Raw genomic sequence first — 72,089 nt, 5'->3', positions numbered from 1 at the left:
ATGAGTTGTACAATTTGAAGATGGTGGGTTCAGAAATCGAAGCTTACACCAAGAGGTCGAATGAGTTGGCTGTGCTGTGTCCAACCATGGTAGACCCACCATACAAGCGCATTGAGTTGTATCTCAAGGGTTTGGCGCCAGAAATCCAGAGCCACGTGACCTCGGCTAACCTCAACAACATCCAGGAAATCCAGCGTCTCGCACACCGCATCACAGATCAGGCAGTAGACCAGGGCAAACTGCCAAAGCGTATCAGTGCTACCGATACCGCTACTGCTACTACTACACTTGCCACTCCCAGCGAAAGTAAGAGAAAATGGGAGGGGGATTCTAGCAAGGGATCAGCATCGGTACAATCACAGTCTCAGCAGCGAAAGACGGATAGTTACCAAAGTCCCAGTCAGCACTCATCGAGCAGCCACAGACAGGGAGGGTATCGAGGAAACCTTCCAAAGTGTAACAACTGCAACAGGCATCACAGCGGCCAGTGCAATAAGGGCCGTTGTCAAAGGTGTTTAAAGATGGGTCACGAGGCCAAAGATTGTAGAAGCGCTCGCCCTGCAAATCAGAATCAGCAGCCTCAGCAACCAGCTCCACAGAATCAGCAGAATCAGCAACAGGGCAACAGGGGGTGTTATAAGTGTGGGGCTGAAGGTCACCTCAAACGCGATTGCCCACAGTTGAACCAGAACCGCAACAACAACCATCAGGGCAACGGGAACCATAACAACAATAATGGGGGCAACAACAACAACAACAACAACAACAACGGCAATGAAGCTCGTGGTCGAGCATTTGTGTTGGGTCGAGGAGATGCAGTGAATGATCCTAACGTAGTTATGGGTAAGTTCCTTCTCGACGATATTTACGTTACTGTCTTATTTGATTCGGGTGCTGATACAAGTTATATGTCCATGAAAATGAGTAACTTATTAAAACGTACACCAACACCTCTAGACACTAAACACGTCGTAGAACTAGCAAATGGTAAAAGTGTAGAAGCCGCTCATGTAGTCAAGGGTTGTAGCATTGTTCTAGCGGGTCAGACTTTCACGATTGATCTTATACCCATAGTCTTGGGTAGCTTCGACGTCGTCATCGGCATGGATTGGTTATCTCAACATCACGCAGAGATCTTATGCAAGGAAAAGGTTATTCGTATTCCTCGCTCCAGTCAAGAACCTCTCGAAGTTCAGGGCGACAAAAGTGGTGCTGTGGTTGGCATCATCTCTTACTTGAAGGCGCAGAAATGTTTACGAAAGGGGCATACTGCCATTCTGGCTCTCGTTACTGATGCATCAGCAAAGGAAAAGAAGCTGGAGGATATCCCAGTTGTACGTGACTTCCCTCAGGTGTTTCCTGAAGATTTACCAGGCTTACCGCCTCATCGCCAAGTCGAGTTTCAGATCGAATTGGCACCTGGAGCAGCGCCAATAGCCCGCGCACCATATCGTTTAGCTCCAACCGAACTGGAAGAACTGTCGAAACAGCTGCAAGAGCTCTTGGAAAAGGGCTTTATTCGTCCAAGCTCTTCGCCTTGGGGAGCTCCAGTGTTATTTGTGAAGAAGAAAGACGGTACGTTCAGGATGTGCATCGACTACCGCGAACTTAACAAGGTCACAGTGAAGAACCGTTATCCTCTTCCGCGCATAGATGACCTATTCGACCAGTTGCAAGGGTCGTGTTACTATTCCAAGATCGATTTGAGGTCAGGGTATCATCAGCTGAGAGTCCGGGATGAGGACGTCTCCAAAACTGCTTTCAGAACTCGTTATGGTCACTACGAGTTTCTGGTCATGCCATTCGGGCTTACAAACGCACCTGCAGTCTTCATGGATCTCATGAACAGGGTGTGCAAACCGTACCTCGACAAGTTCGTCATCGTTTTCATCGACGACATTTTGATTTACTCCAAGAGTCAGGAGGAGCATGAGCAGCATCTACGTATTATCTTGGAACTTCTTCGAAAAGAACAACTGTACGCAAAGTTTTCAAAATGCGACTTCTGGCTTCGTGAAGTCCACTTCTTAGGTCATGTGGTAAACAAGGATGGGATTCATGTCGATCCATCCAAGGTTGATTCGATCAGAAACTGGCCAGCACCGCGTACACCGACAGAAATACGCCAATTCTTGGGTTTGGCGGGTTACTACAGGCGATTTATTAAAGACTTCTCCAAGATCGCGCAACCACTTACTATGCTTACACAGAAGGGTGTCGTTTACAGATGGGGTAATACACAGGAGACCGCTTTTCAGTACTTAAAGGATAGGCTTTGCAGCGCGCCTATTCTCTCACTGCCCGAGGGCACGGATGACTTCGTGGTTTATTGTGACGCATCGATACAAGGGCTTGGTTGTGTATTGATGCAACGGGATAAAGTTATCGCATACGCCTCTCGGCAACTCAAGGTTCATGAACGGAACTACACGACGCACGATTTAGAGCTGGGAGCTGTTGTTTTCGCGCTTAAGATATGGCGACACTACCTGTACGGTACCCGGTGCACGATTTACACCGATCACAGGAGTCTCGAGCATATTCTTAAGCAAAAGGATTTGAATATGCGTCAACGAAGATGGGTTGAACTTCTGAACGACTACGAATGCGCCATCAAGTATCATCCAGGCAAGGCCAATGTTGTGGCTGATGCCCTCAGTCGGAAAGACACTCTACCTAAGCGCGTGCGAGCGCTACAGCTTACCATTCAGTCCAGTCTTCCTGCACAGATACGAGCTGCTCAGATAGAAGCACTAAAACCCGAAAACGTCAAAGCTGAAGCCTTACGCGGCTCAAGGCAACGCATGGAACAAAAGGAAGACGGTGCTTACTATGTAACGGGGCGTATTTGGGTCCCACTTTATGGCGGTTTACGCGAACTTGTAATGGATGAAGCTCACAAGTCTCGCTATTCGGTACATCCAGGGTCGGATAAAATGTACCACGACATCAGCACTACTTATTGGTGGCCTAGTATGAAGGCTCACATCGCTACGTACGTTGGAAAATGCTTAACCTGTGCGAGAGTTAAGGTTGAATATCAGAAACCAGCTGGTCTACTTCAGCAGCCCAAGATACCGCAGTGGAAATGGGAAGAAATTTCCATGGATTTCGTTACGGGTTTACCTAGATCCCAGCGTGGGAATGACACTATTTGGGTGATCGTTGATGTCACACCCCCAAAATCCACCTGCGGAGTATCACCGCTTGGGAGCGTGACTGACCAGGATCAAGCCACCAATCATATTGAACATGCATATAGTATTAAGTAAGATAAAAGAAAACCATCCGTTCAATACAAAAGGTGTTCAAAACATGTTATTGTTTTAAAGTGTAGCGGAAGCATAGTAATAATCCAACAATAGTAAATAGTTCAAATGTTATAATAGTTCAGCATAGAAACCACGAATCCTTGTCCACAACGACCCGCTTCTCCAGTGCAAGCTCCAAGTACCTAACGATCTGCAAGGCATGTAACAGAATGGTCAACAAACTAGTTGAGCGAGTTCACAGTAAGTAAATGTGTAACAGTAAGTAACAGGTGGCTCTACAGGGCCGATAGTAAGTTATGCTGGTGGGGGCTTCCCATGTTAAGTTACCACTAGACTATTCGTATTATTATCCCTGTTCTTCGTCCGAGAACAGAAGTGTGTATAAAGTGTGCGTAGGTTTTACGCACGTATCCTTCGTAACCTGAGGATAGGAGTAAGTAATGCGTACACGTAGGTTTTACGTGCGTATCCTTCGTAACCGAGGATAGAATGGCATGTGAACCCGTAGGTGTTATCCCAACCTACGTAACCGTCCTGACATCCGAGGACATGATAGGTGATAGTCTAGTAAAGCATTAGTACGTTCCTTTCAATAATAACCTTTAACCCATTCCCACGACCCGGGAATCCCATGCCTTAGTAGGAGTGTGAACTCACCTCGGTTTGCTCGGTATGCTAAGTTATGCACTCACAAGTAATTAATCACGTCCTAGTGTATGCACGTATAACAAATCAGTTCATGTTCACAATTGTACGCATGCAGTTAATGTTCACATAACAGTCAGTTGCATAACAACACACACGTATTATTTCACCTTGCACGAATACAGATGCTAACATTCATCTCTAGCATGGCATGTCAAATAATCCAGCATATAATCAATCAGTCAAAGTATGTTCATAATCCCTAACATCCTTCGAATCCAGTCACTATCTTTCGACAACAGTAATCACAATTATCCTTCGGACCAATGTTATGTTCCGAATCCTATGTCATCTTTCGGCCAACCTATCTTTCGGTCCAACTATCTTTCGGTCCAATAATGGTTCGGTCAAACTAGTATCTTTCGGTCAAATTTATGGTTCGACTAACAAGCATCCTTCGACAACAACTATGTTTCGGGTAGCAACATCTTTCGACAATTAACAGTTACGTTTGATCACCATCAGTTACGGATATCATGCAGCCAAATACAGAAACAGAAACCCTAATCATCTACAGCCGTCATCATCATAACAATCATCATCTATCATGCATGTCCAAACAAATCACAACAAGTACCAATTCTTAACAGTACATCTACATAACGAGTATCATACAAGCACGATTCCTCACTACAATCGATCTGTAATATTGATTAATAATCCGAACAGAATACCAAAGATCCTAATTGATAGCAGGTTTAGATCTTTGCGTTTAAACTAACCAAACCGTGTTCACTTGTTTCGTTTTCGTTTACCATAATCAATATCATCACAATATATCCGATTAGCATCTATATCCGATTAACATTCATATTCGATTAACATACGTGTCTGTTTAACATACAAACATATTGCAAGACAACTGGAAAAATCACGAGATCATATACACATAAAGCATCACATACTAACCGGAAATCTGGATTACGTAATGAAATCCTTTGAACAGAGTGTAGGTCTGCTATATGCCGTCACACACACAAGGGAACCGAAAGCTCTAGGGTTTTGCCGATCAAAAATGTTATTACGTAAAGTTTCTAATCCAACTTATATTAAATCGGCAGTGGGCCAAGGCCCAAATTGAAAGACTGGGCCGAAACATATCGAAGGATATGTTTCGAGTGCGAAGGATATGTTTCGAGCGCGAAGGATATGTTTCGAGTCCTTCATATGTTTCGACATCCTTCGATTCATGCATCATGTTTCGTGGAACATCCTTCGTAGGTTGGGCCATGATTCACACTAACTAGCTAACATACAGTACAAGTTTCACAATATGGAACCCATTATACACGATCAAACAATTATGCACAATCAAGCAATCAACATATATATATACTTTCATATCAATCCAATGTGCAATTAAGTAATTAGTCAAACACATGCTCGTGTAATACGTATGAAATCAATCTTAGAAATTCGAGTTGTCACATTATCCCCAACTTGAAAGAAATTTCGTCCCGAAATTTGGTACGCACTTACTGAGGTAGCTAGGCAAGTTACATAGTTCACCGGTTTTCCTGGGGTGTCACATCATCCCCCCGTTGATTTGGAATTTCGTCCCGAAATTCAGTAGTAGTAGCTTCAGCCTCAGAAGTGGATGCATTGGGTTCGAATAGCTGGGGGTACTTTTCTTTCATCTGGTCTTCGCGTTCCCATGTATACTCCGGGCCACGCTGGGAGTTCCAACGAACTCGAACAAGAGGGATTCTCTTGTGTTTGAGGACCTTAACATCCCGGTCCGTGATTTCAACTGGTTCCTCGACGAACTGCAACCGCTCGTCGATAGTGAGTTCCTTAAAAGGAACTATAAGGGTCTCATCTGATAGGCATTTCTTCAGATTCGACACGTGAAATACATTGTGAACTGCACCGAGTTCAGGAGGTAGGTTTAATCTGTAGGCTACTTTGCCAATCTTTTCTAAGATTTCGAATGGTCCGACGTACCGCGGATTCAATTTGCCTCTTTTACCAAAACGAACCACACCCTTCCAGGGTGAAACTTTCAATAAAACCCGGTCCCCGACCTCAAATTCCAATGGCTTTCTACGCTTGTCCGCGTAGGCTTTCTGACGGTCGCGTGCTGCCGCCATGCGTTGTCGTATCTGTGCTATCTTTTCTGTGGCGTCCACAACAATATCTGGACCCGTAATTTGACTATCCCCCACCTCTGCCCAACAGAGAGGTGACCGGCATTTACGTCCGTACAATGCCTCAAATGGAGCGGCTTGAATGCTGGTATGGTAACTGTTATTGTACGAGAACTCCACCAAAGGGAGGTGCTTTTCCCAGCCGTTGCCGAAATCGATAACACACGCTCGAAGCATGTCTTCTAGAGTTTGAATAGTTCGCTCAGACTGTCCATCCGTCTGAGGATGATATGCTGTGCTCATGTCTAATCGTGAGCCGAAGGATTTGTGCATTGCTTGCCAAAGCTCTGACGTGAATCGTGCATCGCGATCCGAAATAATAGAGGTGGGCACTCCGTGCCTCGAAACAACTTCCTTCAAGTAAATGTCTGCTAAAGTAGAAAACTTATCCGTTTCTTTGATAGCCAAAAAGTGAGCAGACTTTGTGAGTCGATCAACGATTACCCAAATAGTGTCATTCCCACGCTGGGATCTAGGTAAGCCCGTAACGAAATCCATGGAAATTTCTTCCCATTTCCACTGCGGTATCTTGGGCTGCTGAAGTAGACCGGCTGGTTTCTGGTATTCAACCTTGACTCTCGCACAGGTTAAGCATTTTCCAACGTACGTAGCGATGTGAGCCTTCATACTAGGCCACCAATAAGTAGTGCTGATGTCGTGGTACATTTTATCCGACCCTGGATGTACCGAATAGCGAGACTTGTGAGCTTCATCCATTACCAGTTGACGTAATCCGCCATAGAGTGGGACCCAAATACGCCCCGTTACATAGTAAGCACCGTCTTCCTTTTGTTCCATGCGTTGCCTTGAACCGCGTAAGGCTTCAGCTTTGACGTTTTCGGGTTTCAGTGCTTCTAACTGAGCAGCTCGTATCTGTGCAGGAAGACTGGACTGAATGGTAAGCTGTAGCGCTCGCACGCGCTTAGGTAGAGAGTCTTTCCGACTGAGGGCATCAGCCACAACATTGGCCTTGCCTGGATGATACTTGATGGCGCATTCGTAGTCGTTCAGTAGTTCAACCCATCTTCGTTGACGCATATTCAAATCCTTTTGCTTAAGGATATGCTCGAGACTCCTGTGATCGGTGTAAATCGTGCACCTGGTACCGTACAGGTAGTGTCGCCATATCTTAAGCGCGAAAACAACAGCTCCCAGCTCTAAATCGTGCGTCGTATAATTCCGTTCATGAACCTTGAGTTGCCGAGAGGCGTATGCGATAACTTTATCCCGTTGCATCAATACACAACCAAGCCCTTGTATTGATGCGTCACAATAAACCACGAAGTCATCCGTGCCCTCGGGCAGTGAGAGAATAGGCGCGCTGCAAAGCCTATCCTTTAAGTACTGGAAAGCGGTCTCCTGTGTATTACCCCATCTGTAAACGACACCTTTCTGTGTAAGCATAGTGAGTGGTTGCGCGATCTTGGAGAAGTCTTTAATAAATCGCCTGTAGTAACCTGCCAAACCCAAGAATTGGCGTATTTCTGTCGGTGTACGTGGTGCTGGCCAGTTTCTGATCGAATCAACCTTGGATGGATCGACATGAATCCCATCCTTGTTTACCACATGGCCTAAGAAGTGGACTTCACGAAGCCAGAAGTCGCATTTTGAAAACTTTGCGTACAGTTGCTCTTTTCGAAGAAGTTCCAAGATAATACGTAGATGCTGCTCATGCTCCTCCTGACTCTTGGAGTAAATCAAAATGTCGTCGATGAAAACGATGACGAACTTGTCGAGATACGGTTTGCACACCCTGTTCATGAGATCCATGAAGACTGCAGGTGCGTTTGTAAGCCCGAATGGCATGACCAGAAACTCGTAGTGACCATAACGAGTTCTGAAAGCAGTTTTGGAGACGTCCTCATCCCGGACTCTCAGCTGATGATACCCTGACCTCAAATCGATCTTGGAATAGTAACACGACCCTTGCAACTGGTCGAATAAGTCATCTATGCGTGGAAGAGGATAACGGTTCTTCACCGTCACCTTGTTGAGTTCACGGTAGTCGATACACATCCTGAACGTACCGTCTTTCTTCTTCACAAATAACACTGGAGCTCCCCAAGGCGAAGAGCTTGGACGAATAAAGCCCTTTTCCAAGAGCTCTTGCAGCTGTTTCGACAGTTCTTCCAGTTCGGTTGGAGCTAAACGATATGGTGCGCGGGCTATTGGTGCTGCTCCAGGTGCCAATTCGATCTGAAACTCGACTTGGCGATGAGGCGGTAAGCCTGGTAAACCTTCAGGAAACACCTGAGGGAAGTCACGTACAACTGGGATATCCTCCAGCTTCTTTTCCTTTGCTGATGCATCAGTAACGAGAGCCAGAATGGCAGTATGCCCCTTTCGTAAACATTTCTGCGCCTTCAAGTAAGAGATGATGCCAACCACAGCACCACTTTTGTCACCTTGTACTTCGAGAGGTTCTTGACTGGAGCGAGGAATACGAATAACTTTTTCCTTGCATAAGATCTCTGCGTGATGTTGAGATAACCAATCCATGCCGATGACGACGTCGAAGCTACCCAAGACTATGGGTATAAGATCTATCGTGAAAGTCTGACCCGCCAGAACAATGCTACAACCCTTGACTACATGAGCGGCTTCTACACTTTTGCCATTTGCTAGTTCTACGACGTGTTTAGTGTCTAGGGGTGTTGGTGTACGTTTTAATAAGTTACTCATTTTCATGGACATATAACTTGTATCAGCACCTGAATCAAATAAGACAGTAACGTAAATATCGTCGAGAAGGAACTTACCCATAACTACGTTAGGATCATTCACTGCATCTCCTCGACCCAACACAAAAGCACGACCTCGAGCTTCATTGCCGTTGTTGTTGTTACCATTACCCTGATTGTTGTTATTCCCGTTGCCCTGGTTGTTGTTGTTACGGTTCTGGTTCAACTGTGGGCAATCGCGTTTGAAGTGACCTTCAGCCCCACACTTATAACACCCCCTGTTGCCCTGTTGCTGATTCTGCTGATTCTGTGGAGCTGGTTGCTGAGACTGCTGATTCTGATTTGCAGGACGAGCGCTTCTACAATCTTTGGCCTCGTGACCCATCTTTAAACACCTTTGACAACGGCCCTTATTGCACTGGCCGCTGTGATGCCTGTTGCAGTTGTTACACTTTGGAAGGTTTCCTCGATACCCTCCCTGTCTGTGGCTGCTCGATGAGTGCTGACTGGGACTTTGGTAACTATCCGTCTTTCGCTGCTGAGACTGTGATTGTACCGATGCTGATCCCTTGCTAGAATCCCCCTCCCATTTTCTCTTACTTTCGCTGGGAGTAGCAAGTGTAGTAGTAGCAGTAGCGGTAGCGGTAGCACTGATACGCTTTGGCAGTTTGCCCTGGTCTACTGCCTGATCTGTGATGCGATGAGCGAGACGCTGGATTTCCTGGATGTTGTTGAGGTTAGCCGACGTTACGTGGCTCTGAATCTCTGACGCGAGCCCCTTGAGATACAACTCAATTCGCTTGTATGGAGGATCTACCATAGTTGGGCACAGCACAGCCAACTCATTCGATCTCTTGGTGTAAGCTTCAATTTCCGAACCAACCATTTTCAAGTTATACAACTCGTCCTCCAACTTGTGAATGTCTTCTCTAGTGCCGTATTCCCTCTTGATCAGTTCTTTGAATTCATTCCAGGGTGTGGCGTTAGCAGCTGCCAACCCTAAGATCTGCACTTGTGCGTTCCACCAAGTGAGCGCAATCCCTTCAAGTGTGCCAGTGGCGAACTTCACCCTGCGAGCCTCAGGGCATTCACACATTTCGAAAACCGACTCGAGTTTTTCAAACCAGTGGAGGAGTCCGACTGCCCCCTCCGTGCCACTGAACGAGCTAGGACGACAGTCCATGAAAGTCTTGAAGGTACACGCAGGTTGTTGCTGAGCGGGTTGACCTATTGTGTACGAATAGGACAAGGTTAAATACGAGAATTATTGTAGGATCTAAAGATCCTTGTATGAATCTATACCGCAGGATATACTACCTGCTTGGGCGGCTGCAACTGCCGCAGCAACGAGAGCCTCTAGCTGGGCTTGAGTCATGGTAATTCGTGCGGCCATTGATCTTCACATCAAAGGCAACATAAGTGAGAAAGGTTCGCGAATAGTGCGATGACAGAAGAGTGTAAGCACATAAGTATTCTCATGCAATGACAAGTTGTGAGCAAGTAATGTAAGCATACTATGAGCAAAGTTCTATGCAAATTCTAGCATGTAGGCAATAAACATAAACCTTATTACCTAGGAAGTTGAGTCTTGCACGTGGAGCGAAGCGTCGTTGTGGATCGTTGAGAGCACTGTTCGGGTTATAGTCTGGTTTTAATAAAAACGTTTTCCCATATTAAAACCAAGTTCTCTATAACCAATGGCTCTGATACCAATCTGTCACACCCCCAAAATCCACCTGCGGAGTATCACCGCTTGGGAGCGTGACTGACCAGGATCAAGCCACCAATCATATTGAACATGCATATAGTATTAAGTAAGATAAAAGAAAACCATCCGTTCAATACAAAAGGTGTTCAAAACATGTTATTGTTTTAAAGTGTAGCGGAAGCATAGTAATAATCCAACAATAGTAAATAGTTCAAATGTTATAATAGTTCAGCATAGAAACCACGAATCCTTGTCCACAACGACCCGCTTCTCCAGTGCAAGCTCCAAGTACCTAACGATCTGCAAGGCATGTAACAGAATGGTCAACAAACTAGTTGAGCGAGTTCACAGTAAGTAAATGTGTAACAGTAAGTAACAGGTGGCTCTACAGGGCCGATAGTAAGTTATGCTGGTGGGGGCTTCCCATGTTAAGTTACCACTAGACTATTCGTATTATTATCCCTGTTCTTCGTCCGAGAACAGAAGTGTGTATAAAGTGTGCGTAGGTTTTACGCACGTATCCTTCGTAACCTGAGGATAGGAGTAAGTAATGCGTACACGTAGGTTTTACGTGCGTATCCTTCGTAACCGAGGATAGAATGGCATGTGAACCCGTAGGTGTTATCCCAACCTACGTAACCGTCCTGACATCCGAGGACATGATAGGTGATAGTCTAGTAAAGCATTAGTACGTTCCTTTCAATAATAACCTTTAACCCATTCCCACGACCCGGGAATCCCATGCCTTAGTAGGAGTGTGAACTCACCTCGGTTTGCTCGGTATGCTAAGTTATGCACTCACAAGTAATTAATCACGTCCTAGTGTATGCACGTATAACAAATCAGTTCATGTTCACAATTGTACGCATGCAGTTAATGTTCACATAACAGTCAGTTGCATAACAACACACACGTATTATTTCACCTTGCACGAATACAGATGCTAACATTCATCTCTAGCATGGCATGTCAAATAATCCAGCATATAATCAATCAGTCAAAGTATGTTCATAATCCCTAACATCCTTCGGATCCAGTCACTATCTTTCGACAACAGTAATCACAATTATCCTTCGGACCAATGTTATGTTCCGAATCCTATGTCATCTTTCGGCCAACCTATCTTTCGGTCCAACTATCTTTCGGTCCAATAATGGTTCGGTCAAACTAGTATCTTTCGGTCAAATTTATGGTTCGACTAACAAGCATCCTTCGACAACAACTATGTTTCGGGTAGCAACATCTTTCGACAATTAACAGTTACGTTTGATCACCATCAGTTACGGATATCATGCAGCCAAATACAGAAACAGAAACCCTAATCATCTACAGCCGTCATCATCATAACAATCATCATCTATCATGCATGTCCAAACAAATCACAACAAGTACCAATTCTTAACAGTACATCTACATAACGAGTATCATACAAGCACGATTCCTCACTACAATCGATCTGTAATATTGATTAATAATCCGAACAGAATACCAAAGATCCTAATTGATAGCAGGTTTAGATCTTTGCGTTTAAACTAACCAAACCGTGTTCACTTGTTTCGTTTTCGTTTACCATAATCAATATCATCACAATATATCCGATTAGCATCTATATCCGATTAACATTCATATTCGATTAACATACGTGTCTGTTTAACATACAAACATATTGCAAGACAACTGGAAAAATCACGAGATCATATACACATAAAGCATCACATACTAACCGGAAATCTGGATTACGTAATGAAATCCTTTGAACAGAGTGTAGGTCTGCTATATGCCGTCACACACACAAGGGAACCGAAAGCTCTAGGGTTTTGCCGATCAAAAATGTTATTACGTAAAGTTTCTAATCCAACTTATATTAAATCGGCAGTGGGCCAAGGCCCAAATTGAAAGACTGGGCCGAAACATATCGAAGGATATGTTTCGAGTGCGAAGGATATGTTTCGAGCGCGAAGGATATGTTTCGAGTCCTTCATATGTTTCGACATCCTTCGATTCATGCATCATGTTTCGTGGAACATCCTTCGTAGGTTGGGCCATGATTCACACTAACTAGCTAACATACAGTACAAGTTTCACAATATGGAACCCATTATACACGATCAAACAATTATGCACAATCAAGCAATCAACATATATATATACTTTCATATCAATCCAATGTGCAATTAAGTAATTAGTCAAACACATGCTCGTGTAATACGTATGAAATCAATCTTAGAAATTCGAGTTGTCACAGTTGATCGACTCACAAAGTCTGCTCACTTCTTGGCTATCAAAGAAACGGATAAGTTTTCTACACTAGCAGACATCTACTTGAAAGAAGTTGTTTCGAGGCACGGAGTGCCCACTTCTATTATTTCAGATCGCGATGCACGATTCACGTCAGAGCTTTGGCAAGCGATGCACAAATCTTTCGGCTCACGATTAGACATGAGCACAGCATATCATCCTCAGACGGATGGGCAGTCTGAGCGAACTATTCAAACTCTAGAAGACATGCTTCGAGCGTGTGTTATCGATTTCGGCAACGGCTGGGAAAAGCACCTCCCTTTGGTGGAGTTCTCGTACAATAACAGTTACCATACCAGCATTCAAGCCGCTCCATTCGAGGCATTGTACGGACGTAAATGCCGGTCACCTCTCTGTTGGGCAGAGGTGGGGGATAGTCAGATTACGGGTCCAGATATTGTTGTGGACGCCACGGAAAAGATAGCACAGATACGACAACGCATGGCGGCAGCGCGCGACCGTCAGAAAGCCTACGCGGACAAGCGTAGAAAGCCATTGGAATTTGAGGTCGGGGACCGGGTTTTATTGAAAGTTTCACCCTGGAAGGGTGTGGTTCGTTTTGGTAAAAGAGGCAAACTCAATCCGCGGTACGTCGGACCGTTCGAGATCATTGAGAAGATTGGCAAGGTAGCCTACAGATTGAATCTACCAGCTGAACTCGGTGCAGTTCACAATGTATTTCACGTGTCCAATCTGAAGAAATGCCTATCAGATGAGACCCTTATAATTCCTTTTAAGGAACTCACTATCGACGAGCGGTTGCAGTTCGTCGAGGAACCAGTTGAAATCACGGACCGGGATGTTAAGGTCCTCAAACACAAGAGAATCCCTCTTGTTCGAGTTCGTTGGAACTCCCAGCGTGGTCCAGAGTATACCTGGGAACGCGAAGATCAGATGCAAGAAAAGTATCCCCAGTTATTCGAAACCAATGCATCCACTTCTGAGGCTGAAGCTACTACTACTGAATTTCGGGACGAAATTCCAAATCAACGGGGGGATGATGTGACACCCCAGGAAAACCAGTGAACGATACCTAGCTTCCTCAGTGAGTGCGTACCAAATTTCGGGACGAAATTTCTTTTAAGTTGGGGATAATGTGACAACTCGAGTGTTTGACTTTCACTTTCGCATTTATTGCGCGTTGACTTTGACTTTGACTGTTTAGTTGTTGGATTGTGGACTTGAATTATACGAGTTGTGTGTTAATAGAATATATTGTCATTTTGCCTATATGTTACTATTTGTGGTGATAGAAAATAATATTAGAATTGTTATTATTATAATATTAACTTTAACCTAGCCCTCGAAGAATGACATGTAGTTCGAAGGATTCGAAGGACCACGAAGGATAACCTTCGAGCACGAAACATATCCTTCGAGCACGAAACATATCCTTCGAGCACGAAACATATCCTTCGATATGTTTCGGCCCAGTCTTTCCAATGGGCTTGGCCCATTACTGTGATACGTATATATGGGAATGCATGAAATCAGTAGTTATTTTTCTAAAAACCCTAGAGCATCTTTACTTGTGACGGCAACCACAAACTTACGGAGACTTCTTGCTGATCAATTCCCTGTTTTCAATATCGGTTAGTGTTTAATGTATATGCTTTCATGATTTATCGATCGCCTTACAATATGTTGTTGATCGGACTTGTATGCTAATCGATTATGTATGTTAATGGGATATGAATGTTATAATTGCCTAATCGTTTTGCAATATGTGTTTTTTATGATCGGTTAGTATGGATGTTTTGAAAGATACTAGGGTTGTATGTTAATCGGTTGTGCATGATTGGTAGGATTTGGATGTTCATCGGATTTGTATGCAAATTGGATCTGTTGTGATTAGGGTTAATGATAAGGCTTGTGGATTGGTTGTGATGTATACACTACGGATTGTTATTGTTCACTGTTCTTGAAAACGGAATCGTACAGGATAAAGTGTTATGCTTGTTAATCAAATTAGGGTTCTTGAGTGAAACCTTGTGATTATGCTTGTTTGATCCTGTTGACAATAACTGATTAGTGAAAATTGTGTTAATGGATAAAACGTAACTGCCATGACCGAAAGATATCAATGGCTCGAACCATGGTAGTTTGACCGAACCATAATCTGATCGAACCATAGTTGACCGAAGGATACTGGTTGACCGACAGATAGTTGGACCGAAGGATAGTTTGGACCGAAAGATGTCATGGTCCGAAACATGACATTCGGTCCGAAGGATCATTGTGACACTTGTTTTCGAAAGATGATAGTATGAGTCGAAGGATACTAGGGTTTTGAATAATGTTTGAACAGTGGAACATATGTTGATTTAATTGACATGCCATGCTTAGTGATGAACGTGCAATACTACGTGCCGTGCTGATATGCAAACTGACTGCTATGTGAACAATTAACTGCATGCGTACAATTGCGAACATGAACTGATTTGTTATACGTGCATACACTAGGACGTGATTAATTACTTGTGAGTGCATAACTTAGCATACCGAGCAAACCAAGGTGAGTTCACACTCCTACTAAGGCATGGGATTCCCGGGTTGTGGGAATGGGTTAAAGGTTATTATTGAAAGGAACGTACATATGCTTTACTAGACTATCACCTATCATGTCCTCGGATGTCAGGACGGTTACGTAGGTTGGGATAACACCTACGGGTTCACATGCCATTCTATCCTCGGTTACGAAGGATACGCACGTAAAACCTACGTGTACGCATTACTCACTTCTATCCTCAGGTTACGAAGGATACGTGCGTAAAACCTACGCACACTTTATACACACATCTGTTCTCGGACGAAGAACAGGGATAATAATACGAATAGTCTAGTGGTAACTTAACATGGGAAGCCCCCACCAGCATAACTTACTATCGGCCCTGTAGAGCCACCTGTTACTTACTGTTACACATTTACTTACTGTGAACTCGCTCAACTAGTTTGTTGATCATTCTGTTACATGCCTTGCAGATCGTTAGGTACTGGGAGCTTGCATTGGAGAAGCGGGTCGTTGTGGACAAGGATTCGTGGTTTCTATGCTGAACTATTATAACATTTGAACTATTTACTATTGTTGGATTATTACTATGCTTCCGCTACACTTTAAAACAATAACATGTTTTGAACACCTTTTGTATTGAACGGATGGTTTTCTTTTATCTTACTTAATACTAAATGCATGTTCAATATGATTGGTGGCTTGATCCTGGTCAGTCACGCTCCCAAGCGGTGACACTCCGCAGGTGGATTTTGGGGGTGTGACAACTTAAGGGTCATAATCCGCATACGGACAGTCGTGATAACCTCCTGAGCAACCATCAAAGCCGTACGCTGGCTCCGAGTAAACAATCTGTTGTTACGTTCTTGCCATACAAAGTAAGTTGCAGCCGCAACCACCAATCGACTAATGACATTGTCGGGCTTCTTCAGACTCACATTTTGCTCCATCCAAGACATTATACCGGACCAATCACCATTCACATGCTCCATATTAGTCATCGTCCTTATATTGTTCCATACCTGAGCCGCAAAAGCAGCTTGGGGTGCTCCCGTTCTTTCCTAGCTTTTCACCTTGGGGTGCTCCCGTTCTTTTTGTCAAGAAGAAGGATGGATCTTTTAGGATGTGTATCGATTATCGTGAGCTTAACAAGCTTACCATCAAGAATCGATATCCCCTACCTCGCATTGATGATCTCTTTGATCAATTGCAAGGCGCTTCTTATTTTTCAAAGATTGATCTACGATCTGGATATCATCAGCTTCGTGTGCATGAAGAAGACATTCCCAAGACAGCGTTCCGCACTCGTTATGGACATTATGAGTTCACAGTCATGCCATTCGGTTTGACTAATGCTCCTGCTGTTTTCATGGACTTGATGAATAGGGTATGCAAACCTTATTTGGATAAGTTCATCATCATTTTCATCGATGACATTTTAATATATTCTAAGACGCGAGCTGATCATGAGCAACACCTTCATCTTACGTTGGAACTCCTAAAGAAAGAGCAGCTTTTCGCCAAATTCTCCAAGTGTGAATTCTGGCTTAAAGAGGTTCAATTCTTAGGACACATTGTCAACAAACAAGGTATTCATGTGGATCCCTCCAAGATCAGTGCGATCAAGGATTGCGATACGCCTACTACTCCTACTGAAGTTCGTTCTTTTCTTGGTCTGGCGGGTTATTACCGCCGCTTCATTGAAAATTTCTCGAAAATTGCAGTTCCTCTAACTGCTCTAACTCAGAAGAACAAGCCATTCGATTGGGGATTCAAACAAGAGGAAGCGTTTCTGACTTTGAAACAAAAGCTTTGTGACGCGCCTGTCCTAACATTGCCTGAGGGCAATGATGATTTCGTCGTTTATTGCGACGCATCTAAATTAGGTCTTGGTTGCGTCCTGATGCAAAGAAACAAAGTCATAGCATACGCATCAAGGCAGTTGAAGATACATGAGAAAAACTACACCACTCATGATCTTGAGTTGGGTGCAGTTGTCTTCGCTCTCAAAATCTGGAGACACTATTTGTACGGTACAAAATGTGTGGTTTTCACTGACCACAAAAGTCTTCAACACATCTTCAATCAGAAAGAACTCAACATGAGACAGTGACGCTGGGTAGAGCTTCTAAACGACTATGACTGCGAAATTCGCTACCATCCTGGTAAGGCGAATGTCGTAGCTGATGCTTTGAGTCGCAAGGAACGCACTAAGCTTCATTGTGTTCTTGTCCAATCAGTTATTCAAACCGATATCCAAGCACGTATTTCTCAGGCTCAACAATCTTGTGTTTCACAAGGCTTGATGGATAAGGAATTTCCTTATCACATAACTCCTGCTCTTGAACTGAAAGACAATGGATCGTATTACTTCATGGACCGTTTGTGGGTCCCAAGCCAAAATAATCTTCGTACCTTGCTTATGGATGAAGCCCATAAGTCTCGTTATTCTATTCATCCTGGCTCAGATAAGATGTACAAGGATCTTCGTATTCAGTATTTTTTTTTTGGGTAAAGGGTTACCCCGGTTAATTTTATAAATCACCAAACCAAATAAAAACAGGGTGTGCCAAGACATTGACACACACTACTAGTCAAGACAAACCAAGACTAAAACATCCAAGAAATAACAACCATCAACAAAAACATACAACCAGGAAAAATAAAAACAAAGCCCGACAACAAAGCCTCTAGCAACAGGAGACCCGAACCAAACAAACTCTAGCCCGGATCACAATCCAAATTCTTCATCGAGATCTGCCAAGTATCCAATACATTACGGTGCTTCCGGTCACTCCCAAGCTTGAACCCCATAATCTTCAATCGAACCGTAGAGATGATGACATGGGAAAGCATATCAGGTGTTCGTCGGACACTAGAAAACAAGCGGTTATTCCTCTCCTGCCATACGTAGTACGTAGTAGCCACAATAAGGATCTTACCAACAATCCGGTCAAGCGTTCGCGCGCTTGCATTTTGAACCATCCACTGCATAACCGAGGACCATGTGTTACTGACACTCTCCATGTTGACCATTTTCCTCACCGAAACCCAAACTTTCGTGGCAAAGGGGCATTGAAAGAAAAGGTGGTCTCTAGAATCTCGATCATGGTAACAAAAAGGACAACACATAAGAATCAGATTTGTAGCACTACCCGCTTCCCAAGTAGCCATCCTGTCTTGCGTCTTTAACTTATTATTCATCACTAACCACAAATGGAAAGAGTGCCTAGGAATGCATTGGCTGAACCAAATTGAGTCAACCCAATCAACCCTATCACCCCTATGACGCAACGTATTCCAAACATCCCAAGACCGAAAATGACAAAGGTTCCCTTCCAAATCTTTCCAACTACATCGATCAGCCATATCAACTAAAGGGTGCAGAGAAGGAATATTTATAAGAACCGGAAAGATATCAAACCAAGCTTGAGGCCATTTCCATTGGCCGATATCATCAATAATATCCGCAACCGTAGACCGAAGGTTTAAACCCGCATTGGCTATTGCCCGAGGAGAGATGAAGGATCTGAGAGGACTACAAGAACACCAGTTATCACTCCAAGCATTCGTTTGCTGACCGCTTAAGATAGACATCCAAATATAAGGCCTTATGCGATCACGAATAGCAAGAATATGCCTCCATCCCCAACTTACACTACCCCGTTTCGTTACCTCCCAGAAGTTCGTACCTTTCAATTTGTAGGAATGGATCCATTGTACCCAAAGAGAAGGACGATTAGTAATAATACTCCATACATGGCCAGCAAGTAATGCAATATTCACATCCTTAATGCTGCGAACACCCAGACCCCCTTCGTCTTTCGGCAAGCAAACATTAGACCAAACAACTTTAGAACGAACGTTTCCCTGAGAGCCACCATTCCAAAGAAAACGACGCATAGACTTTTCAAGCTCTTTAACAATACGAACCGGAAGCATAAAGACAGAAGCCCAATATGTGTACATAGAAGCCAGAACTGAATTGATCAATTGAAGCCTACCTGCAAATGATAAAGATCTTGACATCCAATTATCCATTCGACGTTTAACTCTCTCAATCAGGATTTTACAATCCCTATAAGCAAGACGGGTAGAAATCAGCGGGACTCCAAGGTAACGAACCGGAAGGGAACCCTCCTGAAAAGGCATCAACCCTAGAATTTGCGTTTTCACCTGGTTAGGAACATTACAAAAGAAAATCGTACTCTTAGGCGCACTAGGAACCAAACCCGAAATCTTTGTAAAGCAACCCAAAGCATCCCTTAAAACTTTAACCGATGGCCGATCCCCATGAGCAAAAATGAATAAATCATCCGCAAACGACACATTTATAATTCTTTGCTTAGCACATAGAGAATGGAATTTGAACGACGCATGAGTTCTCGCTGCATGCTGAAGGAGAAGAGACAAGACTTCCATCACAAGCGTAAACAGATACGGAGACAAGGGGTCCCCTTGTCTAAGGCCCCGCTTCCCATAAAAGAAGCCATGAATGTTACCATTGATGCAAAGGGAATACGAAACCGTAGAAACGCATGTCATAATCCACTTTACCATTTTCCGATGAAAGCCAAACCTCATTAAAACAGTTTCCAGAAAAGACCAGTTAACTGTATCATATGCCTTCTGAATATCAATTTTCAAAGCGCATCTAGAAGGGCCTCTATTGATATGATAATTGTGCATAAGTTCTTGCGTGAGGAGAATATTATCGGATATCTTACGACCAGGAACAAAAGCCGATTGGTTTATGCTTACCAAGCTATCCAAATTGCCTTTGAGTCTATCCGTGATGATTTTGCTGATGCATTTGAATAGCACATTACAACAAGAAATCGGCCTATAATCAAGAACCGAATTGGGGGCCTCCTTTTTAGGAACCAATGCAATGATCGTGTGATTAATCTGTTTAAGCAACTGGCCATTATCAAAGAAGGTAAGAACTGCGTCTGTAACCTCCTCACCCACAGTATCCCAAGCATGTTTAAAGAAAGCTGACGTGAAACCATTAGGCCCCGGAGCTTTGTTTTCCCCAATGCTAAACATGGCCTTTTTAACTTCCTCTCTGGTCACCGGTCGAACCATATGATTAGCAGCATCACTAGAGAGAGTATTAATAAACAGATTATCAATATCAAGCTGGTCAACCTGGTCCGGATTACCCAAAAAATCCGTGTAATGATTAACAAAAACAGCAGGGACATCATCACCCTCAAACTGGTTACCATGAGCATCTTTGATACACGAAATTTTACTTCTCGCATTTCTACTTTTCACACACTTATGGAAATATGAAGTATTAGCATCACCCGCACTAAGCCAATCAACCTTAGCTTTCTGCTTAAGAAAGCATTCCTCATCATAAGCCGCGACTTGAAAATCACGAAGACACGTAGATTGCAGCTCACGGAGGCAAGAATCCGACGGGTTAGCATCAATTTGCTGCTGAATATGATCAAGTTGCTTCCGAAGAGAAGACACTTGTTCATGAAGGTTACCCTGTTTAAAAAGAATCTTGCGAAAAACTGGCTTGAGATTTTTCATTTTCTTGACCACCGAAAACATGGTATGACCCGTCACACTATTAGACCACTCCTTAACAACAGCTTGCATAAACTCCGGTTTAGACGTTATAAAGTTCGGGAATTTAAAAGGTCTCGGCTTAGGACGGAGGGCCGAAGACGATTTAAACACACAAGGAGTATGATCCGAGATGCGAGGAGGATGAAAGAAAGCAAAACCGTCCGGAAATAAAGAGAGGAGATGAATATTACCCATAATCCGATCTAGCTTTTTCAAGACACCAATACCCTCTCTCGGCTTTTGGTTCCAGGTGAAATGCATACCATGACAAGGAATATCTAGAACCTCCAATTGCTTGACACATTCATAGAAATCCCTCATGCCAATAGATAGACTCGAAGAACCCGAAGAACAATCATCTAGGCTAAGAGCCACATTAAAATCGCCAAGAATTAACTACGGCTTATCTCGAGCCAAACTATTATGCTTGGACAGATCCTCCCATAACACACGCCTAGCTTGGTAAGAATTTTCAGCATAAACAAAAGAACAAAGAACCCCTTTCCTGTCAGCCTTAAAATGGATCTGAGTGTGGATAACTTGGTCCGATTGGGAAAGAACCATTAAATCCACGTCATCCGCATTCAACCCAAGAATTATACGGGTACCTCTAGAACACAAACCCCCATTAGATGTCCAACTCCAAGAACGAAAAACTTTGTTACAAATTCTGTCCAAGTTATTCACTTGAACATGAGATTCCAAAACCGCACAAACACTAAGCTGATTTTCAGTAATAAGAACCCGAACCTCGTTTTGTTTCAGGGGACGATTCAAACCCCTAATGTTCCATGCAGCTATACTACCCATTTAAACCCGTTAAACCGGGAGTGCTTGCCCCCTCAGCGTTTTTTTCCCACAGATTTACTCGACATAAAGCTAGCCATTTCCGTTTGAACTCTGTCAACAAGTTCCTCTTCCTGAAAAGATCCATTTTTATTACCAACATTTGCCTGCGAACCCGAATCATTTTGTTTCTCAATGTCAACCACACGAGCATCCCCTTCTGTACTATTAAGAGCTTCAAACGAGTTCCTGATCTCCACACTACTTCGGTTAGCATTGTTAGGTTTATCGTGTTTTGTACCCGAAGAACTGGCACCCACATTAGCTACTTTTGGTTTATAAATGAACTTTTGTTTCTGCTTCTTCGGCATCACTCCTAGTCTAGCCGTTTTCCTTTTGTCAGTAACAAAGCCATCCTCATCCACCACAACTTGCTTAACTTTCTTATTGTTCACATTTTTAGGACATGACTGATCATTATGACCAAAAACACAACAACCCGAGCACCGTTGAGGCTTCCATTCATATTCTACTTTGATTCTTTCAGTAACATACCCCTCCTCATCAAGCTTGGGAATAGCAACAGTGACATACTCTTTAATATCAGAATCCGCGTGGATTTTAATTAATGCCCTGGCAAAACTACTCCGACCCCAGTGATCTGAACACATATCAGCAGTATAACCATCAAGCCGCTTGGTGGACCCTAATTTAGACGCTAACAAGCTCAACCCGTCATCCGTATACACCGCTAGGGGAACATTATGCAACTTAATCCAAACTGGAACTGTCTTAATACCCTCTTTTCTAAGGCTGACCGAAGGAGTCCAAACATTCAAGAACAAAGGCATTTTCCTAATCAACCACGGACCATTTTCTAACACTTTAGACATACCCTCCTTAGTGTCAAATTTAAAGAAAAAGAATCCTTCCGAATTCATCATAAGTTTAGAAAACCCATGCCTAGCCCAAACGTTCTTAGCATAGTATTCCACTACCGGAAAAGGAAGGCGATTACCCAAAAAATAACCATACAAAACATTTTCAAACTTATCCTGAACTTTCCGAATTACCTCACGGGGAATGACTACATCAGCATCTTGACATGTTTCAGTCGCTTCCATCCACCTGAAGTTAACTTCCCTCTTCGTGTGAACATTATTCTTGACCTTGTCCGCATACGAGTTAAGACTTGACCTAAAGATATTCGTATCCTCCCTACGGTCCATGTTACTCCCCTCAGTATGAACAGGAACAGTAATCTTTTCTAACTCATCAATGACATTGATCACATTCGTATTACCACGACGAGGCAATATAGGGTTGCCGTCAATATTGATAGGCTTACCAAACAAAGACGACTTCCCTATAGGATCCGGAATACCCACCACCTTCGGATCATTAGTACGAATGAAAACATCCCCATGCAAACGTTCAGAGAAGGATTGAAACCCTAGATCCTCTAACCCCGGGTCACGATTTCTTTCCATGAATGCAGCCGCCAAAAGTCTTTCACATGCACACGTAAACCCTAATCAGCCGTTGAAGAAACAAGAACCTTAACAGCCGACTAGATCGAAAAAAACGCCAAACCCTAATCGGCCGATCACAACAAATCTCCAAGAAAACAACGCCGATAAAACCAAATACAAAGCAAACCCGTAATCCTTTAAACCCTAGAACAAAACCTCAACCCTTGGTCGATTAATCTAGTGTCATCAATCTAGCTAAATTAATCTCAGTTAACCGCAATCACTGGCAACCAGATTAATAGATTAGGGTTTTAGAATATATTACTAGGGCGGCGATTTGTGAAAGAACAAAAGAAAAAACCCTAGTTCTTAATTGATCCCTAATGCTAACGAGTTCGTTATAGATTCTTGCAAAAACAAGATCCAATCACAGACTGTTATGCATAAGATCACAAGAAAAAACAAGGGAAAATCGTGAACAAGAAGAAGCTGAAAATCGCCAAAATCGCCAAAGGAAAGAGAGAACAGAAAGACATTGCCTTATACGTATCCAAATGCCTTACTTGTCTTATGGTTAAGGCTGAACATCAGCGTCCTTCTGGTTTATTGGAACAACTAGAGATCCCAGTTTGGAAATGGGAAAACATTACTATGGATCTCATTACTAAACTCCCCCGCACAAAGAGAGGTCACAATGCCATCTGGGTAGTCGTTGATCGTCTTACCAAGTCAGCGCATTTCTTGCCAATCCGTGAGGATTTTTCGGCCTGACAAACTCGCTCAAATCTACATGGATGAAATTGTAGCTCGACATGGTGTTCCTTTGAACATCATTTCTGACAGAGATGCTCGTTTCACTTCTCATTTTTGGAGAACCATGCAATCTGCTATGGGGTCCCAACTTAATCTGAGCACAGCTTATCATCCGCAAACGGATGGTCAATCTGAAAGAACAATCCAGACACTGGAGGATATGCTTAGAGCTTGTGTGATCGATTTTGGTGGTAGTTGGGATTCACATCTTCCGTTGATTGAATTCTCCTACAACAACAGTTATCACTCCAGCATCAACATGGCTCCTTCCGAGGCTCTCTATGGTCGAAAATGTCGTTCACCAGTCTGCTGGAATGAGATCGGCGAGGCTCAGCTTACTAGACCTGCCCTCATTCTAGAGACAATAGATAAGGTAAAGAAAGTTCGTGATAACCTTCAGACAGCTAGAAGCCGTCAAAAGAGTTACGCGGACCTAAAACGCAAGCCCTTGGATTTTCAAGTCAGTGATCGTGTATTACTTAAGGTCTCACCTTGGAAAGGTGTGATCAGATTTGGAAAGAAAGGAAAATTTGCACCTAGATACGTTGGACCATTCAAGATCGTCGAAAGAATCGGTAAGGTAGCCTACAGACTTGAATTACCTCCTGAACTTGGAAATGTTCATCCAACCTTTCACGTGTCCAATCTCAAGAGGTGTTTAGCTGATGAGAACCTCCACATACCGCTTGACGAAATTCGTGTTGATAAAACACTGAAATTTGTTGAGAAACCGGTGGAAATCATGGAACGTGAAGTCAAGTGGCTTAAACGCAAGCGCATTCCTTTGGTCAAGGTTCGTTGGGAATCTAAACGTGGACCCGAGTTTACTTGGGAACGCGAAGATCAAATGAAGGCAAAGTATCCGCATCTTTTTCCACGAGTTTCCTCTAAATAAATTTCGGGACGAAATTTCCACAAGTAGGGGAGACTGTAACATTTGTGCTTGTAATCATTATGAACAGTTCAGTTATCAATAAAACAATGTTATTTTATCCGAATGTTTGTTTGGTTGTGTTTTACATTTTTCATGTTTTGACTTTTGTTCAATTTTAAACTCTACATCACTTTCTGTAGAATTATACGCAAACTAGTGCGTAAACGTACTCAGTTTAATGCGACAAATACTCCGGAACATCAACATATACTCAACATACCCTAAATAACCTTTACATAACTTAGAAATAAGTTTTGAAGGCTTTGGTATAGCAAAAACAAGTTAATTCGCTTAAAGGGACTAAACTTGACAAACTGCGAAAGTATGCCAATTGAACTATAACAAACATTCCGGAACATGTCCATAAGTTAAACATACCATAAATATCTTTTACATAGCTTAGAAATAGGCTTTGAGGGGTTTGGTACGCTAAAATAAACTTTTGGATCATTCAGGGGCTAAAAGTGTCAAAAAGTGCACAAGTTTGCACTTTCGCGCATAACTTACGTTCTGAATACATCCGGACATCCAAAAATTTATGTAAGCATCCTTATATTATGCCTTAGTGTTTGGCATGAGAAAAATCCATTCTTCGCGTCATTTGGATCATTTTTCGCGCTTATGCGCATTCCGTCGTAATTAACCGAACATCGCGATCGTACGGCCAAACGAACCAACATCCGGCATATTTTTGAGCATGTTTCATGTCCACAATGTTTAGGCATCATTTTAGGGCCTTAAAGTTGGCTTTACGGGCCTTAGAAGTGTCGGAAATGGCTTAAATACGCAACAGGGACTAAAACTGTAATTGCTGAAAGTTTGTGCAGATCAGACAAGGCCAGGCGGCCCGCCTGAGCCTTGTGAGAATCCTGACGCGGGCCGCATCAGACAAACAGACCAGATTTAATGTTTTGATCCACTTGCATTGGCCTTTCAATCACCCAAAGGGCAACGACACGTGTCGAATTCCTATGGTGGGGGCAAAATAAGGCACCACAACTTTGCGACAAGTGTACGGCTTGGATCGTGGCACGATATTCAAGAAACGATCCTAACGGCTTTACTTTTCCTATAAATACCCCCCCCCCCATTTTGGTTAAAACCCACAAAATCCTGATCTAAAGCTCTAAGTTGAGGCCTTTGCTTCATACCTGAGCTCCTGGATCGAGATTAGCTTTCGGGGACCCTTCGTAAGTGTTCTTTCGTTCTTTTATTCGCTTTTCGAGTCCGAAAGTCAATGTTTTGTTTGACTTTCTGTGTGACCAGCCTATGGTCAACACGAAGTTCATTGGAACTTCATAACGTGAGCGTGATCACGATGGTTATCGTCCGTAGTGACTATACCTACTGATTACCACGTTATCTAGGCTCAGTGATGAGTCGTAGTTTCGGCCAAAATGCGCATTCTTGCGTATTTTGTAACCAAACTACTCGTGAGCATCAAAACCGTTTGTTTTGATGCCAAACCTGTTTTCTAAACTTAGTTAAGCATGTGTTAACATGCTTAGCTCGTCACTTTTAGTTTAGTGCTTATATAGGGTCGTAAGATAAGCGATATAAACCATCGCTTATACTTTCGAACCCGACCCATTTGGTCGATCATTAGGATCCGACCAAACACATTAGGTGACCATAGCTGTAACCTTCCGAGGTTATACCTTATGGCCACGATGTTAGGCGTTCCAAACGCGTTCTACGCGAACGACGCGTTAAGGTAGCATAAGCTACCTAAACGGGTCGTAATGGGCCGTAAGCACTTAGGTTAGGTTTCATTTTAGTATGTAGGCTTTCTTAAACCATATTTCACGAGTCTCCATACTCGTTTGGTTTACGAACCCGCATACTATCCGATCCTTCCGATTTTGGTCCGGTATATTAACATAGCTACCTATTAGGTGCCGTTTGATATTCCGTGATCACTAGCATTGTGTGATTATTACACAAGAACTTCAAAGCAATCTTAGGTGAGTACATTGAACCCCTCTTTTACTGTTTTCCAAACTGTTTTGGGGTGAAACACATGTGCCTACTTGTTACTTTCATGCTTTCCATGTTTTCACATCATATACCTGCTATGTTCGTTAGTACATTATAGTACATGATTTCATTACATTTCATGCTATGTATGCCCATTGTGTGCGTACTTAGTACATTGTTTTACAATACATTTCATGCTATGTATGCCCATTGTGTGCGTACTTAGTACATTGTTTTACATTACATTTCATGCTATGTATGCCCATTGTGTGCGTACTTAGTACATTGCTTTACATTACATTTCATGTTATGTATGCCCATTGTGTGCGTACTTAGTACATTGCTTACATTACATTTCATACTATTTATGCCCATTGTGTGCATACTTAGTACATTGTTTCACATCACATGCCTACATTTTGGTATGACATTTGGTTTGTTTAACATGGAACAATACATTCATTAACATTAGCTACGCCATTCGTTAGTAGGTAGTGGTACCATAGGAATTGACAACTCCCGTTCCTGAAATCCTGGGTTTGTTTGGATTGGAAGGAATGACCGAATTCGATATACATAACTTAGATAAACCTTTAATTTGTTTAAGGGTTTTAGCGCCACAATCTCAAGGCTTGAATGTATGCATTTTCACAATACCGCATAAATGTTTGTATCAGTATAGCATGCATTGTTCTACAAAACATAACGTTGATTTAAACCATGTTTTACTTCAATTCCTTGTTTTTTGCGTTTTACATATGGTTTAGTTGATACATCTCACTTACCATACAAGATATATTTTGGGTACACATTAAATGATCTACATTAAACATAAACATTTTGACATTGATATACATACTTGGTGGTTTACATTGAACATAGACATTTTGATATGGTTTACACAATAACACTTGACAATTGGTTTATACATGAACAATTTACATGGTGGTTGGTTTGGGTAAATGGTTTGAGTAACGTGGCGTATGTAATATGGTGCAAACATGGTGGATACGCCGCTGGTACTTTCTATATATAAATGCTTGTATAATATTACATATCTTAGCGTTATCTAAATCATTTCAGTTTAGACATATTACGTTTTACACAAATAACATATTCTTCACAAGACATTATTTTTACAAACAACTTATCTTATACAAACTCATTTTACTAGGTTATTCATTTAACCTTACACTGAATTTATATTAATATCATCTGATCTTATCGTTTGTCATACGATTTACAAAACAAAACATATTACAAGGTTCATGACTGACTGTTATTTTTAAACTCAAGTCATGAATCCCATTTTCACAAAACCTATGTATCTCACAGGCATTTTTATGCTGACGTACCTACTTTCACATGTGTTTTCAGGAGCTATCGTGTAGGATGACAATGGTGACACTAGGGCGGACCGTGCCTTAGAGACTAAAAATGAAGATAGAATAGTTTAATTATGTTATGAACTCCTTGTTTCCTGTTTAAGACAATATCACACTCTTGGTTGATAAATAAAAATGTAACTTTAATTTCCATGGTTATGAAACAATTAATTCTGTCCCAACACTCCCCGGCGTTTCCGCCGTGGTTGCATGTTATACGCGGCCGGGGTGTGACACATACCCATTACATTTTGGTTTTCATTACAACATGCATAGTATAAGTTTTCAAAACAACCTTCATGATTTCAAAATATTCCATATAGTTTGAAAACATTTTTAACATAGTATATTTACTTAACATATCAAGTGCATGATTTCAAAAGCATTATTCATGTTTTCAAAAACCTTATACCTAATTTCAAAATTTATCTCGCATGATATTAAAGCATTTTATAAATATACTTATACACCTATTTTTTATGGGTAAAGGGTTACCCCGGTGAATTTTATTAAAAAAGAATAAAGAATCGCGCAAGTGTACCAAAAGTAGCACACAAGAGCTAGACTTGGCATACCAAGACTAGCACAACCAAACAACCACAAACAAAACAACCAACCTACAAAAACCAAAACAAACACACCAACTAAACACAAAACAGCCCGAAGCCAAACATTGGCAACTAACAAAAAAAAAACGCTAGCTCAAAAAACTCTAGCCCGGATCAATACTTAGCGCCTTCACTTGGAACTTCCATCTCTCTAGCATCAGCGGGTGTTTCATACCTTTCCCAGCCTTGAAAGTCATCAGCTTGAGGCGAACTGTATGAAGAACAATGTTTGCGATCAATGTTGCATTTCGCTGAGTTCTAGAAAACAGCCTGTTGTTTCTTTCTTGCCATATGAAATAAGACGAAGCCGCAACCACCAACTTACTGACAATGCTTTTCGCTGAATTATTAATGGCATGTTGAGAAAGCCAAGCAATAATGGAATCCCAATTTTCATCAATCGAATCCATATAAGCCATATCCTTCACCCGATTCCACACTTGCAAAGCATAAGAGCATCGAAAAAATAAATGGTCCCGAGAATCCTTACCCTGATTGCACAGAGGGCAGCACATAAGATTTAAATTAGTTGCACTTCCAGCATCCCAAACTCCCATTCGATCCTGGGTTTTTAGCTTATTCTTAATAACAAGCCACAAGTGGAAAGAATGTATCGGAATACTCTGACCGTACCAAACCAAGTTAACCCAATCCACCTCCTCACCACGCACCCGAATATTCTCCCAAGCCTCACTAGCACTGAATTCTGAGACGTTGCCCTGCCTATTCTTCCAAACGAGTTTATCAGGAACATTATGAACAATATTCGGAGGCATTAAATTAATCAACACTGGATAAAGGTCAAACCAAGCAATCGGCCACTTCCACCCATTATGAGTATCAATGAGATCTGACACTGAAGATCGCATGCTAAACCCCGCCCCATGAATTCGTCTAGGGGTAATGAAATCCCGCAAAGGGCTATAAGCACACCAGTTGTCATTCCAAGCATTAGCCTCCGTACCGTCACGAATCAAGAACCAAATGAACGGACGAATAGAGGACCGGATAGACAAGATTTTTCTCCACCCCCATGTCATACTACCACGAAAAGGAAGCTCCCAAAAGTTTCTCCCTTTGATCCTGTACGAATGAACCCATTTTACCCAGAGAGAATCCCGCTTAGTGAGAATACTCCACACATGGTTAGTAAGAAGCGCTTTATTCGAGTCATGAATTCTTCTAATACCCAGACCGCCTTCGGATTTTGGAAGGCAAACATTCTTCCAAGCAACTTTCGGAGTAGAACCCTTAGCCACCCCACCACTCCAAAGAAAATTACGCATACGCTTTTCAATATCTGTAACTATACGGACCGGAAGCATAAAAACAGATGCCCAGTATACATGCATAGCCGAAATAACCGAATTAATAAGCTGGATCCTTCCTGCAAAAGAAAGAGACTTATTTAACCAATGATCAATTTTCTTGTCAACCCGATCCACTAGAATTTTGCAATCCTTCGAGGAAAGCTTGGTTGAAATCAGCGGAACTCCCAAGTACTTAACAGGGAGCTCTCCCTCTTGAAACGGAAGAAAGGAGCAAATCGCTTGCTTCATCTGAGCCGAAACATTGCTGAAAAAAACCGTGCTTTTCGCTAAATTCGGGTTAAGACCCGAAGTTCTCGTGAACAACTCCAACGCATCCCTCATAATACGAATGGACACCAAATCCGGATTAGCAAAAATGAACAAGTCATCAGCGAAGGACACATTAATAATCTTCTGAAGCTTACACTTATCATGGTACCGAAAAGCAGGATGATCATCGGCTGCCTTATGTAATAATAAAGAAAGAACCTCCATGACTAAAGTAAACAGATAGGGGGATATAGGATCACCCTGTCTAAGCCCCCTCCTCCCTTTGAAGTAACCACACAGATTCCCATTAATGCAAAGAGAAAACGACACAGTAGAGACACACGTCATAATCCATCCCACCATTTTAGGAGGGAATCCAAACCTGGTTAGGATAGATTTGAGAAACTTCCAGCTGACAGTGTCGTATGCTTTCTGGATATCAATTTTGAAGGCACACCTCGGCTTCCCCTTATGTAAATGATAGTTGTGCATAAGCTCCTGCGTAAGAAGGATATTGTCCGAGATTTTCCTACCCGGAATAAAAGCCGATTGGCTGATGTCAACCAAGCTACCCAAACTACCTTTAATTCTCTCCGACAAGATCTTACTTATGCATTTAAGAATGAAATTGCAACAAGATATCGGTCTATACTCCAAAACCGAAGCGGGAGTAGAAACTTTGGGAATCAAGGCAATTATTGTATGGTTTACCTGCTGAAGCAGTTTACCATTCTCAAAAAATTGAAGAATTGCAGTCGAAACTTCATCACCAACTACATCCCAAGCTTTCTTAAAAAACACCGATGTATATCCATCAGGACCCGGGGCCTTGTTATCAGCAATACTAAACATAGCCGCCTTGACTTCCTCACGAGTCACTGGCCGAATCATGTGATCAGCAAGTTCCGGATTAACGGTGTTCACAAAGAAGCCGTTCATGTTTAACTCTTCCACTTCAGCTTCAATACCCAAAAAATTAGCATAGTGGTCAACTAATGCTTTCTCAACATCCACTCCTTCATGCTGAATACCATTAGCATCTCGAATCAAGTGGATTTTATTCCTGGCATTCCTACTTTTAACAAAATTGTGAAAGAAAGATGTATTGCCATCTCCCGCACTTAGCCATTCCAGCTTAGCGTTTTGTTTTAAAAAAGATTCCTCATCATAAGAAGTAATATGGAACTTTTTTATAAGTTCAGTTTCATTTTCCCGAAGCGTAGCATCAAACGGCTTAAGATCAATTTGACGGTGGATATCATCCAGCTGCAATCTCAACTCTTTGACTTTAGCATGTAAATTACCTTGATCATGAAGCAGTTTCCTTAACGGGGATTTAAGATTCCGAAGCTTTTTTACCACAGAAAGCATCGGAATGCCCTCTATACTTCTACTCCATTCGGAAACAACACAGGCTTTGAACTCCTCTTTGTTGGCTATAAAATTAGCGAATTTAAACGGCTTGGGTTTAGGACGGCAGACTTGATCCAGCTTAAGAATACACGGCGTATGGTCCGACACCCTATAAGGTTGATAGAGCACATGAGCATTAGGAAACACATCCAATAAACTAACATTCCCCATAACCCGATCTATCTTCTTAAGGATACCAATCCCTTCCCTTGGCTTTTGGTTCCATGTAAAGTGAAGCCCATGCCCAGGGATATCAAGAAGCTCCGTCTGTTGAACACACTCGAAGAAATCCCTCATCCCTATAGTCGGATTAGACGAGCCATGTAAAACATCATCCAAGTAGAGAGCCGAATTAAAATCCCCTAGGACAATCCACGGCTGGTTATTAACAACCAACTTATGCATCATCAAATCACGCCATAATTCCCTACGCTCCCGATAAGTATTCTTCGCATAAACAAAAGACACAAACACACGAGTGTCCAGAGCTATTGACTTGAGTTTGACATGCACGACCTGATCCGTTTGGGCCAGAACCATAAGATCCACCAAATCACTGTTCCAACCTATTATGATTCTAGTACCTCTATTACAAACACCACCATTTGAAGTCCACTCCCATTGTCTGAAAACTCTATTGCAAACCTTAGAAAGCTTTGACACCTCCACATGAGATTCCAGAATGGCACAAACACTCAACCGATTATCTTTCACTACTTGCTGAACCTCTCTTTGTTTCAGGGGCCGGTTCAAGCCCCTTATATTCCATGCTGCAATACTATCCATAAAAACCCGTATCACCGGGAGTGCTTGCCCCCTCAGAATTGCCCTTCTTCTTGTTCGCTGACATGAAGGATGAAATTTCCGGCTGACATGGGTCTATTAATTCTTCATCCCCCTCCAAGTTCGACTTCTGATTATTTGAATTCTTATCTTCTTTACTTCTTCCATCCACTGCATTGTTTTTCAGCTCTGAAGAGCTCTGTCCATTTAGATTACCTGAATTGGACTCACCCTCTCCTAGCATATCGTATTTGTTATGTAAACTCACTACCGGTTCAGCTTCTTTTACGTCTCCTTGGTTTTTTGTTCCCGAAGTACTAGCACCAGCCGTGCTTTGCTTAGGTTTGTAAACAAACTTCGGCTTTGGTTTCTTTTGTGGAAAGCCATGTTTGGCAGTCTTTCTTTTATCCATTATGAAACCCTCATCATCAATTATAACCTGCTTAGCTTTTTTCCTTAGAAGCCCTTGGGCATGAGGACATAGTATGGCCAAACAAACAACACGTTTCACAACGGTGAGGTTTCCATTCATATTCAACTCTAACTCTTTCCATCACGAATCCTTCTTCATCCATTTTAGGGATAGCAACCACTACATGAGATTTAAGCTCCTTATCAGCATTTATCTCAACCATTGCACGTGCATAACTAGTTCTACCCCAATTCTCGATGCACATATCCGCCGTATAACTATCCAACCTTTTCGGGATCCCCACCTTAGAGGCTAACAAACTCAAATCATCATCTGTGTACACGACCAAAGGAACATTGTGTAACCTGATCCATACTGGAACCGACTTAATACCTTCCTTCTTTAAACTTACAGTCGGACTCCATACGTTCAGAAATAATGGCACTTTTCTAATCAGCCATGGGCCATTTTCAAGAACCTTAAGCATCCCCTCCTTGGAATCAAATTTGAAAAAGAAAAACCCGTCTGAATTCATCATAAGCTTAACGAACCCATACTTTGCCCATACATTCTTGACATAGTAATCAACAACGGGAAAAGGCAATCTATCACCTAAAAAGTAACCGTAAAGAACATTTTCAAACTTCTTTTGTACCTGACGTACTGCTTCCTTAGGTATAACAACGTCTGCCTCCTCCACACTCTCTACCGATTCCAGCAGCCTGAAGTTTACCTCACGCTTAACTGACTTATTGATCTTCACTCTATCCGCATATGAGCCTCGGAAACCCTCGACATTCTCTCCCTCCTTAGGGTTTTGATCAGGTTGAGAACACTCCTGATTCTGCCCATCGTTACTACCATTAGTAGATATCACTAGAGGAACCTGAACTGTCACTTTCTCCAATTCATCAATAACATTAATGACTTTCTGTTCTTGCTGAGTAACTCCACGCCGAGCCAACAATGGGTAACCATCAATATTCAGTGGTTTGCTGAATAATGAAGGTTTTTCACATAAATCCTGCATATTCAACGGCTTTGATCCCTTCGAAGTAATAAAAACATCACCATGCATCTTTTCAGAAAACGATTGGAACCCTAGGTCGTCCAACCCCTTATCCCGATTCCTCTCCATTCAAAGAAAACCCTAGCATGCAAAACGGACAAGCAAACGAAGGCAAAAACCCCTACGATCAAGAACGACTGAAACCCTAGCAGTAAAGAAAAAGAAACGAAACCCTAATAACAACTTCAAAAGATTAGAAACCAGGATTGAAGTCTAGAACCTTACTCAGAAGGATCGACAACACCCCAATACCTAACCCAGATCAATTGGAATTAAGGAAGAAATCAAGAACTAGGGTTTCTAGTGTAGTCGCCAAAATCGCCTTGCATCCCCCATTTTTCACGTCATCAAATCACGCCATAATTCCCTACGCTCCTGATAAGTATTCTTCGCATAAACAAAAGACACAAACACACGAGTGTCCAGAGCTATTGACTTGAGTTTGACATGCACGACCTGATCCGTTTGGGCCAGAAATCTCGGACAATATCCTTCTTACGCAGGAGCTTATGCACAACTATCATTTACATAAGGGGAAGCCGAGGTGTGCCTTCAAAATTGATATCCAGAAAGCATACGACACTGTCAGCTGGAAGTTTCTCAAATCTATCCTAACCAGGTTTGGATTCCCTCCTAAAATGGTGGGATGGATTATGACGTGTGTCTCTACTGTGTCGTTTTCTCTTTGCATTAATGGGAATCTGTGTGGTTACTTCAAAGGGAGGAGGGGGCTTAGACAGGGTGATCCTATATCCCCCTATCTGTTTACTTTAGTCATGGAGGTTCTTTCTTTATTATTACATAAGGCAGCCGATGATCATCCTGCTTTTCGGTACCATGATAAGTGTAAGCTTCAGAAGATTATTAATGTGTCCTTCGCTGATGACTTGTTCATTTTTGCTAATCCGGATTTGGTGTCCATTCGTATTATGAGGGATGCGTTGGAGTTGTTCACGAGAACTTCGGGTCTTAACCCGAATTTAGCGAAAAGCACGGTTTTTTTCAGCAATGTTTCGGCTCAGATGAAGCAAGCGATTTGCTCCTTTCTTCCGTTTCAAGAGGGAGAGCTCCCTGTTAAGTACTTGGGAGTTCCGCTGATTTCAACCAAGCTTTCCTCGAAGGATTGCAAAATTCTAGTGGATCGGGTTGACAAGAAAATTGATCATTGGTTAAATAAGTCTCTTTCTTTTGTAGGAAGGATCCAGCTTATTAATTCAGTTATTTCGGCTATGCATGTATACTGGGCATCTGTTTTTATGCTTCCGGTCCGTATAGTTACAGATATTGAAAAGCGTATGCGTAATTTTCTTTGGAGTGGTGGGGTGGCTAAGGGTTCTACTCCGAAAGTTGCTTGGAAGAATGTTTGCCTTCCAAAATCCGAAGGCGGTCTGGGTATTAGAAGAATTCATGACTCGAATAAAGCGCTTCTTACTAACCATGTGTGGAGTATTCTGACTAAGCGGGATTCTCTCTGGGTAAAATGGGTTCATTCATACAGGATCAAAGGGAGAAACTTTTGGGAGCTTCCTTTTCGTGGTAGTATGACATGGGGGTGGAGAAAAATCTTGTCTATCCGGTCCTCTATTCGTCCGTTCATTTGGTTCTTGATTCGTGACGGTACGGAGGCTAATGCTTGGAATGACAACTGGTGTGCTTATAGCCCTTTGCGGGATTTCATTACCCCTAGACGAATTCATGGGGCGGGGTTTAGCATGCGATCTTCAGTGTCAGATCTCATTGATACTCATAATGGGTGGAAGTGGCCGATTGCTTGGTTTGACCTTTATCCAGTGTTGATTAATTTAATTCCTCCGGATATTGTTCATAATGTTCCTGATAAACTCGTTTGGAAGAATAGGCAGGGCAACGTCTCAGAATTCAGTGCTAGTGAGGCTTGGGAGAATATTCGGGTGCGTGGTGAGGAGGTGGATTGGGTTAACTTGGTTTGGTACGGTCAGAGTATTCCGATACATTCTTTCCACTTGTGGCTTGTTATTAAGAATAAGCTAAAAACCCAGGATCGAATGGGAGTTTGGGATGCTGGAAGTGCAACTAATTTAAATCTTATGTGCTGCCCTCTGTGCAATCAGGGTAAGGATTCTCGGGACCATTTATTTTTTCGATGCTCTTATGCTTTGCAAGTGTGGAATCGGGTGAAGGATATGGCTTATATGGATTCGATTGATGAAAATTGGGATTCCATTATTGCTTGGCTTTCTCAACATGCCATTAATAATTCAGCGAAAAGCATTGTCAGTAAGTTGGTGGTTGCGGCTTCGTCTTATTTCATATGGCAAGAAAGAAACAACAGGCTGTTTTCTAGAACTCAGCGAAATGCAACAGTGATCGCAAACATTGTTCTTCATACAGTTCGCCTCAAGCTGATGACTTTCAAGGCTGGGAAAGGTATGAAACACCCGCTGATGCTAGAGAGATGGAAGTTCCAAGTGAAGGCGCTAAGTATTGATCCGGGCTAAAGTTCTATGTAATTCTAGCATGTAGGCAATAAACATAAACCTTATTACCTAGGATGTTGAGTCTTGCATGTGGAGCGAAGCGTCGTTGTGGATCGTTGAGAGCACTGTTCTGGTTATAGTCTGGTTTTAATAAAAACGTTTTCCCCATATTAAAACCAAGTTCTCTATAACCAATGGCTCTGATACCAATCTGTCACACCCCCAAAATCCACCTGCGGAGTATCACCGCTTGGGAGCGTGACTGACCAGGATCAAGCCACCAATCATATTGAACATGTAATTAATAAGTAAAAGTAAATGCCATTCAACCAACAATATGAAAGGTTTTCAAAATATAAGTATGTTATAACTGTTTAGCGGAAGCGTATAAATAAAACCCAACATAATAAAGTATGAAATGTCATAAAGTGTTTAACGAAACATTCACGATCCGTGTCCACAACGACCAGCTCCTCCCTGTGCAAGCTCCATGTACCTAACGACCTGCAAGGCATGTAACAGAGGATCAACAACTAGTTGAGCGAGTTCACAGAAAGTAAGTGCGTAATAGTAAGTTCATTTGTAACATGTGGCTCTACTGGGCCGATAGTATGTTCTACTGGTGGGGGCTTCCCATGTTGCATATACACTAGACTATTTGTAACCATAAGTGTTCTTCTTAACCTGAGAACAGTAGTACGTACAATGTTTACGTAGTATTTACGTAAGTGTCCTTCACAAACCGAGGACAGGGGTACGCGGGGGTTTACGTAGGTTTTACGTAAGTGCCTGACACAACCGAGGCAGTGGTGAGTATAAGTTCACGTAGGTTTTACGTGAGTGTCCTTCGCAACCTGAGGACAGTGAGTAGTACAAGTATACGTAGGTTTTACGTATGTGTCCTGCATAACCGAGGACGATGGCAGGTAGTCTAGTAACAGTGTAAGTACGAATCTATTCAATCTCATTCCTTCAATCCCATTCCCAAGCCCTGGGAATCCCATGCCTTAGTAAGAGTGTGAACTCACCTTGGTTTGCTCGGTATGCTAAGTTATGTGCTCGTAAACAATCAATCAATCAATCAAGGCCTAAGGTAATGCATTGACACACAGTCAGTTCAGCATCGCATTGATTCACATGCAATATATATCACGAGGTGTGTTTAAGCAATCATCGTCAAGTAACACATAACAGTTATCTCGCGTTCATCCAATAACTTACGGTATCATTCAATCATATACAAGACATATACAGCAGCATACAGTAGCATGTTGTTCTTCATACAAGACCGTAAAACATTCCATCAAAACTCAGACAACAGATTATTCATGAAACTCAGACAAGGTATCATGTTGAGCATGTAAAAGTCGGATTAGTATCATCTTCACACATTCGGACTACATTCTTTGTATATCAAAAATCGGACAATCATGCATCATAAACAAAAGTCGGAACATCACCAAGTTACATATTCGGACAAGGCACCTCAAAGTAAATCGGACAAGGGGCATCCCACAACAAAACTCGGACATCAATCCATGTTATAAAATTCGGACCCTATCCCTTATATCTTACTAAAGTTCGGACATCCCCCTTGTCTCTTAAAAAGTCGGACTCCCCCCTTGGGTTACACAAAGGTCGGACATCCCTTATATCATTTAAAAAAAGTCGGATCCCTATGCATTATATAAAACTCGGACCCATTGTCCCTTGCCAAAAGTCGGACCCCTCCCCTTCACATATAAAAGTCGGACAAGGGCCACCCCTTACAAACTCGGACAAGGGCTCTATGCCTTATAAAATTCGGACACTCATGTTTACTTGTTTAGACTTCGGACCAAGCCCATACCTTTAAAACTCGGACCTTCATTGCAATGTATAAAACTCGGATCCCTAGCCTGATATAAAACTCGGATCCTCTTGCATTACATAAAACTCAGACCTTTATTTATTAACAATATTCGGACAACATCAATTAAACAAAACTCGGATAGCATCAAATAACAAAACTCAGACATATGATGTGACAACTCGAATTTCTAAGATTGATTTCATACGTATTACACGAGCATGTGTTTGACTAATTACTTAATTGCACATTTGATTGATATGAAAGTATATATATACATGTTTGATTGCTTGATTGTGCATAATTGTTTGATTGTGTATAATGGGTTCCATATTGTGAAACTTGTACTGTATGTTAGCTAGTTAGTGTGAATCATGGCCCAACCTACGAAGGATGTTCCACAAAACATGATGCATGAATCGAAGGATGTCGGAACATATCTTTCGATTCGAAAGGTCCTCCTTCGGATTGAAGGTCTCGAAACATATCCTTCGCGCTCGAAACATATCCTTCGATATGTTTCGGCCCAGTTACTCTAATGGGCTTGGCCCATTTCTGTGAAAGGTTTAAATACGTATTGCATGCATAATCGGCAGTTTTAGGAAAACCCTAGAACACTTTCACTTGTGACGGCAACCACAACTTACGGAGACCTTGCTGATCAATTCTTTGTCTTCTACCCCGGTTAGTATCCATATCGGTTTGGTGATTATGTGTTTGATTTATCATATATGTATGTGCTTAACCGGTCGAATCGTTGTATGATGATAACCCGATTTAATCGGTTGTGTGTGATTCATTATTTACCAATTGTCTCGCAATATGTGGTTGGTATAGACATCGGATATATTGTTAATATGTTAATCGTTTCTGTTTTCATGATGTTCAATGATGATGTCTTGTGGATTGGCTATGATAACCGGATATGTATGTTGATATAGCAATATGCTGTTTGTATGTTAACCGGATATGTATGATAATCGGATATATGTTAATCGAATTGGGCATATTGTAATCGGACACGTTTATGTAATCGGCATCTATGTGTAAGTTGGATAGTTTAAATAATCTTGTTATTCAGATTAGGGTTCTTGATAAACATGGGAATTATGCTTGTTTGATCTGGTTGATGTTAACTGATTTGTGATATTGGTGTTAATTGATAATCACAGCAAAACTTGGAAACTTGTAACGTAACTGATATCCATCGAAAGATATCAGTTACTCGAAACATGGTAGTAACCGAAAGATACCGAAAGATACTAGATGTTCGAAACATAGTGTTGACCGAAGGATAACAATGACCGAATGATAACATTAAGTTCGAAACATAACATTCTGTTCGAAAGATAGCTATGATACCTGTTAGTCGAAAGATCTCTAATGTGTCGAAAGATGACCATGAAATGAATGATAGCTGATGTTCTACTGTGAAATAATACGTGTTGTGTCGATATGCAAACTGACTGTTATGTGAACATTAAATTTGCATGCGTATCGTTGTGAACATGAACTGATTTGTTATACGTGCATACGATAGGACGTGAATGAATTACTTGTGAGTGCATAACCTAGCATACCGAGCAAACCAAGGTGAGTTCACACAGCCAAGGCATGGGTTCCCAGGGTGGGAATGGGTTGGATGATTACTTGTGCATACTTTGATACTGTAACGAACGATTAAACTGTTGATGCTTACGAACTACTCAACTGCCTTCGCACCCACCCTGGTCGGTAAAGACTATGGTCGCGAACGAACTGATCAATTGCCTTCGCACACACCCTGGTCGGTAAAGACTACGGTCGCGAACTAACGAACATAATCTTCGCACACATGCCTGTGAGGCCGCGATGGAACTGATACGATACGAAACTTAATTGAACAAACGCACTATTACTCAAACTAAACTATAAACTGTGAACTCGCTCAACTAGTTTGTTGATTATCTGCTGCATGCCTTGCAGGACCTTAGGTACTTATGGAGCTTGCACTGGAGGAGCGGGACGTTGTGGGCAGTGGGTTAAGAACGCTATGTTTAAACATTTCGAATAATTGAACTTATGGTTTACTTGGGTTATTTACTTATGCTTCCGCTACTGATACTATGATTGTTTTGAAACGTCAATTGTATTGAACGGGGTTTTACGAATTACTTTATTTATATTATGCTATGTTCAATATGATTGATGGCTTGATCCTGGTCAGTCACGCTCCCAAGCGGTGATACTCCGCAGGTGGATTTTGGGGGTGTGACAGATTGGTATCAGAGCCATTGGTTATAGAGAACTTGGTTTTAATATGGGAAAACGTTTTATTAAAACCAGACTATAACCAGAACAGTGCTCTCAACGATCCACAACGACGCTTCGCTCCACGTGCAAGACTCAACTTCCTAGGTAATAAGGTTTATGTTTATTGCCTACATGCTAGAATTTGCATAGAACTTTGCTCGTAGTATGCTTACATTACCTTGCTCACAACTTGACATTGCATGAGAATACTTATGTGCTTACACTCTTCTGTCATCGCACTACTCGCGAACCTTTCTCACTTATGTTGCCTTTGATGTGAAGATCAATGGCCGCACGAATTACCATGACTCAAGCCCAGCTAGAGGCTCTCGTTGCTGCGGCAGTTGCAGCCGCCCAAGCAGGTAGTGTACCCTGCAGTATAAACACTAGGATCTTTAGATCCTACATTAATTCTCGTACTTAACTTTGCCCTATTCGTACACAATAGGTCAACCCGCTCAGCAACAACCTGGGTGCACATTCAAGAATTTCATGGATTGTCGTCCTAGCTCGTTCAGTGGCACGGAGGGAGCAGTTGGACTCCTCCACTGGTTTGAAAAGCTCGAGTCGGTTTTCGAAATGTGTGAATGCCCTGAGGCTCGCAGGGTGAAGTTCGCCACTGGCACACTTGAAGGGATTGCGCTCACTTGGTGGAACGCACAAGTGCAGATTTTAGGGTTGGCAGCTGCTAACGCCACACCCTGGAATGAATTCAAAGAACTGATCAAGAGGGAATACTGCACTAGAGAAGACATTCACAAGTTGGAGGACGAGTTGTATAACTTGAAAATGGTTGGTTCGGAAATCGAAGCTTACACCAAAAGATCGAATGAGTTGGCTGTGCTGTGCCCAACTATGGTAGATCCTCCATACAAGCGAATTGAGTTGTATCTCAAAGGTTTGGCACCAGAAATACAGAGCCACGTTACGTCGGCTAACCTCAACAACATCCAAGAAATACAGCGTCTCGCTCACCGCATCACCGATCAGGCAGTGGATCAGAATAAACTGCCAAAGCGTGTCGGCGCTACTGCTACAGCTGTTACTTCAGTCACTCCAACAGCTGCTACTTCTGCCACACCCAGCGAGAATAAAAGAAAGTGGGACGGGGATTCCAGCAGGGGATCAGCGTCTGTTCAGTCCCAAACTCAGCAACGTCGCACCAACGATTACCAGAGTCCGAGTCAGCAGTCATCGGGCAGTCAGGGACATAGTGGTTATAAGGGAAATCACCCGTGGTGTAACAGGTGCAACAAACACCACAGTGGAAGATGTCGCAGGAGTCAATGTCAAAGGTGCCACAAGATGGGCCATGAGGCCAAAGATTGTAGAAGCGCGCGACCAGTGAATCAGAACCAGCAACTTCCACCGCCAGCTCCACAGAATCAGCAGCAGCAGCCACAGCGTGGAAACCGGGGGTGTTTCCAGTGTGGGGCTGAAGGTCACTACAAACGCGATTGTCCCCAGTTGAACCAGAATCGCAATAACAACAACAACCAGGGCAACGGGAATAACAACAATCAGGGTAATGGTAACAACAACAACGGGGGAAACAACAACAACAACGGCAATGAAGCTCGTGGTCGTGCTTTTGTGTTGGGTCGAGGAGATGCAGTGAATGATCCCAATGTGGTTATGGGTAAGTTTCTTCTCGACGATATTTATGTTACTGTCTTATTTGATTCGGGTGCTGATACAAGCTATATGTCCTTGAAAATGAGTAAATTATTAAAACGTACACCAACACCTCTAGACACCAAACACGTCGTAGAACTAGCAAATGGTAAAAGTGTAGAAGCCGCACAGGTAGTCAAGGGTTGTAGTATTGTTCTAGCGGGTCAGACTTTCTCGATTGATCTCATACCCATAGTTTTGGGTAGTTTCGACGTCGTCATCGGTATGGATTGGTTATCCCAACATCATGCGGAGATCTTATGCAAAGAAAAAGTTATTCGTATTCCTCGCTCCAGTCAGGAACCTCTCGAAGTACAAGGTGACAAGAGTGGTGCTGTGGTTGGCATCATCTCTTACTTAAAGGCGCAGAAATGTTTACGAAAGGGACATACTGCCATTCTGGCACTTGTCACTGACGCATCAGCAAAGGAAAAGAAGCTGGAGGATATACCAGTTGTGCGTGATTTTCCTCAAGTGTTTCCTGAAGATTTACCTGGTTTACCTCCTCATCGTCAAGTCGAGTTTCAGATTGAGTTAGCTCCTGGAGCAGCACCAATAGCCCGCGCACCGTATCGTTTAGCTCCAACCGAACTGGAAGAACTGTCGAAGCAGCTACAAGAGCTCTTGGAAAAGGGCTTTATTCGTCCAAGCTCTTCGCCTTGGGGAGCTCCAGTGTTATTTGTGAAGAAGAAAGACGGTACGTTCAGGATGTGTATCGACTACCGTGAACTCAACAAGGTGACGGTGAAGAACCGTTATCCTCTTCCACGCATAGATGACTTATTCGACCAGTTGCAAGGGTCGTGTTACTATTCCAAGATCGATTTGAGGTCAGGGTATCATCAGCTGAGAGTCCGGGATGAGGACGTCTCCAAAACTGCTTTCAGAACCCGATATGGTCACTACGAGTTTCTGGTCATGCCATTCGGGCTTACAAACGCACCTGCAGTCTTCATGGATCTTATGAACAGGGTGTGCAAACCGTATCTCGACAAGTTCGTCATCGTTTTCATCGACGACATTTTGATTTACTCCAAGAGTAAGGAGGAGCACGAGCAGCATCTACGTATTATCTTGGAACTTCTTCGAAAAGAGCAACTGTACGCAAAGTTTTCAAAATGCGACTTCTGGCTTCGTGAAGTCCACTTCTTAGGCCATGTGGTAAACAAGGATGGGATTCATGTCGATCCATCCAAGGTTGATTCGATCAGAAACTGGCCAGCACCGCGTACACCGACAGAAATACGCCAATTTTTGGGTTTGGCAGGTTACTACAGGCGATTTATTAAAGACTTCTCCAAGATCGCGCAACCACTCACTATGCTTACACAGAAAGGTGTCGTTTACAGATGGGGTAATACACAGGAGACCGCTTTTCAGTACTTAAAGGATAGGCTTTGCAGCGCGCCTATTCTCTCACTGCCCGAGGGCACGGATGACTTCGTGGTTTATTGTGACGCATCGATACAAGGGCTTGGTTGTGTATTGATGCAACGGGATAAAGTGATTGCATACGCCTCTCGGCAACTCAAGGTTCATGAACGGAACTACACGACGCACGATTTAGAGCTGGGAGCTGTTGTTTTCGCGCTTAAGATATGGCGACACTACCTGTACGGTACCAGGTGCACGATTTACACCGATCACAGGAGTCTCGAGCATATTCTTAAGCAAAAGGATTTGAACATGCGTCAACGAAGATGGGTTGAACTACTGAACGACTACGAATGCGCCATCAAGTATCATCCAGGCAAGGCCAATGTTGTGGCTGATGCCCTCAGTCGGAAAGACACTCTACCTAAGCGCGTGCGAGCGCTACAGCTTACCATTCAGTCCAGTCTTCCTGCACAGATACGAGCAGCTCAGTTAGAAGCACTGAAACCCGAAAACGTCAAAGCTGAAGCCTTACGCGGCTCAAGGCAACGCATGGAACAAAAGGAAGACGGCGCCTACTATGTAACGGGGCGAATTTGGGTCCCACTTTATGGCGGTTTACGCGAACTTGTGATGGATGAAGCGCACAAGTCTCGCTACTCGGTACATCCAGGGTCGGATAAGATGTACCACGATATCAGAACAACTTATTGGTGGCCAAACATGAAAGCTCTTATCGCAACTTACGTCGGCAAGTGTTTAACTTGTGCAAGGGTTAAAATCGAGTACCAGAAACCATCAGGCCTACTTCAGCAACCAGAAATACCACAATGGAAATGGGAGCAAATTTCCATGGATTTTGTTACTGGCCTACCTAGATCCCAGCGTGGGAATGACACTATCTGGGTGGTCGTTGATCGGCTCACAAAGTCTGCTCACTTCTTGGCTATCAAAGAAAAGGATAAGTTTTCTACCCTAGCAGACATCTACATGAAAGAAGTTGTTTCGAGGCACGGAGTGCCCATCTCTATTATTTCGGATCGCGATGCACGATTCACGTCAGAACTTTGGCAAGCGATGCACAAATCTTTCGGCTCACGATTAGACATGAGCACAACATATCATCCTCAGACGGATGGGCAGTCTGAGCGAACTATTCAAACTCTAGAAGACATGCTTCGAGCGTGTGTCATCGATTTCGGCAACGGCTGGGAAAAGCACCTCCCTTTGGTGGAGTTCTCGTATAATAACAGTTACCATACCAGCATTCAAGCCGCTCCATTCGAGGCATTGTACGGACGTAAATGCCGGTCACCTCTCTGTTGGGCAGAGGTGGGGGATAGTCAGATTACGGGTCCAGATATTGTTGTGGACGCCACAGAAAAGATAGCACAGATACGACAACGCATGGCGGCAGCACGCGACCGTCAGAAAGCCTACGCGGATAAGCGTAGAAAACCATTGGAGTTTGAGGTCGGGGACCGGGTTTTATTGAAAGTTTCACCCTGGAAGGGTGTGGTACGTTTTGGCAAACGGGGCAAACTAAATCCGCGGTACGTCGGACCATTCGAAATTTCAGAAAAGATTGGCAAGGTAGCCTACAAGTTGAACCTACCAGCTGAACTCGGTGCAGTTCACAATGTATTCCACGTGTCGAATCTGAAGAAATGCCTATCAGATGAAAACCTCATCATTCCTTTTAAGGAACTCACTATCGACGAGCGGTTGCAGTTCGTCGAGGAACCAGTTGAAATCACGGACCGGGATGTTAAGGTCCTCAAACACAAGAGAATCCCTCTTGTTCGAGTTCGTTGGAACTCCCAGCGTGGCCCGGAGTATACATGGGAACGCGAAGACCAGATGAAAGAAAAGTACCCCCAGCTATTCGAAACCAATGCATCCACTTCTGAGGCTGAAGCTACTACTACTGAATTTCGGGACGAAATTCCAAATCAACGGGGGGATGATGTGACACCCCAGGAAAACCGGTGAACTATGTAACTTGCCTAGCTACCTCAGTAAGTGCGTACCAAATTTCGGGACGAAATTTCTTTCAAGTTGGGGATAATGTGACAACTCGAATTTCTAAGATTGATTTCATACGTATTACACGAGCATGTGTTTGACTAATTACTTAATTGCACATTTGATTGATATGAAAGTATATATATACATGTTTGATTGCTTGATTGTGCATAATTGTTTGATTGTGTATAATGGGTTCCATATTGTGAAACTTGTACTGTATGTTAGCTAGTTAGTGTGAATCATGGCCCAACCTACGAAGGATGTTCCACAAAACATGATGCATGAATCGAAGGATGTCGGAACATATCTTTCGATTCGAAAGGTCCTCCTTCGGATTGAAGGTCTCGAAACATATCCTTCGCGCTCGAAACATATCCTTCGATATGTTTCGGCCCAGTTACTCTAATGGGCTTGGCCCATTTCTGTGAAAGGTTTAAATACGTATTGCATGCATAATCGGCAGTTTTAGGAAAACCCTAGAACACTTTCACTTGTGACGGCAACCACAACTTACGGAGACCTTGCTGATCAATTCTTTGTCTTCTACCCCGGTTAGTATCCATATCGGTTTGGTGATTATGTGTTTGATTTATCATATATGTATGTGCTTAACCGGTCGAATCGTTGTATGATGATAACCCGATTTAATCGGTTGTGTGTGATTCATTATTTACCAATTGTCTCGCAATATGTGGTTGGTATAGACATCGGATATATTGTTAATATGTTAATCGTTTCTGTTTTCATGATGTTCAATGATGATGTCTTGTGGATTGGCTATGATAACCGGATATGTATGTTGATATAGCAATATGCTGTTTGTATGTTAACCGGATATGTATGATAATCGGATATATGTTAATCGAATTGGGCATATTGTAATCGGACACGTTTATGTAATCGGCATCTATGTGTAAGTTGGATAGTTTAAATAATCTTGTTATTCAGATTAGGGTTCTTGATAAACATGGGAATTATGCTTGTTTGATCTGGTTGATGTTAACTGATTTGTGATATTGGTGTTAATTGATAATCACAGCAAAACTTGGAAACTTGTAACGTAACTGATATCCATCGAAAGATATCAGTTACTCGAAACATGGTAGTAACCGAAAGATACCGAAAGATACTAGATGTTCGAAACATAGTGTTGACCGAAGGATAACAATGACCGAATGATAACATTAAGTTCGAAACATAACATTCTGTTCGAAAGATAGCTATGATACCTGTTAGTCGAAAGATCTCTAATGTGTCGAAAGATGACCATGAAATGAATGATAGCTGATGTTCTACTGTGAAATAATACGTGTTGTGTCGATATGCAAACTGACTGTTATGTGAACATTAAATTTGCATGCGTATCGTTGTGAACATGAACTGATTTGTTATACGTGCATACGATAGGACGTGAATGAATTACTTGTGAGTGCATAACCTAGCATACCGAGCAAACCAAGGTGAGTTCACACAGCCAAGGCATGGGTTCCCAGGGTGGGAATGGGTTGGATGATTACTTGTGCATACTTTGATACTGTAACGAACGATTAAACTGTTGATGCTTACGAACTACTCAACTGCCTTCGCACCCACCCTGGTCGGTAAAGACTATGGTCGCGAACGAACTGATCAATTGCCTTCGCACACACCCTGGTCGGTAAAGACTACGGTCGCGAACTAACGAACATAATCTTCGCACACATGCCTGTGAGGCCGCGATGGAACTGATACGATACGAAACTTAATTGAACAAACGCACTATTACTCAAACTAAACTATAAACTGTGAACTCGCTCAACTAGTTTGTTGATTATCTGCTGCATGCCTTGCAGGACCTTAGGTACTTATGGAGCTTGCACTGGAGGAGCGGGACGTTGTGGGCAGTGGGTTAAGAACGCTATGTTTAAACATTTCGAATAATTGAACTTATGGTTTACTTGGGTTATTTACTTATGCTTCCGCTACTGATACTATGATTGTTTTGAAACGTCAATTGTATTGAACGGGGTTTTACGAATTACTTTATTTATATTATGCTATGTTCAATATGATTGATGGCTTGATCCTGGTCAGTCACGCTCCCAAGCGGTGATACTCCGCAGGTGGATTTTGGGGGTGTGACATATGAAACCTATCATTCAGAGGTCGGACTAGGGCAAAACTCAGAGTTATCAATCAAGCTATCATAAACTCAATGTAACAGTTACATATCGTTTACACGACCGTGAAACCCTAATTTCACATATTCACAGTGCAATAATCTAATTAACCATCAATAGTTCCAACATATCATGCATCTTAATCATCAGGCAAATGATTTCACAACAATCATAGTCATTTCTCAATAATCAGAATAAATCAATAAGCACAGAACTATCATATGAAGAACTAGGGTTTTAGCATGAATCAATCAATCAACGATTAACAACAAACAATCATTAAACAATTACCTTGGATTGATTCTAGACAAAGAGAGGAATCAAGAGTGATGAAGAGCTTGTGCCAATGATGAAGCAGATGGTTGTAGAGAGGATTAGAGAATGTGAAAGTACGTGTTTTGATTCTTGGGTGATGATTAGTGAAAGGGATTAGGGTTAAGAATGATTAAAGTTTCACTATTAGCACTAAGCACCCTTAAGCATTCTCTATCACATATTACATGCACAAGTTATGCAATTTACAGTTTCATCACCACATTCAAGTATTTGACAATTCATTCATAAACCTTATCAAATCCAAAACGTATACAGTTACAAAGCAAACCAATTGTGCAAGTGAACAACTTAACAAACAGTGAACGTGCAATAAATGCGAAAAATGAAATCTTAGAAACTCGAGTTGTCACGTGTTCCATCAGGTTGTTAGTATCAACCAATCTGCCTTTATTCCAGGTAGAAAGATTTTAGATAATATTTTGTTGACCCAAGAGCTCATGCACAATTATCATAGGAACTCAGGTCCTCCTCAGTGTGCATTTAAAGTGGATATCCAGAAGGCCTATGATACGGTTGATTGGAGGTTCCTGAAAAATGTTCTCATTGGATTTGGTTTTCATGCCAGAATGGTGGAGTGGATTATGGTGTGTGTTTCAACAGTTTCCTATTCCATTTGCATTAATGGAAATGTGCATGGGTATTTTCTGGGTAAGCGTGGTTTACGTCAAGGAGACCCGCTATCCCCTTATTTATTCACGCTAGTTATGGAGGTTCTGACGTGCGTTCTTCAGCATGGTTCTCGGTTAGATGCTTCGTTCAAGTTTCACAATAAGTGTGAGAAGCAACAGATTATTAATCTTTGTTTTGCAGATGATCTTTTCTTATTTGCAAGAGGTGATGTTAATTCTGCCAACATTATTATGTCCTCTCTCACAAAGTTCACTAACATGTCTGGATTGGTGCCTAGTATTCAGAAGAGCACAGGTTTCTTTTGTAATGTGCCTACTCATGTCAAGGATCACATCTTAGATATTATGCCGTTTGAGGAGGGTTCGTTGCCAGTTCAGTACTTGGGGGTTCCTCTCATCTCTTCTAGACTTCTTTATAAAGATTGTAGTGCCTTGGTGGAAAGGCTAGATCAACGTATTATGAGCTGGAGGAATAAGCTTCTCTCTTTTGCTGGTAGAGTTCATCTTATTAACTCGGTTCTCTCTGCAATGCATGTTTATTGGTCTTCTGTTTTCATCCTTCCGTCTCGGGTTATTTTAGAGTTGGAAGCGAAGATGCGAAACTTCCTATGGTCGTCTGAAGGCTCGTTTCACAAGGGGAAGGCTAAGGTTTCGTGGAAATCCGTTTGTGTCCCTAAGTTTGAAGGGGGTTTGGGTATTCGCAGAATAGGGGATGTAAACAAAGCTCTAATGACTTCTCGTATTTGAGTATCTTGATTAAACGCGAGTCCTTATGGGTTTCTTGGATTTACTCATACAGACTAAGAGGTAAAAACTTTTGGGTTTGCAATTCGGTTTCTAATTGTTGCTGGAGCTGGCGTAAACTATTACAGCTTCGCCCTATTATTAGAGATTTTGTCTGGTCAAAGCTAGGAGATGGCAATAACACTTCAGCTTGGTATGATTACTGGTGTCAAGTGGGTCCGTTGGGCAATTTTGTGTCGCCTAGAGCTATTTCTTCGGCAGGTTTCACTACTACGTCAACGGTTCAAGATGTTCAAGTAAATGGAGTTTGGCGTTGGCCGGCTGCTTGGAGAGATCTTTTTCCAGTATTAAACCAAATTGATCATATTCATAGGGCCCCTAATGAGCGTGATCGGCTGCTGTGGAAGGATGGTTATGAATTTTTTGAGCATTCTTCATCGCAGGTTTGGCATTCACTTCGGCATCGGAGTCAGCAGGTGGATTGGGTAAAGTTTGTCTGGTTCCCGCATTGCATTCCTAAACATGCGTTTTTTATGTGGTTGGTTATCCGACAAAAGTTATTGACTCAAGATAAAATCCTTCAATGGGATCTCTCGAGAAGGAAAAACATGAATATGATGTGTTGTCTACTGTGTTACGCGGATGTTGATTCACATTATCATCTATTTTTTGAATGCAAATATTCTTTACAAGTTTGGAACATGGTTCGGTCCAAAGGTGGTAAGGAGAATGTAGGTCCGTTTTGGGATGATATTATCGAATGGATGGCGGCCCGGGTTCATTCAAAATCAGCCGCTACTTATGTTAGTAAGCTGGTGCTGGCTGCGGCTTCTTATTTCATATGGCAAGAGCGGAATTCAAGACTATTCAAGAACCAAACAAGACCTCCAGATGTGCTAAGTGACATAATTTTGCAAACGGTTCGGTATAAGCTAATGGTTGTGAAGTTCAAGAACACTGTGAACGTGCGAGAGTTTCTACGCACTTGGGGAATTCATGGAACACTCTTGACTGATGAGTGATTTGGCTTAGTGTGGTTGTTTTCTAGATGTTAGTCTAGTAGTTTCTATTGTCTTTTGGTTTGATGTACTTTCATGGGGATTGTCCCATGTTTGAACTAGTATGGATGCTCCATACTACTTGTTTTGTACTGTTTTGTTGATATATAAAATCACCGGGGTAACCCTTTACCCAAAAAAAAAAAGAAATGGCGAAATATGAATTTTTACAAGTATTACAAAATCCATCATACTTGGTCAAATATAAAATTTATTATTTTTGAATGGTGAAAAATATATATATTTTCTTAAACAAGTTTTAAAATATATTATTTTGGGTGAAAGATAGAAATATATATTTTCTAAAGTTAATCTTAAAAAAATATATCATTTTTGAGATATATATGAAAATATATTTATTTTTGTCAAGTTAAGTTATAGATATTTTTCTATAAAAAAGTGTAGCATATACAATCAATCATCACAGAGTAGTACCTGAAACATGTGTAAAAATAGGTACGTCAGCATAAAAATGCCTGTGAGATACATAGGTTTTATTGATGTAGGATTCATGACTTATAAGTTTAAAGAAAAGGTTTTAATAAAAGTAGTCATGATCCTTGAAAAAGGTTTTCTTTTATAAATCATACCAAAATTTATAAGAAATCAGATGATACAAAATAATAATACATAGGTAGTTAAATAATTAAGTAAAATGAGTTTGTATAAAATGTATTGTTTGAAAAACAATATTTTGATAAAAAGATTTATAGTATATATAAAAATATACTTCGGTTTTAAGAAAGTTGAATAAGTTATATATTAAAATATATTTTACTTCCAAAACCATTAACCCAAGTGTACCAAATAACGCCACGTTATGTAATGCGATGAAAACACTTATATATAAGAAGTACCAGCGGCGTATCTACCATGTTTTCATCACATTACACCCGTCCCGTCATCTAAACACTAACCAAAAACCAGTCATTAAGTAAATAGTATATTAACCATACTTTAGTTGGTAACATAAATAAGTTTTCAGTAGTATATCAAAAGTATACTTTGGATTTATAAATAACATATTAAACTATGTTTTGGTTCAAAAATAACATATTAAAACTATGCTTTGGATTATGAAGATAACCTATCAAACTATGTTTTAATGATTAACAAAATATATGTTGGTTTATGTACAATATCCCATATGAGAGCATATTAAACTATACTTTTGGGAGTATAACTTAATATACAAAAATAATGTGATTTAAGAATTCATTCAGACCTAGTGTATCAAAATACACCTTTGAGACTATAGAAATACCACAAAGGCAATCCCTATTTGGATGGAGCAACAAATTGGTTTCAGACATTCCACGACAACAGGAATGGGGTGTCAAATCCTATAGCGCTATATCATACTACCAACCGGTCTGGTGAACAAAAATAAGTAATATTCCAACAATTAATTTCATAATCTTTGAAAAATCAGTGTTTAAACCATAGATAGTCATTTAGTTTGTCAAAAGATAAGTACTAACATGTATAATCAATTATACTTTGAAATCATGAAAATAACAGATAGGTACACATGCTTCACCCCAAAACAGTTGAAAACAATAAAAGAGGGGACTATGTACTCACTTGAGATTGCTTAGAAGTCCTAGGATAACCACCAAGCAAAGCTAGAGGAGCACGGAATCAAACGGCACCTAATATTGATAACTACATAAATAAACCGGACCTAAATCGGGAGATTGGATAGTATGAGGTCTCGTAAACCAAATGAGTGTGGGAACTCATATGATATGGTTTAACAAGGCCTACATACTAAAATGAAACCTATCCTAAGTGCTTACGACCCATCACGACCCGTTTAGGTAGCTTACGCTACTTTAACGCGTCATTTGCGTAAAACGCGTTCGGACCGCCTAACTAGTCTTATGACAAGTATTATATGCCTAAACATGTTTAATTATGTTGCATAATTAGTTAAATGACAAAAGTTTGGATTACATATGCTTAAATATCAATTATGCATAAAAAGGGTATTTTGGTAATTTACCTAAGGCATATAAACTACCTATCATACAACTACTTAAACGAAGTGACCATAAGGTATAACCTCGAAAGGTTATTCCCTATACAACTATGGTCACTAAACATGCTTGGTCAGATCCTAATGATCGACCAAACGGGTCGTGTTCGAAAGTCTAAGCGGGTGTTTAGTCCGCTTGACTTACGACTCTACACAAGCACTAAACTAAAAGTGACGAGCTAAACATGTCGAAACATGTTTAACAAAGTTAGAAAACAGGTTTGGTATCAAAACAAACAGTTGTGATACCTAAAAGTAGCTTGGTTACAAAATACGCGAGAATACGTATTCTGGCCGAAGCTACGACTCGTCACTGAGCCTAGATAACGTGGTAATCAGTAAGTATAGTCACTAGGGACTATAACCATCGTGATTACGCTAATGTTATGAAGTTCAAACGAACTTCGCATTGGCCATAAACTGGTCAATGCAGAAAGTCAAACGCAGTTTGACTTTTAAGCAAAAAATGAAAGAAAAGAACGAAAGAATACTTACAGAAGGTCCCCGCAAGATTTGAACCCGATTCTCTCTCAGGTAGGAAGCATATACTTCCACTTAGAGAGCTTGAATCAGATTCAAATGTGAGGAATGAATGAAAACATGGTGGGTATTTATAGGAAATCTAGAACCGTTAGGATCGTTCATCGCAAAACGAGCTTCGATCTCATCTGTACACATGTGCCCATGGTTTTGTGAAACCATGGGAGCCCATAGTTCCATTAAAACCATGTGAAAATGAGGGGAACAACTGGAACAAGCTGGAATTTAGATTTTTCATTTTGGTCCCTTCCTAAGATAACTATGGCAGAATGTCAATTTTGGTCCCTGAACTTCAGAATCTTGCATTTCGGCTCATTTTTGACACGTTTAAGCCCCGTTAACCTCATTTCAAGGCTCTAAAATGAATTTATAGTATAGGGAACTAGAAATGTGCTCAAAAATATCCCGGATGTCGGCTCGTTTGGTCGTACGGTTGCGTTGTTCGGTTAATTACGACGGAAGTCGTAACGAACGCAAAAATGATCCAAATCAAGCGACGAATGGAATTTTCTTATGACAAACACTAAAATAAAATATTTTAATGCTTACATAAATTTTTGGATGTCCGGATATATTCAGAACGTAAGATATGAGCGAAAATGCAAACTTATGCTCTCTCTCCTAGGCGATTTACCTTGTTCATCATGAAACCCTTCAATTTCTTTGAGATCGTTTGTATAACAGTCTGTGATTAGGGTTTTGATCTTCAAAATTCTATAACGAACTCGTTAGCAATAGTTTTCAATCTGAAATTAGGGTTTTTTCTTTTGCTTTTCTTAAATCGCCGCCATAGTTGCTGTCTAGACATCCTGTTTAATTAATCCGGTTGTTATTGGTTGCGTTTAGCTAGATTGATACTCTGGATTAATCAAATTGGGATTGATTTTCGGCGCTAGGGTTAAGGATTAGGGTTTCGTTCTCTGTGTTTCTGCTGCAATTTTTCGGTGTTTGGGCGTGGTGGTCGTTTGTTCTTCGTGCATGGTGTTTTGTTTTTATATTTTTTTTTTTTTTGGGTAAAGGGTTACCCCGGTAAATTTTATAAATCACCAACCAAAAAAAACAGGGTGTGCCACGACATTGACACACACTACTAGTCAAGGCAAACCAAGACTAGAAAATCCAAGAAACAACCAAAACGACAAAAACATACAACCCGAAAAAAGAATCAAAGCCCGACAAAACTAAGTCTCTAGCAACATGCTAGCCGAACAAAGTCAAGCACTAGCCCGGATCACAATCCAAACTCTTCACCGAGATCTGCCAGGTTTCCAAAAGGTCACGATGCTTCCGGTCACTCCGAAGCTTGAATCCCATAATCTTCAAACGAACCGTACTGATAATAACATGCGAGAGCATCTCAGGGGATCGTTGGACACTAGAAAATAACCGGTTATTCCTCTCCTGCCATACATAGTACGAAGTAGCCGCAATAAGGATCTTACCCACAATCCGGTCTAGAGTTCTAGAATTTGCGTTTTGAATCATCCACTGCATAACCGAGGACCATGTGTTGTTGACACTCTCCATGTTGACCCTTTTCCTCACTGCTTCCCAAACTTTCGTGGCAAAGGAGCATTGAAAGAAAAGGTGGTCTCTAGAATCACGATCATGGTAACAAAGAGGGCAACACATAAGAATCAGATTAGTAGTACTACCCGCTTCCCACGCAGCCATCCTGTCTTGCGTCTTTAATTTATTAGTCATTACTAACCACATATGAAATGAATGCCGCGGGATGCATTGGCTGAACCAAATTGAGTCGACCCAAGCAACCCTATCATCCCTATGCCGCAAAGTGTTCCAAACATCCCAAGACCGAAAATGACAAAGGTTCCCTTCCATATCTTTCCAACTACACCGATCAGCCATATCAACTAAAGGATGCGGAGAAGGAATGTTTATAAGAACCGGAAAAAGATCGAACCAAGCTTGAGGCCATTTCCATTGTCCGATATCATCAATAATATCCGCAACAGTAGACCGAAGGTTGAAACCTGCATTGGCTATTGCCCGAGGAGATATAAAGGATCTAAGAGGGCTACAAGAACACCAGTTATCACTCCAAGCATTCGTTTGCCGACCACTCAGGATAGACATCCAAACATAAGGTCTGATGTGGTCACGAATAGCAAGAATATGTCTCCAACCCCAGGTTACGCTACCCCGTTTTGTCACCTCCCAGAAGTTCGTACCTTTCAATTTGTAGGAATGAATCCATTGCACCCAAAGCGAAGGACGATGATTAATAATACTCCATACATGGCCAGCAAGTAAAGCAATATTGACATCCTTAATACTGCGGATACCCAACCCCCCCTCTTCCTTCGGCAAGCAAACATTGGACCAAGCAACTTTTGAACGAACTTTCCCCTGAATGCCACCATTCCAAAGAAACCGACGCATAGACTTTTCAAGCTCTTTAACTATACGAACCGGAAGCATAAAGACAGAAGCCCAATAAGTGTACATAGATGCCAGAACCGAATTGATCAGTTGAAGCCTTCCTGCAAACGATAACGATCTAGACATCCAATTGTCAATTCGACGCTTAACTCTCTCAATCAGGATTTTACAATCCCTATAAGCAAGACGTGTCGAAATAAGTGGAACTCCAAGGTAGCGAACCGGAAGGGAACCCTCCTGAAAAGGCATCAAACCCAGGATTTGCGTTTTAACATGGTTAGGAACATTGCAAAAGAAGATGGTACTCTTCGGCGCACTAGGAACCAAACCCGAAATCTTTGTAAAGCAGCCCAACGCATCCCTTAAAACTTTAACAGAGGGCCGATCTCCATGAGCAAAAATAAACAAGTCATCCGCGAATGACACATTTATAATTCTTTGTTTAGCACATTGAGAATGGAAATTGAACGATGCATGAGTTCTCGCTGCATGCTGAAGGAGAAGCGATAAGACTTCCATAACTAGCGTAAACAAATACGGAGACAAGGGGTCTCCTTGTCTAAGGCCCCGCTTCCCATAAAAGAAACCATGAATGTTGCCATTGATGCAAAGAGAATACGAAACCGTAGAAACGCATGTCATAATCCACTTTACCATTTTACGATGAAAACCAAACCTCATTAAGACAGTTTCCAGGAAAGACCAGTTAACTGTATCATATGCCTTCTGAATATCAATTTTCAAAGCACATCTAGAGGGACCTCTATTGATATGATAATTGTGCATAAGTTCTTGCGTGAGGAGGATGTTATCTGAAATCTTACGACCAGGAACGAAAGCCGATTGGTTAATGCTAACCAAGCTATCCAGATTACCTTTCAGTCTATCCGTGATGATCTTGCTGATACATTTGAAGAGCACGTTACAACAGGAAATCGGCCTGTAGTCAAGAACCGAATTAGGAGCCTCCTTTTTAGGAACCAAAGCAATGATCGTGTGATTGATCTGTTTAAGCAATTGGCCATTATCAAAGAAGGTAAGAACAGCGTTCGTAACTTCCTCACCCACCGTCTCCCAAGCATGTTTAAAAAAAGCTGACGTGTAACCATCCGGGCCCGGAGCTTTGTTTTCCCCAATGCTAAACATAGCCTTTTTAACTTCCTCTCTAGTCACCGGACGAATCATATGATTTGCAGCATTAGTAGAGAGAGTATTAATAAACAAGTTATCAATATCAAGCTGGTCAACGTAGTCCGGAGTACCCAAAAAATCCGTGTAATGATTAACAAAAACAGCAGGGACATCATCACCCTCGAACTGGTTACCCTGAGCATCTTTAATACACGAGATTTTACTTCTCGCATTTCTGCTCTTCACACACTTGTGGAAATAAGACGTATTAGCATCACCCGCACTAAGCCAATCAACCTTAGCTTTCTGCTTAAGAAAGCATTCCTCATCATAAGCCGCAACTTGAAAATCACGGAGACATGAAGCTTGCAACTCACGAAGGCAAGAGTCCGACGGGTTAGTGTCAATTTGCAGCTGAAGATCATCCAGTTGCTTTCGAAGAGAAGACACTCGAACATGAAGGTTACCCTGGTTATGAAGAATCTTGCGAAAAGCTGGTTTGAGATTTTTCATTTTCTTGACCACCGAATACATGGCATGACCCGTAACACTATTAGACCATTCCTTATCAACAGCTTGCAAAAACTCCGGTTTAGACGTAATAAAGTTCGGGAATTTAAAAGGTCTCGGTTTATGACTAATAGCCGAAGACGATTTAAACACACAAGGAGTATGATCCGAAATGCGAGGCGGATGAAAAAAAGCAAAGCCCTCCGGAAATAAGGAAAGGAGATGGATATTACCCATAATCCGATCTAGCTTTTTCAAAACACCAATACCCTCTCTCGGCTTCTGGTTCCATGTGAAATGCATACCATGACAAGGAATATCAAGAACCTCCAAGTGTTTGACACAATCATCAAACTCCCTCATGCCAATAGTAAGACTAGACGAACCAGAAGAACAATCATCAAGACTAAGAGCCACATTAAAATCACCAAGAATCAGCCACGGCTTATCTCGAGCCAAACTATTATGCTTAAATAGATCATCCCATAGCACCCGCCTCGCTTGAAAAGAGTTTTCTGCATAAACAAACGAACAAAGAAACACTTTCCTGTCAACCTTAAATTGGAGCTGAGTGTGGATAACTTGGTCCGATTGAGAAAGAACCATTAAATCCACATCATCCGCATTCCATCCAAGAATTATACGGGTACCCCTAGCACACAAACCCCCATTAGACGTCCAATTCCAAGAACGAAAAACTTTGTTACAAATTCTATCTAAGTTATTCACTTGGACATGAGATTCCAAAACCGCACAAACACTAAGCTGATTTTCAGTAATAAAAACCCGAATCTCGTTTTGTTTCAGGGGACGATTCAAACCCCTAATGTTCCATGCAGCTATACTACCCATTTAAACCGTTTAAACCGGGAGTGCTTGCCCCCTCAGCGTGTGTTCCCACCGATTTACTTGACATAAAATCAGCCATTTCCGTTTGAACCCTGTTAACAACCTCCTCTTCTTGAAAAGAACCATTCTTATTACCAACATTAGCCTGACCCGAATCATGTTGTTTCTCAGTGTCAACAACCCGAGCATCCCCCTCCGTGTTTTTAAGGGCTTCAAAAGAGTTCCTAATCTCCACACTATTCTTATTAGGCTTATCATGCTTTGTACCCGAGGAACTGGCACCCATAGTAACTACCTTTGGTCTATATATGAATTTTTGTTTTTGCTTCTTCGGCAGCGTTCCAAGCCTAGCCGTTTTCCTTTTGTCAGTAACAAACCCATCCTCATCTACCACAACTTGCTTATCTTTCTTGTTGTTCACGTTTTTAACACAAGTCTGATCATTATGACCAAAAACACAACAACCCGAACACCGTTGAGGCTTCCATTCATATTCAACTTTGATTCTTTCTGTAACATAACCATCCTCCTCAAGCTTCGGAATAGCCACAGTGATAAACTCTTTAATATCAGCATCCGCATTGATTTCAATTAAGGCCCTAGCAAAACTACTCCGACCCCAGTTTTCCGAACACATATCCGCTGTATAACCATCCAACCGTTTTGGTTCACCAATCTTAGAAGCAAGCAAGCTTAAACCATCCTCATTATAGATTGCAATAGGCACATTATGGAGCTTCACCCAAACCGGAGCAGATTTAATTCCTTCTTTCTTAAGGCTAATGGACGGGGACCAAACGTTAAGAAATAACGGCACCTTCCTGATCAACCAAGGACCACCTTCCAACACTTTTTCCATACCCTCCTTAGTATCAAACTTAAAGAAAAAGAAACCATCCCCGTTCATCATGAGTTTATTAAAACCAAATTTAGCCCAAACATTCTTAGCATAGTACTCAACAACCGGGAACGGCAACCGATTACCCAAGAAGTAACCATATAAAACATTGACAAATTTCTGTTGAGCTTTGCGGATTACCTCACGAGGGATGACAACATCAGCATCAGGTTTTGTCTCTCCAGAATCCATCTTCCGGAAATTCACCTCTTTTTTTACAACGGCAGCATTCCTTACCCTATCCGCATATGAGACCTTAACGGCAGGCTCCTCTTTATTCCGATCTGCATCAATACTTGCCTCATGAACCGGAACCGATACCTTCTCCAATTCATCAATTATGTTAATCACTCTAGGTTCCTTTTGGCCGACAACCCTCCTCGGCAACACCGACGATCCATCAATGTTTAACGATTTAGCATCCAGACTAGCCCAAAAAGAAGACATATCACGCGAATCCTTTTGGTTCGGCTGGTTTGCATTGCTTGACTTGATAAAGACATCCCCATGCATCCTTTCAGAGAAGGACTGAAACCCTAGATCCTCTAAACTGTTATCATAAGTATTCTCCATGCATACGAAAGAAAAAATTAAGCAGATGACCTAATCATGCAACGTGAAAACAAACTCAAAAAGACAAAACCAACGGCAATAATGAAACGAACGGCAGAACCCTAGCAAAGCAAGAAACGAAAAGAGAAACCCTAAAATCAACGTCAAAAGATTAGAAACCAGGATTGCAATCTAGAACCCTACTAAGAGGGAACGATAACACCCCAATACCTAACCCAGATCGATTGAAATTTAAGGAAGAAGATCAAGAACAAGCTAGGGTTTTAGGAGATCTGCCAAAATCGCCAGAGAAGCCATGAAGTTTACTATGTTTACCAAAGGATGAGGGCGGTTTGGGTATTGTTTTGTTTTTATATTGTATAAGGGAGAGTTGTTTTTTGCTAATGAATGATCGTAATTATCCGGGGAGTAACATCCCCGATAAACTTGTGAATCAAGGATTGTTTGATCAGCATGGAGTTCCAGTTTCACCGTTCCCTGCTGATGTTCTGAAGGATGCCGGGATGTACGAGCCAAACTCTTCTCCGGATACTGTTCCAATGCGCGGTATTGGTTTGCGGGTAACGAATATTGAGGGTAACAATCTGGCCCCAAGACGGGGTATGTTTTCTACCAGTAACAATTCTGTTATTGATGGGCTATTTGAGATTTCGAAACCTGTGGAAGGTTATACGGATTCGGCAGGCGAAGGAATTTTTATGGCGCCAAAGAAGGATCTCCATGCAAACCCTAATGTCATTTGAAATCAAGATGGTGTGCAAGGTAGCCAAACTAGCCGTAGGGATCCCGAGAGTGGTAGTCAGGGTTTGAAGACTGATTTTAACGCGCGTAATGTTCATCCTGTCCTAGGTGAATCCTCGAATGCAAGATCGTATGCGGACTCGGTTGCGGCTTCTAAGTCAAGGAAAGTTAACTTTAGAAATCTTGCAAGTCCAGTTATGCATGAGGGATGTGACGTTGTTCTTCCTCGTGAATCTGTTCGTGCAGTGCAACAAAAGTTAGCTAACACGTTATATGGATATTTTTTGGGTGACCGTGTGGCGTTCCCGGTTGTGGAGTATTTCGTTCGTAATAACTGGAAGAAATTTGGGTTGGAAAAAACCATGATGAATGCGAATGGTTTTTTCTTTTTCCAATTCTCTAATGAAACGGGTATGCTGGATGCTCTGAAAGGAGGACCATGGATCATTCGGTCTCAACCGTTGTTCCTTTGTGAATGGAATCCGACTGTTAAGTTGGAGAAAAAGGAGGTTAAAAAGGTTCAGGTATGGGTTAAAATTCATGATATTCCAATTGCGGCTTATACAGAAGATGGGTTGAGTATGATTGCCACAACAATTGGGGAACCGAAACTTCTGGATTCGTATACTACGTCCATGTGTATGGATATGTGGGGCCGAAGTAGTTATGCTAGAGCTTTAATCGAGGTGTCTGCTGACAAGGAGTTGCGTGAGGAAATCACGTTAGCCATTCCTGAACTTGAGGGGGAGGGTTTTGTTAAAGAATCTATGTATGTTGAATATGAATGGTACCCGTCTAGGTGTTCTAAATGTTGTGTCTTTGGCCACTCGTTTGAAACATGTCCTCTTACCCCCAAAAAGCCTGATATCGTAAAGAGGATGGGTCAGAATGATAAGAATCAAGTGCAAGGGAAGCGTTACGATAAAAAGAATCCGGTTATTGATAAAGATGGGTATCAAGATGTTCCGGCTACGAAAGTGGCTCGAAAACAGGGATTCCAAGTTAATAAGCAAAAACAAAAGTTTGAATATAGGCCGGTGATTGCCAAACCGAAGGGGGAGGCGAAAAAAGATCCATCATCAAGTGGAATTGAATCTAAAAATCCGTTTGCTGCTTTGAATGATATTGAAGGCGATGGGTTTGTCGACTCAGACAGTGAGGAGGTTGTGGAGGTATTTAATGAAACGAATGAATTTATGTTACAAAACACTAAGAAACCAAATGATAAACAAGGGGCAAGCACTCCTTCTCCAGTTGTTTCCAATGATTAGTCTTGCTGCATGGAACATTAGGGGGTTGAACCGCCCTCTGAAACAACAGGAGGTTCGTCAAATTGTAAAGGAAAATGGGCTGTCTTTCTGTGCTATTTTAGAATCCCATGTGGATATTCAAAATCTGAATAAGGTTTGTTCTTCTGTTTTCCGTCGGTGGGATTGGTCTTCGAATGGAAGTAGTTGTCAGAAGGGTACAAGAATTATTGCTGGCTGGGATCCGGGTATTCTTGAAGTCATCTTGCTCGATCAATCTTCTCAGGTTATGCACTTTCAAATCATTTTTAAACAAGATAAAAGGATGTTATTTTGCTCAGTTGTGTATGCGGCTAATTATTATCGCACTAGAAGGGAGGTATGGCATCATTTATCCAAACATAAAGTGCTTGTTGGTAACAATCCGTGGGTTATATTAGGCGACTTTGATTCAGCTCTGCATCTGGATGATAAGTCGATGGGCACTTCGATTATTTCCCCTGGTATGAGAGATTTTCAAGAGTGTGTCTCGGAGCTAGAAGTGTTCGATATAAATAGTTCGGGAATGCATTTTACGTGGAACCAAAAGCCTAAGGAGGGAGTTGGTCTTCTAAAGAAAATTGATAGAATTATGGGTAATACACCTTTCGTTGATGTGTTTCCCAACTCGGTAGCTTTTTTCCACCCGAATCGGTTATCCGATCATTGCCCTTGTTTGCTTAAGATTCCAGCGACAGGCAATAAAAAGCATCAATCGTTCAAGTTTGCCAACTTTTTAGTTTACAAACCGGGTTTTATTAAGGCGGTCAAGAAGGTGTGGGAAAATAATGTTGAGGGTGTTCAGCAATTCCAGTTGGTTAAAAAGTTACGTCTTTTGAAAAGACCTCTTCGTGCTTTATTATTCCAACAAGGTAATTTGCACAAGAAAGTAGAAACGTTACGTGGGGAGTTGGATGCGATCCAACGGGAAATAGATAGATGGCCCTCTAATCTAAATCTTCGTAATCAAGAAACTAGGATTACGGCTGCTTATCAAGAGGCGTGCCTAGATGAAGAGCGTTTTCTAAAGCAGAAATCTAAAGTGGATTGGCTTCGGGCGGGGGATGCCAATACGGCTTTCTTTCATGCTTCGCTAAAAAGTAGAAATCATGTGACTCGTATTGAGGTTATTATGAATTCGGAAGGGGAGATGTTTGAAGGGGAAAGTGTCGCTAACGCTTTTGTTACTCATTATGAGAAGTTCCTTGGTAGTGAAGATGCCTTAGAGCTTCGGCCCTCGTCTGATCTTTTTTCGAATAAGTTGAATGCTGATGTTTCCACGCATATGGTTCGTCCGGTGACATGTGAAGAGGTTAAACGGGCTATGTTTTCCATTGGTAATGATAAGGCTCCTGGCCCTGATGGGTATACGGCGGCGTTTTTTAAAGGAGCTTGGGAGGTGGTTGGGAATGATGTTTCGAATGCTATTATGGATTTCTTTAATACAGGTAAGCTTCTTCGGGAGCTGAATAATACTCTCATTGTTCTTATCCCTAAGAAGCCCACGCCGTCTACGGTCACAGATTATCGTCCAATTGCGTGCTGTAATGTTATTTATAAATGTATTAGCAAAATTGTGGCGGACCGCATTAAAGGGTGTTTGACTCATATTGTTGGTATTAACCAATCGGCCTTTGTACCGGGAAGGAAGATTTCGGATAACATTCTTCTTACTCAGGAACTGATGCACAACTATCATAGGAATTTTGGGCCTCCTAGGTGTGCGTTTAAAGTAGATATACAAAAAGCATACGATACCGTTCATTGGAGGTTTCTAAAGGATGTGCTCTTGGGGTTTGGTTTCAATTCTAGGATGGTGGATTGGATTATGACTTGTGTGTCTTCTCCAACCTATTCTCTTTGTATCAATGGGGAAATTCACGGGTATTTCAAAGGCCGTCGGGGTTACGTCAAGGAGATCCGCTATCTCCTTATCTCTTCACGCTTGTCATGGAGATTCTTTCGTGTATTCTTCAGCATGCTTCTAGGTTGGATAGGTCGTTCAAGTTTCACAATAAATATGAGAAGCAGCGTATCATTAACCTATGTTTTGCAGATGATTTATTTCTGTTTGCTCGTGGAGAGGTTTATTCAGCTCGGTTTATTATGAAAGCTCTTACTCGCTTCACAAATATGTCGGGATTGGTCCCTAGTATTCAAAAGAGCACCGCGTTTTTCTGTAATGTCTCGATTGCTGTCAAGGAAGCTATTTTGAATATTTTACCATTTGAGGAGGGAGTTTTACCGGTTAGGTACTTGGGTGTTCCTCTAATTTCATCGAGACTCCTTGCTAGAGATTGTAGTGTTTTGGTGGAGAGAATGGAGAAGAGAATCGATAACTGGAGAAATAAGCTTTTGTCGTTCGCAGGTAGGCTTCAGCTTATTAATTCGGTTTTGGCTTCGATGCATATTTACTGGTCCTCAGTTTTCATATTACCCGCTAGTATTATTAAAGATCTGGAGGCGAAAATGCGGAACTTTCTTTGGTCTCAAGAAGCGGCTTTTCATAGAGGTAAAGCAAAAGTTGCTTGGAATGCTATCTGTGTTCCAAAGTATGAGGGTGGGCTGGGTATTAGGAGGCTTGGAGATGTTAATAAGGCTCTTATGGCGTCTCATGCTTGGAGTATTTTAATCAAGAGGAATTCGCTATGGGTCGCTTGGATTTATTCATATAAGTTAAAGCAAGGTAACTTTTGGAGATGTAATGAAGGGGCAAATTGTAGCTGGTCATGGAGGAAAATTCTGCAAATCAGGCCGATTTTAAGGGGTTATATTTGGTCTAAGTTGGGGAATGGTAAAACTACTTCAGCTTGGTTTGACATATGGAGTAATCTAGGGCCTCTCATTAATTTCGTTTCGCCTAGAATGATAAACAATGCAGGATTTTTGTTAGAAGACAAGGTTGCGGATCTTTATTCTGATAACTCGTGGGTTTGGCCGCAAGATTGGAGATCTCGGTTCAATGAGTTGAATCAGCTGGATTCTATCCACTTGCAACCGAATACAGATGACAGACTATACTGGAAAGAAGGGGACGATCTTCATGATTTTTCTTCGTCTACAGTTTGGCAGGCTCTTCGGTCAAGGGAGCAGGAGATCGATTGGGTTAACATTGTGTGGTTTAATCAATGCATTCCCAGACATGCGTTCTTAATGTGGCTCATTATGCGTCGGAAGCTCCTCACGTAAGATATCATCTTAAAGTGGGATTTTTCAAGACGTAAAAATATGAACATGATGTGTTGCCTATTGTGTTTTGAGAATGTGGACTCTCATGAACACCTTTTCTTTGAGTGTCGGTTTTCTACTCAAATTTGGTGTATGGTCCGAGACAAGGCGGCTATGGATAATGTGGATCATAAATGGTCTTCGATTACAAGATGGCTTAAGGATCTTGGAAAGTCGAAGAGGGCGGCTGATTATGTTAGCAGGCTCGTGGTTGGGGCGACGGCTTATGTCATTTGGCAAGAACGTAATCATAGGTTATTCAGAAATCAAACGAGACCCCCGGATGTGATTCGTGACACAATTCTCAAGACTATTCGATACAAGCTAATGGGCGTCAAATTCAAACAGTGTGCTAATGTGCGGAAGCTGTTGGCAGAGTGGGAGATTGCTGAAGACAAGACGATCGATGATGGAGGCTAATTCTTATTTTGTCTAGTTGTTTGTGTGTGTTTCTCTAGATAAGTGTCTAGGTGTGGTTAATTTGTATTTGTTGGTTGTTTGGCTTACTTACATGGGGCATGTCTCATGTTTGAACTAGTGTGGACGTTTCCTCACTACTTGTTTTGCTTGTGAAATTTATAAAATCACCGGGGTAACCCTTTACCCAAAAAAAAAAAATGCAAACTTATGCACTTTTTGACGCTTTTAGTCCCTGAATGACCAAAAGTTTATTTTTGCGCACCAAACACCTCAAAGCCTAATTCTAAGCTATGTAAAGGATATTTAGGGCACATTTAACTTATGATCAAGTTCCGGAAGGTTCGTTACTATACGAATCGGTATAGTTTCGCAGTTTGACACAATTAGTCCCTGCGATCGAACAAACTTGATTTCAACACACCAAACCATCCAAAACTTATTTCTAAGTTATATGGAGGTTATTTAAGGTATGTTAAGCCTATTTCACTATTCTGGAGTGTTGGTTGCGTTAAAATGGTTATATTTACGCATCAGGGCGCGTATAACCTTCCAGAAAGAGATTTAGAGCTTGAAATCGGACAAGAATTGATATGTGCAAACGATGCACATATTTTTACAAATCCCAAGTATGAAATACGATATTTCTTTGGTTTGGCATTTGTTTGATGGTTGAAGTGACACAGGTGTCATAATTTCGCTATACTCAATCTTTGCATTGTGATCTAGACAACCCGTATTATTGCAAAGTGTTGACTCCTAGGTATCGAGTCAACGAATTTCTTGGAAAACTCACTTCTTTTGAATGGTATACATGGTTTTTTTTTCTCGTTGTAACCATGTCGAAACTTTCTTATTAATACATGAATTCATTGTTGGATTATATTTCAACCAAGTTCAATTGACTGAACTTGCTCGTGATATATATTCGATTCAAAATTCCATATGATGGATTGATGTCACACCCCGGCCGCGGTAAAACAACGAAAGTCGCAGCGGAAACGCCGGGGAGGTGAGTCGCGACAGAATTATTGTTTCAACAACCATGGCAATTAAAGTTATCTATTCTTAAAATTAATGTTACATTGTCTTTGAGTTCAACTAAAACTACATAATAACTGTCTTTTAAGTCACTAAGGCCCGAGTCCGCCTAAGTGAAGCACAAACACCATCATGCATTAGCACCTGAAAACACATGTAAAAATAGGTACGTCAGCATAAAAATGCCTATGAGATACATAGGTTTTGTTTATGCAGATTCATGACTTGTATTTGAAAGAAGTGTTTAATAAAATATAGTCATGAACCTTGTAAAATGTTTCCTTTGTAATACCATGTGAAAATCAATGTGTAAATCAAATGATGATGAAAGGACAATGCATGGTTAAATAAATAACCAAGTAAAAGTGAATTTGTATAAAATATGTAATTTGTAAAATAATGTCATGTTCATGTATAAAATGTTTCATGTCTTGCCCATGTGGCTTAGTTAACGCAACGATGTATAATACAATAAAAACACTTATATATAGGAAGTACCAGCGGCGTATCCACCATGCTTTTATCATATAACACATAGTCCTGTTACATAAGTCACTTACCAATAACCAACCAACCAAAATGTCATGTTTAATGTCAAAATGTTTAGGTATAAATCATGCTTAAATGTCATGTATAACATGTGTATAACCAATGAAATGCATAGCAAGTAGGAAATCATCTACTTAAACTATGTGATGATGCAATGTAAAACAAATGTCATGTATGGTGAATAACTAGAAGCTACTCAACCCCATAGAAAATGTACAAAACAATGTTTTTGAATAAACCTAAGTTTAAATCAAATGTTATGTTTTGCAGAAAAACAATGCTTTATGATTACAAACATTTATGCAGTAATGTTAATCGCATACATTCAAGCCTTGCGACTGTGGCGACAAACCCTTAAACGAATTAAAGGTTTATCTAAATTATGTAGTCGGATTCTGTCATTCCCAACTTCCAAACAAACCTAGGAAGTCGGAAACGGGAGTTGTCAATTCCTATGGTACCATTACATAAGTCCGAGCGGCGTGATCAATGTTAATGAATGTATTATTGTCCCAATTTAACACACCAAATGTCATAACCAATGTAAGCATGCTATAAAAACCATGTACTAGGTATGCTAAGTAAACATGCCTAGTAGAAATGTTCATGTAAAACAATGTGCTAGCATGCTCAGTAAACATACATAGCAGAAATGTCATGTAAAACAATGTGTTCCATATGCTAAGTAAACATATGCAACAAATGTGTAACAAATCAATGTACTAGAATGCTTAACATACATAGCAAAACATAGTGAAAGCGTGTACTAAATATGTACTAGGTGAAACTAGCATGTTTATGTCATAAAAGCATGAAATGCACAAAAGTAACACGTATGTACATGTGTATCACCCCAAAATATTTGAAAACGGTAAAAGAGGGAACTATGTGCTCACTTGGGATTGCTAATTAGTCTTAGAATAAGACCAATTTAAGCTCCAAGTATCACGGAATCAAACGGTACCTAGTATAGGTAACTATGTTTATAAATCGGCTCCTAAATCGGGAGATAGGATAGAATGAGGTTCTATAAATCAAATGAGTAATTGAACTCATATGGTATGATTTAATAGGCCCTACATTCTGATTGGAAAGCCTACCTAAGTGCTTTTGACCCGTTTCAACACATTATGGTAACATAAGCTACTATAAGGCCTCGTTAGTGTAAAACTATGTTCGGATGGTAATCTATGTGCTATGTTAAGTCTTACATGCCCAATTATCCCTAAACATTTTACTAAATCAGATTACTTGTCAAAAATATGTTCACATAGTCAATATACGGATTTATGCTTCAAAAGGGCATTTTGGTCATTTCCTATGGGCATACAAGCTAACTAGCATATGACTAACCATTCCTACGTGATCATAAGGTATAACCTCAGTGGTTATTCCCTATGCAACTATGATCACTAACTAAGCTTGGTCGGATCCTAAAGATCGGCCGAACGGGTCGGGTTCGGAAGTGTAAGCGGTTGTTTAGACCGCTTAACTTACGACCCTAAACAAGCACAAACTAATAGTGTCGAGTTAAACATGTCAAAACATGTTTAACCTACTGATTTGGTATCAAAACAAAGTGTTGTGATACCCTAAAGGAGTTCCGTTGCAAAATGCGTGCTAAAACGCATTTTGACCGAAACTTTGACTCGACACTACAACTAGCTAACGTGGTAATCAGCGGCTATAATCACGAAGGATTATAACTATCGTGATTACAATCACGTTTCAAAGTTCAATTGAACTTTGACTTGACCAATTGATGGTCAAAACCGAAAGTCAAACTGTTGGCCAAACCGTTTGACTTTCTGCACTACATAAGGAAAAAGCAAATAAAAGAATGAAAGAAGCTCACTTAGGGTCCTTGCTATCTTTTCTACAAAGAAGACAAAGTCAAAATCAGCTTAGAGAGCTTCCAAGCAGATGAGAAGGAGAGAAAGAAGGAATGAGCAAGGAATGAAGTGAACTTGGATGGCTATTTATAGTTGTGTTGATGCTCTAGGATCATCACAAGTGTTTTGTTTAGCCATTAAGCAATAAATCACAACCATACATGTGTTAAAGCCAGCTAATATTACTTGGGAAGGTGTTAACTTGGCCACCACACAAAGAAATTGCCAAAAACAGCCCCTGAAGTATCAACAGTTTGCTAAATTTGAGTTTCTGGTCGCTGGGCTGCTCAGGCGCCCCGCGTAAGAATTGGGGGTGGCTTACGTGTGACAACTGGCACAAAACCGGTAACTTCCGTACACTTTAATTATTATTTAATGAATGCAATTATGTGCTTAAATGTCAAAATTGACTAATTAGATGCTAAGCAAGTGAATTCATGCACGTTGTATACTACAAAATATTGCTTCATGCAATCGAGAGTGCTGCGTCGAGAGTGCTGCGTCAGAAATATTAGTAAACTCACCGGTAAGACACACTGTGTCAACGGAACTGCAGAAAGCAGTCAGACATTAGAATTGAGGCCTAGGTGTAGGTCCTACGACAAAGGTACATTAAAACCCAAGAGTACATATCAGGGTTTAATTTATGGTCGTTACGAAAGCTAAAACACGCACTAAAAGGCACCCGAAACACACTTTAAGTACAGAACTAATTACGACAAAACTGCGAAACAAACGTTGGTGGCCGCCCGGATAATATTTAATCCCACAAATATTCTGTTATGATTAAAATTTTATTTTAATCAGGTTCGTGTTGAAAAATAAATTAAAACGCTTAAAAACGTTATTTTTCAAGTTTAAGCGCGTACCGTGAGTTCCTACGCAACACAGTGCTTACACTGCAAAACGCAGACAACACATAAAACCCAGGAATATGCCAGGAATATGCCAGGAATATACCAGGAATATGCCAGGAATATGCCAGGAATATGCCAGGAATATACCAGGAATATACCAGGAATATACCAGGAATATACCAGGAATATACTAGGAATATGCTATATGGAAGGTCTATAAATACCACCATTCCATCACTCCATCTTCCTCATCACCACACTTCCACTCTCTCCCTCTCTCTCTCTAGAAAAGCTACGGCCAAACACCCCCACTCAATCCATCAATTTTTTGGTTTTGATCACCACATTCCAAGTCCATACAAGTATCAAGGATCCCGTATAAGGAGGCTTGGTGCAAACGGAAAGCGAAGGACCTCATTCTCTTGCTTTTATCCACCCTATTTGCGTCTAGATTCTTCCCTAGCCTCGAGCTAGTGGTATGTTGCTTAAATCACATTCTTGAACTATTTTGAAGTGGTTAATATGATATGTAACGGTTAAAACTCGAAATCTTACAAGTTGATGCATTAAAGTCTACTAAAAACACTAATAATGATGGTTAAAAGCTCATATGTTGTGTAAATGTTGTAGTAATTGATTTGTGTGGTTATTTGGACCCGATCTATGTTGTGGTAGCTCGGATCATCATTTAACCCGGGTTGGTCATGATCATGGATCATGACATAAGGATGTTTTGAAAAAAACAAGGGTTAAAGGGTGAAACTCTACTACACATGAATCATGAACTTGTGTAAAAAGGAATTTTTCTTGTAAAATGAAGTTCTAAACTAATAGATCTAAAGATCTACAAGTGGTATTTTTGAAAGACCAACTGTAAGACGAAACCATGTTTTAAAACCAAATCTTTCATGAACTAGAGGTGTTTTTGTGAACAAACAAGTGTCACTTGTGTAACAAAAGTTTTAACAAAGAAATAATTTTCATAAAAACCGACTAGAAGTTGTGAAACTTCATATTCTTTAAAAATAAGGTTTTTAAGAAATTAAACTTATTTATAAAGATAACAAGGCTTACTAAATGTGCTAGTAAATTACTACACATTTTTGTAAATATTCAAGTTCATGAAATGGAGTAATTAGTGAATGTTGTTGATGATTATTGTTGATAATTGTTGATGTTGATTGTTGACGATTTAAAAGAAAATAAACACATGTTTTGAAAACATGGGAAACCTCCATTTTTAGGGGAAACTCTGTCAAAATTTTTATAAATTTTGACACTTAGAAAAAAATATAAGTTTTTGAAGAACTTATTCCCTAAAAATGTATTTAAGAGTATTACCAAGGTTTCCCTAATTTTTGGTGATAAGAAATGAGGATTTCTTCAAAAATAAAAATGGATATAAGTATGTATATTTTTGAGAGAAAAATATATATTATTTTATCACCAACTTTTGTGCTAAGTGGATATAGTATGTGTTATACGTGCTAGCATATTAAGACTTAAAAATACACATACATCATACATGATACATAATTCGGGTGCAAAGTGCAAAACACAAGATACTTATATTAATTTTAGAGAAAATAATATAAGTAAGATACTTAGTTAAAAATATAAAATATTTTTAACACAAGAATATATACACAAAAGAGAGTGACTGTACTTGTGCGATGCAAGTCTAGTGACTAACATTAAGAAAACACGTATAGGTTACGACGTTAATTAAGCAAATCCGGTGAAGTTTACGACGCACAGGAACGCAAAGTTGTGAGTTCATGCTCCCCCTTTTCTCTTAACTGTTTTCAGTTTTATAACTTCGGGGGTGAAATACATGTTACAAATATTTTTTATGTTTAACAAATGGTATGATAATAAAAAGCACACTTGGTGAGAACGAGTACCAAGTGTGTAGCGATATAAGAATACAAGAAACACACTTGGTGAGAAACGAGTACCAAGTGTGATGTGATATAAGAATACGGGAAGCGCGCTTGGTGAGAAACGAGTACCAAGTAGGATGCGCTATGAAAAATGATGCGAGGAATCGTGTCACGAATAGGGTACAGAAGCACCATTAATCAACAATATACTAGACCGCAGAACAAAAGGTTAGATCTAACGGGTGCCGGGCAGCCACACTCTCGGTGAGGGCGAGTATCGAGTAGCGCTTTTGTGTCTCAGAATATACCAATTAAATGCCTAAGGTTTGGTGACTTCCTATGTCGTGTCACATGTTAATGGCTTTGCAACCCATTAACAATCCTGATACTTACAGGAATACCTTATTTACATCAAATTTCATACCATACTAAAACTTGTGAATGAGTACGTGGGGTACTCAAGAAAATGGGAATTATACTTTAGTACGTGGGGTACTCAAGAAGAATTTGAATTAT

The sequence above is a fragment of the Helianthus annuus genome, chromosome 2, assembly GCF_002127325.2.
Source record: "Helianthus annuus cultivar XRQ/B chromosome 2, HanXRQr2.0-SUNRISE, whole genome shotgun sequence".
Lineage (NCBI taxonomy): Eukaryota > Viridiplantae > Streptophyta > Magnoliopsida > Asterales > Asteraceae > Helianthus > Helianthus annuus.
This window is presented reverse-complemented; position numbering follows the sequence as displayed.